A 72,089-nucleotide genomic window follows, 5' to 3' on the forward strand; every position below is an offset into this window, starting at 1 on the left:
TCTTGTTTTCCTGGTTAACAAGTTTATGATCACTAGCAGACATCGTTAGTAGATTAGTGCACTAAATCTAAAATATATGGTGGTACTCTCACAACTCACTCAAAACTGATAAGAAAAGGAAATCTTACCGTTCCAAAGTAAATTAGTGTTGCTTACCACTTGTAGTAACAACTAGTGCACGGATGTAGCGAAGCGAATATCAAGGGTATAAGAACAAATCACACGACAAAGCAGGGTATATGTGGGGCTGTAGGTAGGCTACCTATTTGCACCAATAACAAGCTCTAGCGCGGACCGTAGACAACCAATGATACTCACACAAGGCGATATAATGGGGCAATGCAACTATATGTAGGAAAATTTGCTATGCACTAGAGAGACGCTAGCAAAGCTCAACAAGACAGGCACAAGATTGCTCAACTACGGGTGCAGTAAAGTAAACTTAGGCCTTTACTTGATTCAACTAGCACGTCACTTTTCTTTTTGGATTTTTCTTTTGTATAACACACGCAGCTATGTAGCTCTTTTTGCTTCTTTTCAATTTTCTCGTTTTTTTTTTTGACTTTTTTGACTCAACTCCTTGATAACACGGCCAACAGAAATATGCAAAGCACCGATAACCTAACGAGCAGCCTGTCGAGCGGTAAAACTAGTCTCTTCTGGGGAAGTTCCTAGTCACTTTATATCGATAGGCTGTGTCTATGGTTGGGAACAAGCACATTGTACGCTATGTGGACTCGGAGTAACAAAAACTGACACACTATGATAAACTAGATGATAGATAAAACACAAACCCTAACAATTCTAGTAGATGAAAGATAAAGATACGCAAAAACAACTACGAAAAGCAACTAAAACTCGAAATTAGTGCAATCTAAGGCTATGGCAAACCCTAACCCTAACTTTTTATGGCTTTTTCTGGATAGGAAACACTCACAACTCAACTATGGGGTGGATTGTGGATGGCTTACCGAGGAAAACTGGAAATCTGATACCAAGATGATAAGGGGTGGCCCGATCTTCTCAGTAAGCAACAGTGGTGATGATGATCACGGGTGATAGCAGCGGAGGAACACGACGATGAAGTGGATGATAACTTGTATGACGCAACGAGATCTCTCGATTGGTCCCTGTCGCCAATGCAACAGCTCTCAACCCTGCAAGATATTCGCAACTCCACACACTTACGCACGTAGCCGCCGACCATGAAGTGGTAAGTTGCAATCGTCTAATTCCCAATGGAACAGCAGATCACACAAGACTTTTTTAGGATCTACACAATATCAAGCAATATGGTGTAGGGATTCAATAGTTTTGCTAGAGCAAACAACTAAGAACTAGGGTTTATCTTAAATGTGGTCTAAAACAGCTAGGGGGGCGTCCTGGGCACTTATATAGGTGTCCGGGACGAGTTCTGGTCGAAAAGATACAAGAATAACCGACCCAGAATAGATCTGGTCGAGACAGACTCGGACGAATCCAGTCTGGAATCCGGTCAACCGGGCCAGGGACCGGGTCGGCCGGTCTGGCGTCCGGTCAACCGGGCGGCAACCGGAAACTTCGCAACTTTCCGGTTTTTGCCCGGTACGATAAATCTCATCCGGTTGGCGGCCGGTTGGCGACCGGTCGACCGGGCCAGGGACCGGGCTGGCCGGTCTGGTGGCCGGTCTGACCGGGTTCTGGACCGGCCTGGACGTCGTCTTCTCCTCTCGCGCATGCCTCCCGCTCCTCCCTCGCGCGACCATGAGATATCTTCTTGTCCAGCTCCATGTCCAGCTTCACGGCCATCTTGACGTCCGTCTCCATGTCCAGCTGCTCCTCTACTCCTCGTGCGACGCTCGTCTCCTCTTGATATCTGATGATACATAAGTAATAGGACTTAGGCAGTATAAAGTTCTCATCAATCAAAGTACCGTTTAGAAACAAGTTCACCTGTTGTTTAAGTAGATTCGCACGAGCCCTTGTAATTGGTCCAATCCGAACTTCTTTGGACTTAAGCTTCACAGCAGGTTCATCTTCATTTATCAATGATGGAGGTAGTGGTGAAGTAGGGATGTCCTCATCAGGTTGTCTCCCATAAGCGCTTTTCTTTAACGCCTTTCAGCTAGGCGCAGAAAGTGTGAATCAAGTATTATCAAGAGATAAAGCATCAACATCATAATTTGTTCTAATATTAGAATCATAAGGTAACTTCATTCTCTTTCTAGGGAAGTGTTCCATACCTTTCTTGAGAGGAAATTGATATTTAATATTACCTTCCTTCATATCAATGGTAGCACCAACAGTTCGAAGAAAAGGTCTTCCCAATATAATGGGACAAGATGCATTGCATTCAATATCCAAGACAACAAAATCAACGGGGACAAGGTTATTGTTAACCATAATACGAACATTATCAATCCTCCCCAAAGGTTTCTTTATAGCATTATCAGCAAGATTAACATCCAAATAACAATTTTTCAATGGTGGCAAGTCAAGCATATCATAGATTTTCTTAGGCATAACAGAAATACTTGCACCAAGATCACATAAAGCATTACAATCAAAATCATTGACCCTCATCTTAATGATGGGCTCCCAACCATCTTCTAACTTCCTAGGAATAGAAGTTTCAAGTTTTAGTTTATCTTCTCTAGCTTTTATGAGAGCATTTGTAATATGTTTTGTAAAGGCCAAGTTTATAGCACTAGCGTTGGGACTTTTAGCAAGTTTTTGTAAGAACTTTATAACTTCAGAGATGTGACAATCATCAAAATCTAAATCATTATGATCTACAGCAATGGGATCATTGTCCCCAATGTTGGAAATTTTTTTAGCAGTTTTATCACAAGCAGTTTCAGGCAATTTTGCACGCTTTGCACTAGGAGTAGAAACATTGCCAACACCAATTATTTTACCATTGATAGTAGGAGGTTTAGCAACATGTGAATCATTATCATTACTAGTGGTGGTAATAGTCCAAACTTTAGCTACATTATTCTCTTTAGCAAATTTATCATTTTCTTCTCCTTCCCACCTAGCATGCAATTCAGCCATCAATCTTATATTCTCATTAATTCTAACTTGGATGGCATTTGCTGTAGCAACAATCTTATTTTCATTATTCTTATTAGGCATAACTTTCAATTTTAAAAGATCAACATCAGAGGCAAGTCTATCAACCTTAGAAGCAAGAATATCAATTTTATCAAGCTTTTCTTCAACATATTTGTTAAAAGCAGTTTGTGTACTAATAAATTCTTTAAGCATGGCTTCAAGACCAGGGGGTACATTCCTATTATTGTTGTAAGAATTCCCATAAGAATTACCATAACCATTACCATTAGCAGAAGGATATGGCCTATAGTTGTTACCAGAATTATTCCTATAAGCATTGTTGTTGAAATTATTGTTTTTAATGAAGTTCACATCAACATTCTCTTCTTGAGGAACATTATTAGGATCAAAATTAGATCTACCATTCACAAGCATAGACATAATCACATCAATCTTATCACTCAAGGAGGAGGTTTCTTCAACAGAATTTACCTTCTTACCTTGTGGAGCCCTTTCAGTGTGCCATTCAGAGTAATTTATCATTATATCATCAAGAAGCTTTGTAGCCGCCCCCAAAGTGATGGACATAAAGGTACCTCCAGCAGCTGAATCCAATAGGTTCCGCGAAGAAAAATTCAGTCCTGCATAAAAGGTTTGGATGATCATCCAAGTAGTTAGTCCATGGGTTGGGCAATTCTTTACCAAAGATTTCATTCTCTCCCATGCTTGAGCAACATGTTCATTATCTAATTGCTTAAAATTCATTATGCTACTTCTCAAAAATATAATTTTAGCGGGAGGATAATATCTACCAATAAAAGCATCCTTACATTTAGTCCATGAATCAATACTATTTCTAGGCAGAGATAGCAACCAATCTTTAGCTCTTCCTCTTAAGGAGAAAGGAAACAATTTCAATTTTATAATGTCACCATCTACATCCTTATACTTTTGCATTTCACATAGTTCAACAAAATTATTAAGATGGGCAGCAGCATCATCGGAACTAACACCAGAAAATTGCTCTCTCATAACAAGATTCAGTAAAGCAGGTTTAATTTCAAAGAATTCTGCTGTAGTAGCAGGTGGAGCAATAGGTGTGCATAAGAAATCATTATTATTTGTGTTTGTGAAGTCACACAACTTAGTGTTTTCAGGAGTATTCATTTTAACAGTAGTAAATAAAGCAAACTAGATAAAGTAAATGCAAGTAACTAATTTTTTTGTGTTTTTAATATGGAGAACGGGACAGTAAATAAAGTAAAGCTAGCAACTAATTTTTTTGTGTTTTGTTTTAGTGCAGCAAACAAAGTAGTAAATAAAATAAAGCAAGACAAAAACAAAGTAAAGAGATTGGAAGTGGGAGACTCCCCTTGCAGCGTGTCTTGATCTCCCCGGCAACGGCGCCAGAAAATATGCTTGATGCGTGCAGTTAACACACGTCCGTTGGGAACCCCAAGAGGAAGGTGTGATGCGTACAGTAGCAAGTTTTCCCTCAGAAAGAAACCAAGGTTTATCGAACCAGTAGGAGCCAAGAAGCACGTTGAAGGTTGATGGCGGCGGAGTGTAGTGCGGCGCAACACCAGGGATTTCGGCGCCAACGTGGAACCTGCACAACACAATCAAAGTACTTTGCCCCAACGTAACAGTGAGGTTGTCAATCTCACTGGCTTGCTGTAAACAAAGGATTAGATGTATAGTGTGGATGATGATGATTGTTTGCGAAGAACAGTAAAGAACAATTGCAGTAGATTGTATTTCAGATGTAAAGAATAGGACCGGGGTCCACAGTTCACTAGTGGTGTCTCTCCCATAAGATAAACAGATGTTGGGTGAACAAATTAGAGTTGGACAATTGACAAATAAAGAAGGCATAACAATGCACATACATATATCATGATGAGTACTATGAGATTTAATCAGGGTCTTACGACAAAGTACATAGACCGCTATCCAGCATGTATCTATGCCTAAAAAGTCCACTTTCGGGTTATCATCCGAACCCCTTCCGGTATTAAGTTGCAAGAAACAGACAATTGCATTAAGTATGGTGCGTAATGTAATCAACACAAATATCCTTAGACAAAGCATCGATGTTTTATCCCTAGTGGCAACAGCACATCCACAACCTTAGAACTTTCTCGTCATCGTCCTGCATTTAATGGAGGCATGAACCCACTATCGAGCATAAATACTCCCTCTTGGAGTCACAAGTATCAACTTGGCCAGAGCCTCTACTAGCAACGGAGAGCATGCAAGAACATAAATAACATATATGATAGATTGATAATCAACTTGACATAGTATTCAATATTCATCGGATCCCAACAAACACAACATGTAGCATTACAAATAGATGATCTTGATCATGATAGGCAGCTCACAAGATCTAACATGATAGCACAATGAGGAGAAGACAACCATCTAGCTACTGCTATGGACCCATAGTCCAGGGGTGGACTACTCACACATCGATCCGGAGGCGATCATGGCGATGAAGAGACCTTTGGGAGATGATTCCCCTCTCGGGCAGGGTGCTGGAGGCGATCTCCTGAATCCCCCGAGATGGGATTGGCGGCGGCGGCGTCTCTGGAAGGTTTTCCGTATCGTGGCTCTCGGTACTGGGGGTTTCGCGACGAAGGCTTTAAGTAGGCGGAAGGGCAGGTCAGAGGGCGTCACGAGGGACCCACACAACAGGGCCGCGCGGCCAGGACCTGGGCCGCGCCGCCCTAGTGTGGCGTCGCCTCGTGGCCCCACTTCGTATCTCCCTCGGTCTTCTGGAAGCTTCGTGGAAAAATAAGCCCCTGGGCGTTGATTTCGTCCAATTCCGAGAATATTTCCTTACTAGGATTTCTGAAACCAAAAACAGCAGAAAATAGCAACTGGCTCTTCGGCATCTCGTCAATAGGTTAGTGCCGGAAAATGCATAATAATGACATATAATGTGTATAAAACATGTGAGTATCATCATAAAAGTAGCATGGAACATAAGAAATTATAGATACGTTTGGGAGGTATCATACGCGTAAAGCACACGCCCGTTGGGAACCCCAAGTGGAAGGTGTGATGCGTGTAGCAGCAAGTTTCCCTCAGTAAGAAACCAAGGTTTATCGAACCAGTAGGAGTCAAGGATCACGTGAAGGTCGTTGGTGACGGAGTGTAGTGCGGCGCAACACTAGGGATTCTGGCGCCAACGTGGAACCTGCACAACACAATCAAAGTACTTTGCCCCAACGTAACAGTGAGGTTTGTCAATCTCACCGGCTTGCTGAAAACAAAGGATTAATTAACCGTATAATGTGGAAGATGATGTTTGTTTGCAAAGAACAGTAAAGAACAAGTATTGCAGTAGATTGTATTTCAGATGTAAAGAATGGACCGGGGTCCACAGTTCACTAGTGGTGTCTCTCCCATAAGATAAATAGCATGTTGGGTGAACAAATTACAGTTGGGCAATTGACAAATAAAGAAGGCATAACAATGCACATACATATATCATGATGAGTACTATGAGATTTAATCAGGGCATTACGACAAAGTACATAGACCGCTATCCAACATGCATCTATGCCGAAAAAGTCCACTTTCAGGTTATCATCCGAACCCCTTCCGGTATTAAGTTGTAAACAACAGACAATTACATTAAGTATGGTGCGTAATGTAATCAACACAAATATCCTTAGACAAAGCATCGATGTTTTATCCCTAGTGGCAATAGCACATCCACAACCTTAGAACTTTCTCAACTGTCCTGCATTCAGTGGAGGCATGAACCCACTATCGAGCATAAATACTCCCTCTTGGAGTTACAAGTATCAACTTGGCCAGAGCCTCTACTAGCAACGGAGAGCATGCAAGAACATAAACAACATATATGATAGATTGATAATCAACTTGACATAGTATTCAATATTCATCGGATCCCAACAAACACAACATGTAGCATTACAAATAGATGATCTTGATCATGATAGGCAGCTCACAAGATCTAACACGATAGCACAATGAGGAGAAGACAACCATCTAGCTACTGCTATGGACCCATAGTCCAGGGGTGAACTACTCACACATCGATCCGGAGGCGATCATGGCGATGAAGAGACCTCCGGGAGATGATTCCCCTCTCCGGCAGGGTGATGGAGGCGATCTCCTGAATCCCCCGAGATGAGATTGGCGGCGGCTGCGTCTCTGGAAGGTTTTCCGTATCGTGGCTCTCGGTACTGGGGGTTTCGCGACGAAGGCTTTAAGTAGGCGGAAGGGTAGGTTTAGGGGCGACGCGAGGGCCCCACACGCCAGGGCCGCGCGGCCAAGGCCTGGGTCGCGCCGCCCTGTTGTGTCGGCGCCTCGTCGCCCCACTTCGTTTCCCTTTCGGTCTTTTGGAAGCTTCGTGGAAAAATAAGACCCTAGGCGTTGATTTCGTCCAATTCCGAGAATATTTCCTTTGTAGGATTTCTGAAACCAAAAACAGCAGAAAACAACAACTGGCTCTTCGGCATCTCGTCAATAGGTTAGTGCCGGAAAATGCATAATAATGACATATAATGTGTATAAAACATGTGAGTATCATCATAAAAGTAGCATGGAACATAAGAAATTATGGATACGTTTGAGACGTATCAAGCATCCCCAAGCTTAGTTCCTACTCGCCCTCGAGTAGGTAAACGATAACAAGGATAATTTCTGAAGTGACATGCTATCATAATCTTGATCAATACTAATGTAAAGCACATGAGATGAATGCAGCGATTCGAAGCAATGATGAAGACAATGAGTAAACAACTGAATCATATAGCAAAGACTTTTCATGAATAATACTTTCAAGACAAGCATCAATAAGACTTGCATAAGAGTTACTCATAAAGCAATAAATTCTTAGTAGAAAGTTTTGAAGTAACACAAAGGAAGATATAAGTTTCAGCGGTTGCTTTCAACTTCAACATATATATCTCATGGATAATTGTCAACACAAAGTAATATAACAAGTGCAATAGGTAAACATGTAAGAATCAATGCACACAGTTGACACAAGTGTTTGCTTCTAAGATAGAAAGAAGTAGGTAAACTGACTCAACAATAAAGTAGAAGATAGACCCTTTGCAGAGGGAAGCATGGATTACTATTTTTGTGCTAGAGCTTTTCATTTTGAAAACATAGAAACAATTTTGTCAACGGTAGTAATAAATCATATGTGTTATGTATAAGACATCCTATAAGTTGCAAGCCTCATGCATAGTATACCAATAGTGCTCGCACCTTGTCCTAATTAGCTTGGATTAACACGGATTATCATTGCATAACATATGTTTCAACCAAGTGTCACAAAGGGGTACCTCTATGCCGCCTGTACAGAGGTCTAAGGAGAAAGTTCGCATTGGATTTCTCGCTTTTGATTATTCTCAACTTAGACATCCATACCGGGACAACATAGACAACAGATAATGGACTCCTCTTTTAATGCATAAGCATTTAACAACAGATAAAATTCTCATAAGAGATTGAGAATTTGTGTCCAAACTGAAACTTCCACCATGATTCATGGCTTTAGTTAGCGGCCCAATGTTCTTCTCTAACAATATGCATACTCAAACCATTTGATCATGAAAATCACCCTTACTTCAGACAAGACGAACATGCATAGCAACTCACATGATATTCAACAAAGTTGTAAAAGTTGATGGCGTCCCCAGAAACATGGTTACCGCTCAACAAGCAACTTATTAAGAAATAAGATACATAAGTACATATTCTTCACCACAATAGTTTTTAAGGCTATTTTCCCACGAGCTATGTATTGTAAAGGCAAAGAATAGAAGTTTAAAGGTAGCACTCAAGTAATTTACTTTGGAATGGCAGAGAAATACCATGTAGTAGGTAGGTATGGTGGACACAAATGGCATAGTTTTTGGCCCAAGGATTTGGATGCACGAGAAGAATTCCTCTGAATACAAGGCTAGGCTAGCAAGGTTGTTTGAAGCAAACTCAAGTATAAAATGGTGCAGCAAGACTCACATATGAACATATTGTAAGCATTATAAGACTTTACATCATCTCCTTGTTGTTCAAACACCTTAACCAGAAAATATCTAGACTCTAGAGACCAATCATGCAAACCAAATTTTAACAAGATCTATGTAGTTCTTCATTAATAGGTGCAAGGTACATGATGCAAGAGCTTAAACATGATCTATATGAGCACAAAAATTGCCAAGTATCAAATTATTCAAGACATTATACCAATTACCACATGCAGCATTTTCCGTTTCCAACCATATATCAATGAACGAAGTAGTTCAACCTTCGCAATGAACATTAAGAATAAAGCTAAGAACACATGTGTTCATATGCAACAGCGGAGCGTGTCTCTCTCCCACACAAAGAATGCTAGGATCCGATTTTATTCAAACAAAAACAAAAAAAACAAACAGACGCTCCAAGTAAAGCACATAAGATGTGACTGAATTAAAATATAGTTTCACTAGAGGTGACCTGATAAGTTATCGATGAAGAAGGGGATGCCTTGGGCATCCCCAAGCTTAGATGCTTGAGTCTTCTTGAAATATGCAGGTATGAACCACGGGGGCATCCCCAAGCTTAGACTTTTCACTCTTCTTGATCATATTGTATCATCCTCCTCTCTCGACCCTTGAAAACTTCCTCCACACCAAACTCGAAACAAACTCATTAGAGGGTTAGTGCATAATTGAAAATTCATGTATTCAGAGGTGACATAATCATTCTTAACACTTCTGGACATTGCACAAAGCTACTGAAAGTCAATGGAACAAAGAAATCCATGAAACATAGCAAAACAGGCAATGCGAAATAAAAGGCAGAATCTGTCAAAACAGAACAGCCCGTAAAAGACGAATTTTTCTGGGGCACTTAACTTGCTCAGATGAAAATGCTCAAATTGAATGAAAGTTGTGTACATATCTGAGGATCACGCACGTAAATTGGCAGATTTTTCTGAGTTACCTACAGAGAATTCTACTCAAATTCGTGACAGCAAGAAATCTGTTTCTGCGCAGTAATCCAAATTTAGTATTGACTTAACTATCAAAGACTTTACTTGGCACAACAATGCAATAAAATAAAGATAAGGAGAGGTTGCTACAGTAGTAACAACTTCCAAGACTCAAATATAAAACAAAAGTGTTGTAGTAAAATAATGGGTTGTCTCCCATAAGCGCTTTTCTTTAACGCCTTTCAGCTAGGCGCAGAAAGTGTGAATCAAGTATTTTCAAGAGATGAAGCATCGACATTATTACCTCGGGCTTTACGCCTGCCCTTCTTATTCTTACTCTTTGGTTTAGGGAATACATGACCGCCTCCCGGTGTAGAGGTGAATTTTAGGGTGCCTTTTCCCACATCTATGGTTGCTCCCAATAGTTTCAACAGGGATCTTCCAAGTGTGATTTGTCTTGTTCCTACACATTCAATAACAATATAATCAGTGGATACCGTTCTTCCAAGAATGGTTGTGAACACACCCTCGGCTATTCCCTTAGGAATTATGACAGAGTTATCAGTAAGAGTTATTCCTTCTCCTCCTTCAGTAAGTCCCCAAAGTGTCAACACTATTCATCGCAGTCCGATGGAAAGCAAAACATCGGATAGATTAGATGCCACTCATCCGCGTTCCATCGTACGGACCGGAGGCATTAAGGCTTCAGACCGAGAAAAAAAAATCTGGCCCGATAACACCGCAGGTTGCCTACCTCCTCCCTAAAATTTGGGTTGAATAGCTCATCCTCAAACAATCCCAAAAATCACGGCCGGATTGTTCCGCCCCATATCGATCTGAAGTTGCCGCATGTTCTCTCCACACGTCGCCGTCGTTCCTGTCGCCACATCGCCGCCATTCCTTTCCCCACCACGACGCCACTTCCCACCCTGGCCGGTACTTGCGCCTCCACCTGGTTCATGCCCTGCTCTGGCACGCATGCGGCTCCGCCATGGGAAGTTGCCGTTGGGGCCTCCCTGACCGGCGGTGGTCTAGAGTCGGAGGCGGCATAGCCGGGCCGACAAGGATCCGCACGAAGCAGAGAGTCGGAAGCTTCTTCCTTCAATGACTACATGAACCAGGAGCAGGTAACTGTAACTAATTAACCTAGGCCTCAGAGTGCAGGTGGACGTGGATGTCTGCAGGTTCGCTCCAGCCGTGCCGCTTAAATCACCATGTCAACAACGTCATAGAGAAACTGTGTATCTAACTGACCTTCATGGTAGACTCCACATATCCCTATATGTTCCAGACCTGCAGTTCCTGCTTCCACCGCACACTGTTCTGACTATCTCCTGGATCTAGATGAGGGGATATTAATTGCTAGACCTAGATCTACATGTGTGTATATTTTATGAAATTTATGAACTGCAGGTCATTGTAGTTCTCTACCAGTTGGAATTGTGAAATCAATTTATCCAGCTGAATCATATAACCAATTTCTATTTTTGTGCTTTAACATACTGTTTGCCCATGCTTTTTTGCGTCAAGAATTATGCACGGATCATGATGAAGTTGGTACATGTTTTTTTACAATTAGCGGGAACTGTTGTTATATCATACATTTCAAATTTGTTTGCTTCCACGTAGATTGTAATCTACTGCGTGCAAATTAAATTGACGCTTCCATGTTTCAGTACTTTCATATCCTGCTTATTATGATGTTTCTTATGATGATTGCCATGATGCTTCCATATCCTGCTCGTTATGATGCGTGACAGGCTTCCATGAACTTTTTTTGTTTTATGCCGTGTCAGATGTATTTTCATGCGTCGTGTTTTATAATGTCCCAAAATTATACAGTGATGATGATGGTGAAGTTGGATACACATCCAGTTAAATTGATCATGCTTGTGTGTGGAGCGAAGGTAGAAGTTGTCAATTTCACTGGATTTCATGAAATATTGCAGATGCTTGAGTAGAAGAAATTCAAAAGCGAAGCACATAGCTGAAGAAAGAATGCTTCTAATGTACACATGTTCTGCCTCATGGAAATAAATTTGCCAATTAACATAAGTATGCTTTCACTTCTTATCAAGCATGCTTCCTCAGATTTCAACTTATGCTTCCAAGATACATAAGGTCTGCCACATCAATCAAATCAGAAATTTCAGTACCCAAAATTTGTCTGGATTCCGGAAGCATGCCAATTTGCAAAAATGAAATTTCTCTAGTGCTAGTGCAAGTTATATATGCTCTGATGGCATAATATCCTTGCTTTACGCCGGCCAAGTTTTCATACTTGATTTTTTCTTCAACTAGTGTCATTGTGTGATGCTCTCATCGTACAATAATTTTGCTTCAACCGCCACGAGCCAGTGCTTCAACCATGTGTGTTTGCTTCACGCAAAGTTTCCAACCGATGCTTCAACCTTTCTTACTGCTAGGACGTGGTTCGTGTTACTAATCGATGCTTCTGTTATATAACATAATTCTGCCTAACCTGATTCTAGTTGTGTATTCAGCGATGTTGCTATACTGTCGAGTACGCCGCCTCTGGGATACAAAATGCCTTATTCATGAGGAGCTTGCAGCGCATGGGAGATCGTCCATGATCAGCCCATAGATCGGCCAATAATGCTGGTTAGGGAGACGCGAGAAAAGTGTTTTTGTAGTAATGCTTAATTTTGTCACTACAGGGAGTTGTAATTTTTTGTTTAAAAATATTAATTTGTTCATTGCTTCGTGCTTCATGTTGTGCTTCCACAGTTTTCTTTTACGAAGCAAATATTTTCATCAACTGAATTTTGTTTTAGTTGCATCAAAACTTGTATTGATATATCAAAAATACTAGCATGTATAAATAAATATATGTATTCGTCGTAAAAAGAATGTTGAATGTTCCATGATGTGAACAATATGTCTCTAGTGCCACATAAATGATGCTTCCATTTGTCAATATAAGTGTTTTCTTGGTTCAAAAACATGTCACCATGTCGCCATTGCAAACAAATGGAGACTGAAAAAATGGTGCTTCCATCGATCAAGACGAAAGCTTCTGTCAGCATATTGAAAATACAAATCATAATTATTTTTCAACATTTATTTTTTTGGAGACGAATTATGAGAAGCACGGTCCCATTATTTTTGAAGCAAATTCATATTTACTTAATATTGAAAATAATATCTGGTCCCGTAAAGAATCAAATAAGGAAACAGATTTGATCTGCGTGGAATATCAAATCAATCAGTCACCTAAAAATCTGGAATCAATTTAGGAAGCATTTAATAGGAAACAAACTATAATTCACAATTAGCTGAGATTCCCAGATCTGTTCCATAGAAGCATGCAATCTGGCCCACGAATTACGGAGGTAGTCACGTTCGGGACTGGCTTCAACATCATACGGCTATCATCTATTTGATCGTGTGGCCACGGCCTAATCCGATGGGAAGCTATCAATCGGGTTCCGATTCCTAGCGCTGCAAAATTCAGTCATAATATCACAACGGGCATTAAATTTTTTACCATCAATAGTAATTTTAATAGTAGGGTCCCACATTGAAGATTCAGAGTTTACTAAAACATGATCAAGACGCTCACGAATCTGACTATACCTTTCTTTCAAGCAAGATGTATTTGTCTCAAGAGTGTTTAATCTATTATAAATACTAGCAAGGGATGAATCAAGATTATTAGCTGAACCATATGATGCAACCAATTTTTTTATAGCATTAAAAGCTTGATCCCCATCACAATGAAGGAAATCTCCTCCCACTACAGCATCCAAGGCATATCTATAGCGAAGCATAAGCCCAAAATAAAAGTTACTAAGGAGCAGACTTAGAGTCATTTTACGTTTAGCTTTACGATAAGAATAAAAAATTCTAGACCAAGCATCTTTAAAACTCTCCTCATCCACTTGTTTAAAAGTGAAGATTAATTCCTCAGGTGAAGAAGTAACAGGTACAGAACTAGACATGATAAAAAAATAAACTAAATGCAAGTAACTAATTTTTTTTGTGTTTTTAATATAGAGAACGCAAACAAGACAGTAAATAAAGTAAAGCTAGCAACTAATTTTTTTTTGTGTTTTTGATATAAGAGCAAACAAAGCAGTAAATAAAGTAAAGTAAAGCAAGACAAAAACAAAGTAAAGAGATTGGATGTGAGAGACTCCCCTTGCAGCGTGTCTTGATCTCCCCGGCAACGGCGCCAGAAATTTAGCTTGATACGCGTAAAGCACACGCCCGTTGGGAACCCCAAGTGGAAGGTGTGATGCGTGTAGCAGCAAGTTTCCCTCAGTAAGAAACCAAGGTTTATCGAACCAGTAGGAGTCAAGGATCACGTGAAGGTCGTTGGTGACGGAGTGTAGTGTGGCGCAACACCAGGGATTCCGGCGCCAACGTGGAACCTGCACAACACAATCAAAGTACTTTGCCCCAACGTAACAGTGAGGTTGTCAATCTCACCGGCTTGCTGAAAACAAAAGATTAACCGTATAATGTGAAAGATGATGTTTGTTTGCAAAGAACAGTAAAGAACAAGTATTGCAGTAGATTGTATTTCAGATGTAAAGAATGGACCGGGGTCCACAGTTCACTAGTGGTGTCTCTCCCATAAGATAAATAGCATGTTGGGTGAACAAATTACAGTTGGGCAATTGACAAATAAAGAAGGCATAACAATGCACATACATATATCATGATGAGTACTATGAGATTTAATCAGGGCATTACGACAAAGTACATAGACCGCTATCCAGCATGCATCTATGCCTAAAAAGTCCACTTTCAGGTTATCATCCGAACCCCTTCCGGTATTAAGTTGTAAACAACAAACAATTGCATTAAGTATGGTGCGTAATGTAATCAACACAAATATCCTTAGACAAAGCATCGATGTTTTATCCCTAGTGGCAACAGCACATCCACAACCTTAGAACTTTCTGTCACTGTCCCAGATTCAATGGAGGCATGGACCCACTATCGAGCATAAATACTCCCTCTTGGAGTTACAAGTATCAACTTGGCCAGAGCCTCTACTAGCAACGGAGAGCATGCAAGAACATAAACAACATATATGATAGATTGATAATCAACTTGACATAGTATTCAATATTCATCGGATCCCAACAAACACAACATGTAGCATTACAAATAGATGATCTTGATCATGATAGGCAGCTCACAAGATCTAACATGATAGCACAATGAGGAGAAGACAACCATCTAGCTACTGCTATGGACCCATAGTCTAGGGGTGAACTACTCACACATCGATCCGGAGGCGATCATGGCGATGAAGAGACCTCCGGGAGATGATTCCCCTCTCCGGCAGGGTGCCGGAGGCGATCTCCTGAATCCCCCGAGATGGAATTGGCGGCGGCTACGTCTGTGGAAGGTTTTCCGTATCGTGGCTCTCGGTACTGGGGGTTTCGCGACGAAGGCTTTAAGTAGGCGGAAGGGTAGGTTTAGGGGCGACGCGAGGGCCCCACACGCCAGGGCCGCGCGGCCAAGGCCTGGGCCGCGCCGCCCTGTTGTGTCGGCGCCTCGTCGCCCCACTTCGTTTCCCTTTCGGTCTTCTGGAAGCTTCGTGGAAAAATAAGACCCTGGGCGTTGATTTCGTCCAATTCCGAGAATATTTCCTTTGTAGGATTTCAGAAACCAAAAACAGCAGAAAACAGCAACTGGCTCTTCGGCATCTCGTCAATAGGTTAGTGCCGGAAAATGCATAATAATGACATATAATGTGTATAAAACATGTGAGTATCATCATAAAAGTAGCATGGAACATAAGAAATTATGGATACGTTTGAGACGTATCAGTCCACATGGCATGCACAAAAGTGATTTGAGATGGTTTTATATCCAAGGCTACCCCCATGTGTGTCCGGCTTCTCGGACATGGGGTTCCTACACTTAAGCAGATTCTGGATGTATAGGGGGAACTCCCTCGGAGGTGAACCAGAGATAAACTTGAGATCATATGGGATGATCCTTGTTACCACATGTACCTATGACTTAACCAAGCTCAAATGGAGGCATATGCCCACTGGGGGACCCCCGATGGGATGCAGTCAAAGGGGTAGACCGCGCGGTCAACAGAACTAGGGTTTCGTCAGAAATCGAGCATCGGATTTAGGGAATGGCCCCAAAACTTGTATTTGTCCACATGGCATGCACAAAAGTGATTTGATATGGTTTTATATCCAAGGCTACTCCCCCAGGTGTGTCCGGCTTCTCGGACAGAGGGTTCCTACACTTAGGCAGATTCTGCATGTATAGGGGGGAACTCCCTCGGAGGTGAACCGGAGAGAACCTTGGACCATATGGGATGATCCTTGTTACCACATGTACCTATGACCTAACCAAGCTTAAATGGAGGCATATGCCCACCGGGGGACCCCCGATGGGATGCAGTCAAAGGGGTAGACCGCGCGGTCAACAGAACTAGGGTTTCGTCAGAAATCGAGCATCGAATGGGGTGAATGGCCCCAAAATTTGTGTGTGTCCACATGGCATGCACAAAAGTGATTTGAGATGGTTTTATATCCAAGGATACCCCCAGGTGTGTCCGGCTTCTCGGACATGGGGTTCCTACACTTAGGCAGATTCTGGATGTATAGGGGGAACTCCCTCGGAGGTGAACTAGAGATAAACTTGAGATCATATGGGATGATCCTTGTTACCACATGTACCTATGACCTAACCAAGCTCAAATGGAGGCATATGCCCACCGGGGGACCCCCGATGGGATGCAGTCAAAGGGGTAGACCGCGCGGTCAACAGAACTAGGGTTTCGTCAGAAATCGAGCATCAGATGGGGTGAATGGCCCCAAAACTTATGTGTTTAGGGTTACCAAAATGTTCGCAAAATAGAAAGTTGGCCCGCAGAAGCGGGAAACCCTAGGGCGGGAATGGCCTCGGTTAGGGTTAGGGTTGGAGTTAGGGTTAGCAATGGAATTTTTCCTAAATGTTTTAGGACATATGTACATCGATAGCAGAAGTTAGGCCTAGTGGCTCCGGTTGACCCGTCTGCGAAGAGCGTCACCCGTGGGACCTACATATGCCATCTACAAATTCTTAAAAAATAGAACCTTTTTTACATAATTCATACTAGTAAATAAATAATAGAAACATAATATAAAGTAATATGAGAGAGAAAAAAAGAAAAAATAAAAAAAACCTATATGCCGAGGGTGGCCATCGGCATAGGGGGGCCATGCCCTATGCCGAGGGTAGCTCTCGGCGTCTGTCTGACGCCGTGAGGGGGCGGTGACGGCGCGGGTGCGAGGGCAGGCGATGCCGGTGCTACGCCGAGGGCCAGGTTGACGCCGACGGCTGCCCTCGGCGTAGCCTCCTCTACGCCGACGGTAAGTGTACGCCGACGGTCGTCTTCCGGCGGTGCACTGGCGAGGAGGTACGCCGACGTCCCCGATAAAAAGCCCTCGGCGTAGAGTCTGGCCGTCGGCGTCTGGCTCCATTCCTGTAGTGTCGTGATCGTCTACACTCACACTTGACTTGCACGGCTGCGTCGCAGCTAGCCATCGTCTGCGCCTATCACCTGACGGGAATGGGAGTTGGGTCGTGCTTTTCATGCTCCAGAATAATCAGGTTCGGTTTGGACAAACTGAAACAGTAGGCTGTTCACGACAAATAAACTTTGTAACCTTATCATATTACTTTTGTCGCCGATCCGTATGTATCTAGACACCTTCTAAAATGTTATTGGACACCAAATACTTAAGCAGGTCATCAAGGGTTATTCGTAGATGGTTCATTTTTTGATAACTTTCTACGTATGTGTAGTGTACAGAGTAGTTAATTAAGATGCCACATTTCTTAGTATAGCTAAAATAGGTTTGGGCCAATGATGAAAAATAAAATCATTCTATTATGTTGATAGGGTTGAAAGTCAAAAACTAATATCGGCCAATTTTGACTTAATTAGCATCTCTTTAGAGCATCTCCAGCCGCGTCCCCCAAAGCGTCCCCTAAACCGCGTCAGATTGAGCGTTTGGGGGACGTGTTTTGTTCCTGCCGCGTTTGGGGGACGTCGCTCTCCAGCCGCGTCCCCCAAACGCCGCCCCCAAACATTTAAAATACTTCTTTTTAACACAGAACCATTTATCAAATATAGCATATGAATAAAAATGTTTGCGAGGATTGTTTTCAAATTAAATTACAACAAACAATAAAACAAGTAAAAAATATAATAAATAGGACTAGATGCTAGATCAAGGTGCCACGGTATTTTCTTTGATCCTCCACAAATGCTCAACGAGATCAGCTTGAAGTTGATCATGAGCATTGCTGTCACGGATCTCTGCGTGCATGGCGAGAAAATCAGCAAAATCTGCAGGCAACTCATGATCAACCTCCGCAAGAGTGCCCTGACACTCATAGGGACCAACATGTGTCCTGGCATGATTCTTGTGGTCATCCTCGATGGTCATGTTGTGCATGATCACACAAGCCTGCATCACCTCCCACATTTGGTCGTGAGACCAGCTTAGAGAAGGGTACCGGGCAATGGTAAATTGTGCTTGAAGCACACCAAATGCCCGCTCGACATCCTTCCTGCAAGCCTCCTGTCGCGTAGCAAAGTGGGAATTCTTCAGACCTGATGGATTCGATATTATTTTGACAAAAGTGGCCCATTTTGGATATATACCATCGGCTAGATAATAGCCTTTGGTATATTGGTGGCCATTGATCTCATAGTTGCATGGTGGAGCATGCCCTTCCACTAGTCTGCTGAACACCGGAGACTGCTGCAACACGTTGATGTCATTGTGTGATCCCGTCATGCCAAAGAAAGAATGCAAAATCCACAGGCCATAATCTGCCACAGCTTCAAGCACCACACTGCAATATCCATGACGCCCTTTGTATATACCTTGCCAAGCAAACGGGCAGTTCTTCCATGCCCAGTGCATGCAATCGATGCTTCCAAGCATTCCAGGGAATCCTCTGACAGCATTTTGTGCCATGATCCTTGCAGTCTCTTCCTCAGTTGGCCCTCTCAAGTAGTATTTGCCAAACTTTCCCACCACAGCTCGGCAAAACTTGTACATGCACTCAATGGCAGTAGACTCACTCATGCGAAGGTAGTTGTCCTGTGTATCGGCAGGTGCTCCGTATGCAAGCATCCTAATGGCGGCGGTGCACTTCTGAATGGACGAGAACCCGACAACGCCTACAACGTCGAGCTTGAGCTTGAAGTAGGGGTCGAACTCTCGAACGCCGTGGAGGATATTCATGAACAGGCCCTTGCTCATCCTGTTCCGGCGCTGAAAATTGTCTTCATGTGTTGCACGTCTACAAAGTAGTCGTTGTGCAGCATGGTATGCCCCTCCATCCTCTGCCGGGGCTTGGACTTCCTTCTCCCCCGCCTTGATCCTCCGCGGCGCGGCCTCTTCCTCTTCTCCGCCTCAGCGTCAACCATGTCCTGGAGGGACGCGATGATCAGCAAATGCTCCCGCAGGTCGTCGTCGAAGGCTTGCTCGTCCTCCAACAGCAGGGCAAGCATCTCATCGTCGTTGTCCATGGCTAAAGCAAAATCAATGGTTAAAATTGCGCCGAGGCAGACGACGTAACGAACAACGGCCAATCGCGCCTACCTGGCAAGTCGTCGAGCACCTTGTGTGCGCGGAGGTGGGTTTGACGGCGCGTTCTGGGACGCGCTGGCGAAGCGGCGGCGGCGGCACGACCGGCGGGAGCCCCAGCCGCGACAACGGTGCCGACTCTCAGCAGAGATCAGATGTCCAAACGGCCGGGAAATCCAGCGGCGGCGGAGGGGTGGGAGGCGCGGGAAGGAAGGAGCGACGAGGAAAAAGGCGCGAACCAACGGTTTATGCAAATAGTCGCCGACATGTGGGAGTCCGCCTCGCTTTTCGTTGTGTCCGGCGTGCCCGGAGCGTCCCCTGTGGGACGGGGACGGACTCGGGGCGCCGGACACCGTATCGGACCGCGCCGGACAAAAATGGGTTTTGGGGGACGCGGCTGAACAGATTTTTAATCCGACGCGCCCAAATTGCTTTGGGGGACGCGTGATGCTCTTACATTTGACTCGTTTGCATTGCTAAGTTAAATGTCACAGGAAACTAGCAATGGTTATTTCGTGTATGAAATGCCGGATCTGCGTAAATACTTTGAACTAAAAACTGGCCATGTTTGAATCCTAGTTTCTTGTTGCAAAGTTAGAAACTTCTTTTGAGACACGACCTTAATTACTTGGCCACACTCTACAAAAGCGTTTGGTATGAGTAAGGCCATCCCCTCGTTTTGTTCAGGCTTCTTTGCCCCTTTATTCGCGCTCCATCCTCTCGGTTTGTTTCCTATTTACCATCAAGCTGATATTTATCTTTTTTTTTTGGCTCTTCATCATGTTACTGTTACTAGTTGGATTTGCAATATGGTTGGCATGATTTTTTTTTGGGCATATAGCTAGCAGCCAATTATTATTTCATATGAGATCTATGTATAATTGTGTCCCTCTTTCCTTTGCTTGTCACTTATTCTCTCCACATAAGTACGCCATGGTACGACATAAATCTTTTTAAAACATGAGTGTCTTTCAGGAATGCCATACAATAAGTGTTATGTTGTTAAAGAACATAATCTTGACTATAATGAGGAGGATCGGGCAGGGAAAGTGGTCGATTAGAACATGCACATATAGCATACTCCCTCCATTCCTTGATATAAGGTGTATAGTTTTTCTGAAAAAGCTCCAAAATATAAGATGTATTGCGTATAATCATTCATTTGGACATTTTTTTATGGATTCGGTTGCATTTTCTTAGCTCATTTAAACTCCTCTATTTTCTCAAAGCAATAATTCAGGGGTAATCTTGCCCAAAAGTCGTGTAACTTGACTCAATATGCGTTTCTTAATTTCCGTGCCAAAAACTATACACCCTACATCTAGGAACGGAGGGAGTATATGATTGTCCTGGCATGCGTGATGACTTGCAGACTACGGGTTGACCCTTTTGCTTCACTGTGCACAAATGGACATGGTTGTGCATTTGCCACGGGAGGGATAAAAGGCCTCCCTGCACAAAACTGAATCGCCTTTCCCTTGCGAGAAAGGCGTCGAGCTGGGTTGGTGAACATGAAACATAACAATGTCCTAGGTTGACCTTTTTCTTCAGAACTATGTGAGATACAAAACGAGAATGTATTAACTCACTACTATAATCCGTAAAGCCTTCCATGTATGGAACAAACAATGCATATTAGTGATCTTGAAATGTTTGTTTGCTTTAAGGAATGAAACCGTCCGGTTCTAGCAAAGCAATGCCGATTAATTTCTAGATGGATTGTGTTTGTAGGGAACACTTGAGATCCAATCATTCCTACTAAAAGTAATACCACTGAACTAATAAATAAGATAAAAACAAGAAGATAGTAACTCACGACTACAACCCCTAATCACAGACAAAGACATGGGTTATGCGTGTACCACGTTAGGACAAAATACACACCCTTGAGGACAAGTGGATTTTCTTTACGAGAGGGTATTGATCTGGATTGGTGAACCTGAAAAGACCAACACTACCACACTGCCCATCATAGGGAACTTGTAAAAATGACTAATTATTAATTGTATTTTTCTTAGAAGTTTGTAAGATCATAAAAGCAGTACTCCCTCCATACCGGATTATAGGGCAATTGCGTTTTTCGAGAACAAACTTTGACTAACAATTTGATCAATAAAATATAAGATATATATTACAAAAATTATACCAATGGAATCTTCTTTTAAATATGAATTCATTGTTATAATTTTTGTACCATATATCTTACATTCTGTTGATCAAATTTGTAGTTAATTTTTTTCTTTTCGAAATGGGTAATTGCCCTGTAAACCAATATGGAGGTAGTACTACTAAACTGATAATTAAGATAAACACAACAAGAAGATAGTAACTGACAACTACAACCCCCAATCTTCTCACATACACAAATAAACTCGTGGGTTGTGCATGTATCACGTTAGGGCAAAAAATACACGCCCTTGAAAACAATTGGATTTTCTTCGCGAGAAGGGTATCGATTTGGATTGGTAAACATGAAAATATGAATATGAATACTACAAAGGGTCAGACAAACCCGAGGAAAGAGAGCTGCAAAGGGAGTTTTCACAGAGAATTGTCACGATGACAACTGCGAAAACCCGACACAATGAGCATCAATCACAACATGCTGCCAGGAAACGTCACAAGCAGACATTATGAAGCAGTGAGAACCAAACGCCGGCCGACGTTGCTCTCTTTGCTGAGATGGAGACAGGCGCTCCAACGGTTAACTTCAACTAAAAGAAAGCTTTTCGACTAACTTTGATTTAATAAAAGCTACTTATTAATTGTGAATTGCGTCTTTTATTTTTCAGAAATGCTACCAAAACAAGAGGTAAAACAGAAGAAGAAAACAGTAACAAATCACAAAAACAGAAACCTAAATCTTATACGGTAGTGTAGTACTACCTCTGTCCAAAAAAAAAGATGTCTCAACTTTTTGAAAATTTAGATGTATCTATATACTAAATTAGATCTAGATACATCTAAATTTTAACTAAGTTGAGACATCCTTTTATGGACGGAGGGTATCACCTATGGAAACAAACATTTGAACACCGGTGCGGTGAGAAGAAAGTCGCACAAGCCAAGAGAAGACACGCCGTCCACCTTTCTTTGGCTTTTCTCCACCCAAAACCGCCTCGCTCGTCCTCTCCTCAAACCCCCAACGCAGCCCACTGCGTGACTGCTCCTCCTACCCGCTGCCCCTGCCGCCGCCGCCGCCGCCGCCGCCGCTCACCACCGACCCATCGTGCTCGCGCGCCCCGCCACGCCCTCCCGGCCCGGACCCCAGCAGGGGCACGGCGCCGCCGCGCACCGCGCCGACATTGCGGGAGACCCAGGTGCGTGCGTACGTCGGCGCGAGCTGATCGTCCTCGATCTCCGCGTCGAATTTCCCGTTCGCCGAGCTCTTCACCCCCCGTCCTCTCTGACGCATCTCTTCCCTTGCCTAGTCCCTGCAGGAGCACGGTGCGGCGGCACGGCCCTCCGTTCGCACGCCAGCCGTCGTCGTCTCGCAAGCCCCGCGCGCTGGAGCACGGCGCCACCCGCGCGCCGCCGCCGCCAGGCGAGGCAGCCACCGCGCGCGCCGACAATGGGAGGCTGCCAGGGTGAGTTGATCGACCACCGCGCTCGTCCCCCTCTGTTTGTTGGTAGCATTCACGTTTTGCTCCTTGTGCGCGGCCGGCGCGGCACGTCGTGCGACGCGATCGACTCGCCGCTGCATTTACTGATTTTCCAGTGGGAGGAGTAATTATGGTCTTCCAATTATTCCAGCAGCAACCATTAATTCCCTTCCATTTTTGTACTGTACATGTTTTTTGTTTGTGATTTTCCCCTTTAAAATTTCACCAAACTCTCCTTCCGTCCTTCCTGTTAAAAATCCCGTTCGTTTTGCCTACTCAATGTATGTTGGAAGTGTACATAAGTTTTGAATACCTCCACAGTCCCTCCTGAGCTCTAGGATGTCCTTGCTTATGCTTTCTTCACCTGTTGTCGCAATGTTGATTGAAGTAGGATAAGCTTTCCTGTTTACTCATTCTTTTACATTGAGCTGGGAATCACAGGACGCTGACTGCTGCCTTTTTTTTTTCAGGAGTTCAGGGTGTATTTCTGAGGGGGGCGTATTACTTTCGATTCAGTTGAGTTTCGTTGGCTGCATTACTGTTGTTACTTGCCAGCAGCAAAGAGCCAAAGATAGAGAGCACCATGGTCGAGAAGGTATCAGTTTAAGTCCCTAAGCCTGTATGCATGTTCTTTTGATAGACTTCACCTCCAAGTATTAAACTTTACCAAGTTCTATGATGACTCGGTATTAACTTGTTGCAGGATATGTACTGAGTAATGAGTTTGCAAAGAAGCTTCGGTTCCTGGTCATCCACATTCGACTTAGAAGACTGTCATAGGCGGACCCAACCGTCCCTAAGCTCCGGCACTGAAGACTGTAACTCAGAAGGTATGAACATGAATATTTGTTCGCTTTCTGGTCCACATTTCGTGGAGGGCCTCTGTCTGCATGTTTAGTTTTGTGTCATTTGATTTGATGTAAAGCGGCACTCCTAGCATGTAGCAGTAGCCTTATTTTATTGAGAGAATTCCTTATTTGGCCCTAGCTAAAGTTTGCTTTTTTTTTTTGGTCCTGGCAATTTTTTTCTTCCTTTCATGACCCACAAAGTTTGGTTGGTTCCTTATTTGACCCTCTAGTACAATTTAAGCACTAAGATGACCATTTTGCCCCTGCTGCAATATGCTGCCAAATTTTTGTGTTTCATAAAAATCTCAAATTTATTCCAGAAATACATGTATATGCTTGGGATGTACGTGCAATGTTTCGGGCACAAACTCGTTTTATTTTGGGCTGTGAAAAAAAAACAAAAAATCTGACATTATATAGGCGTATAGTGTACGTATAGTCTGTCAGAAATTTGTCTTTTTTGTATCTTCCAAAATACAATGTATTTTGGGCTGAAATTTCTGTCGTACCTGCGGATTGTCTCTATGTTTGTGCCTATTTAATATCAATTTTTTCTGGAGTTGTGGAAATACAAAAAAAATTGCAGTAGTTTCCGGGATAAATTTGAGTTTTTCCGGAATAAATTGTAGCAGGGGCAAAATGGTGCGCTGGTGCGCTAGTACCAGCCACAGTGGGGATCATTTTTTTAATAACCAACTAGTATATCACAGCTTTTTTATGCAATTTCGTCACATATTGCAGCAGGGGCAAAATGGTCTTCTTAGTGTTTAAATTGTACTAGAGGGCCAAATAAGGAACCAACCGAACTTTATGGGTCATGAAAGGAAGAAAAAAATTACCAGGGCCAAAAAAGGAAGGCAAACTTTAGACAGGGCCAAATAAAGAATTCTCTCTATTTTATTTCTATGAAAATAATGGAGTGACTTATGGTTCTCATGATGGATGGATGTTTCATGGACTTCCCCTGCTTCTTCGGCTTTAGGGAGGGGTGTTCGTAACTTCTGCTGCGGTTACTGCTTCCTCCTTTGCATTTCCTGGGTCTGTTATGTTGGTGTATCGTTCCTTCGAATCACCGGCATTGTCCTGAGTCTCTTGGATTAGATGCTAAGGGCCATTGCTAGGTTAGAATATTTGTAGCTCATGCTTCTTCACCTGTCTCGGCAATGTTTATTGAAGTAGGATGGGCTTGCTTGTGTGCACTCATTCTTTTTTTTTCAGGAACGCGCGAGAAAGCACGCCTCTTTTTTATAGATAGAGGAAGAACCAAATACAAACTCCACACTTACAACACACGTGGCCAAGGCTAGAAGAAAAAGAAACTCCTCACAAAAACCCCACAAGTTTCCACCTATCCGCTTCCTCGACAATCGCGTCGAGAAGAAGAGCCTCCTACCTAGATTTGTTCTTGAAGATCCTATTGTTTCGCTCAATCCAAATTGACCTAAGAACCAACAAGAAGAGGGAGCGCGCTTGAGGCTTCAGCTTGGTCGGCCAGGACTCAAGCACACGCGGCCACCACTCGAGGAGGCCATCCACATTGGTCGGGAGAAGGGAGGTGCGGTCCAAGCCCTTCAGGACTTCGAACCAGATGATTCGGGAGAAAGGGCACTGGAGGAGAAGATGGTCAATAGTCTGGGTGTTGTGGGTATACTTTATGGGTATATCAACGACATGGCCTGGATCCGGCAAGCCCGGGTGGCCCACCGACGGTGATGGTGGCATGTGGCCCATCGGGCGGCCCAGTTGCTGTTGATCGTGAAGGATGAAGTCCAGCCCAGGAACGAGGAGCCGGATCTTAACCGACCTACAAAGGAGGCCGGATCCGTGGAGGCCCATAAAGTATCCGGATCCAGCACGGCCTAGAAGGAAGGCGGATCCTTGACGTACACGGCAAGATATTGTACCGTAGTTAGGTAACTTGTATTCCGGCTAGGACTCTCCATGTAAACCCTAGATCCGTGCGCCTATATAAGCCGGATCCCGGGAGCCCTAGAGGCACAACCACAACTCATTGTAACAACGCGAAAGCGCCCAGATAATTCCAGACAAGCAGCAGTAGGCCCTGTCATCGTGCAGGTGTTCCGAAGCTGGGTAACTCGCGTACCACCGTCCCGTGTGCACTCCGTCCTATGGCCCCTACTTCTTCTCCCCCTCGTGAGGATCCCTCCTCCGAGGTACCGTCGAATAGGCAACGACAGTTGGCGCCCACCGTGGGGCCAGCGGCGTCTGGAGGCCGGAACCGGGAGGGTTCCGCCATGGGAAGCTACGACGACACGATCGCGGTGGGGCGTGTTCTTTACGCCGGGAATCTTCCGATCGTCCCTCTGGATGAGTGCTGGATTCCGGCTAAGACTAACCCCGTCAAGCTCTCCATCGTCCCAGTTGGCGGCATACACATCTTCATCGGGGAAACCGTCGATTCCGACGGAAACCCACCGGTAAGTATGACGCCGACGCGACCGCCGCTGAGCAGGACGCAGTCGCGAAGATCCGATCTGAGTCGCAGGAACTTCCTAAGGAAGATTCCGCCTTAGATCTGAAAAAATTAAAACCCACCCAATCCGCCCCTGAGCAGGAAATAACGGTGGAAGAGCAGTGCAGATCCGCCTGGGTCTCCCAGGTGTTAGAAAAGCAAAGGTGTCACTTCGTACACTTCATAGCCCATACCGCAGGAGCCGCCCCTCAAGAAGTCGGAGCTGGTCCCGTGCAGGTTGAGGCGCCGGAAAACGCTGCTCCGGATCGCCAGGAGGCTGTCGGAGAAAGCGGAGCCCCGGTGGAAGAGTCGATTCTGGGGAATCTAAGCCCAATTTCCGGAGATACCCAATCCATGGACACTGAAGAGTTCGACCGCAGGGTGAAGGAATATGGATACGGTGATCAGTCTGAAGTTGATTCCGCCCAGCCAAAGCAGGTACTTGCGACCGTGGCGGCGCTGGGAGAACATGAATTAGAAGGGACAGCCAGCCAATCCGACCCCCAGCCATCCCATTAGGGATCTCCAATGTCGCGGGAGCGACCCCGCAAGGATTCTTCCTCGGAGGACCTCCTGTCGCCTGAAGAGATGGTTGCACAAGCAGGCATGGATGCGGTTTATCGCTCGGATATTCTTAACAAACCCATCACTCCCGAAGACATAGAAGCATTAGAAGCTAAGAGACTGGAGCTGCTGGCCACAGCCAAAAAGTTTAAGGACACTGCAGCCGCCATGCTGGAGGAACGGAAGCACGCCGCAGTTTTTGTGGAAGACTTCATCCAGCGCGAGCAGGAGGTGGACGAAGGACTGGCAAAGGTCAAGGAACTCCGAAAGCATTGGGAGGACAAGATCGTTGAAGCTCATCATAAGGTTGAAAAGGTCCGGCGTGAGTTGATAGCTCCCCGCAGGATCACCTTCGCAACTCCAACGGAGCAGCAGCCGTTCGCCACCCCGAAGGACAATATGACGAAGGCTGCAGAGATCTTGAAGAAAAAGAACGAGGAGATCGATATCGACTACGTTCGCACGCTCGTCGCGTCAGCAATGATGCAGCAGAGCAAGGCAGACACTTCGCGCAAGTTGGAATCTAACCCGGAGCATTGCGTCTCCACTGCGCAGAAGGACGCCCACGATAATCGCCATCGAGATGACGAATCGCGAACCGGCTCTTCGGAACGCAGAAGGAAAGCCAGAGAACACCCAAATCCAATCCCCGTCCCATCAAAGACGCCTCCGTCAGATCCAAGAAAGGGAAAGGATGCAATGTACTCTGGACGGGACAAGTACCGCAACCCCTCTCCTCCGCCTAATGGTTACCCGCGTCCCCCTCGCCGCTGTAGTCCAGCCGGAAACATCAGGCCCTAGGGCCATGGTGGAATTATTATCCGCGACAACGTGCTGCCCTCAAGAAACAGAAACAGGGAGCGCACGCCGGAACCTCGCCGGAACCAGAATAACGATCGTGAGACCGAGCCTAGGAGGAGTCGGAATGAGGAACGCGACCCGGAGCCTCGCCGGAGCCGGAACGGCCAGGGCAGCCAACGCCATGACGAAGGCAGCCACAGAAGCCGGAGCCAGCACCGGGAAGGTCGCGGAGAATCTGAAGGCGGAAGCAAGAAGTCAGATCGACCCCCTCGCAGGTCTCCCTCACCACCACCTAGCGGTGGCGGCGGAGGTGGAGGCGGAGGCGGCGGCCGAAGATCTCGCTCTCGTTCACAGTCTCCTCGCCACGGTTCGCGCGACACGCGGGAACGCCTCAACGAATACAGAACTGATTACATTGGCCCAAAATGCTTTGGCAGGATGATTCGAGAGGAACCAAAGCCAAGGATGAATCTCAAGCTACCCGGAAATCTGAAGAATTATGATGGCACGGAAAGGCCGGATACCTGGATTGAGGATTACTATAATGCTGTAACCTTCGCCGGAGGAACCCCTAACATCGCCTGCCGCATGCTTCAGTTGTACCTTGTAGGTCCAGCCCGGATCTGGCTCAGTGACCTCGAGAAGAATTCCATCTTTTGCTGGTTTGACCTGAAGAACGCTTTCGAGAAACACTTCAGGGGCACCTACAAGAGACCTGCCACAACAAGCGACCTGCAGGCATGTACCCAGAAGAAGGGTGAAACATCCAGGAATTTCCTCACCCGATGGTTGGCATGCAGAAACGAGTGCGAGAACGTTGATAACCGCACAGCAATGCACGCCTTCATTGGTGGCTTGCAGCGAGGAGGACTGCTGCGGCACAAGCTGACCTGCTTGGTCAATGCAAACAAGCTGACTTTGGATGACATGATCACCATCGCCAGTGATCATACTGCCGCCGATGACGACGCTGGCGGAGATCTAGCAGCCACAGCAATCCCCTTGCACCAGCAAAAGAAGAACCGTGATAACGGCAGTGGCAGCGGCACCAAGCGGAAAAACCCTGATGACCAAAAGAGTGGTGGATCCGACTTGATCGCCATGGCCTTTTTCAGCGCGGAGGCCAAGGAGGCGGAAGAGGACGCGGCCGTGGAGGCGGAGCCGGCAGGGGCCAGCAGCACGGCACTGAGGTCACAGCTGGCGGATCCCGCGCCCCGCAAACCTACGAGGAGTACAGAGACATGCCCTGCCTGGCCCACCTGGATCCGGTTACAGGGAAGTCCACTCACACCAACCGCAACTGCAAGTGGGTCAATGATCTGAAAAACGACCCGGAAGCAGGATACAAGCGAGCCCGGAAGCACCGCCCTCGCGGCAAAGGAGGCAAGGGCAAGAACAAAGACAAGGAGGAGGACAGTTCCGAGGCAATGGATGAGGATGATCACTCGCCGGATCCCAAGGCAGGGTCCGCAGGTAAATCCAACCCTTTCGAGAAAAAGAGCGTGGGGGCTTATCACACTTTCCTCGGAACTCCAACAGTCCGCGCTACCAAGTCAGCTACCCGGATCCTGAACGCCACAGTTCCGGCTGTGCCGCAGTATGTCAGGTGGTCGGAAGTCCCGTGCACATTTGACAGGGAGGATCATCCTGTCATTGTGCCAAAAGAATGCTACGCCTTGGTTGTAAGTCCCCGCATAGACGGGTATGACTTCTCCAAGTGCCTCATGGATGGTGGAGCCAGCTTGAACATCATGTACCTGGAGACTCTAGAGCGGATGAACCTCACCAAGGAACAGGTCAAACACAGCACAACTGAGTTTCATGGCGTGGTTCCGGGTAAGAAGGCGAATTCTCTCGGCAGCATCACACTTCCCGTGGCCTTCGGCGATGTTCACAATTTCCGCGAAGAGAAGATCACGTTTGAAGTTGTGCCCTTCAAGAGCTCCTACCACGTCATCTTCGGCAGGCCCACCTACCACAAGTTCCACGCGAGAGCGTGCTACATCTACAACAAGCTCAAGATTCCGGGTCCTAAGGGTATGATTACCATATCCGGAGACTACAAGAAGGCTCACGAATGCGAGTTAGGCGAAGCCGCCTTCGCAGAGTCTGTGATATCTGGAGAGGAGCTGCAAGGCTACAGAGCCGCGGTGGATCCGACTGAGATGCAGACCACCAAGAAGCAGATCTCTGAGCAGAAGACCTCCTTCAAGGCCGCGATAGAAACCAAGAAGCACGACCTCATCATAGGCGACCCTTCCAAGCAGGTTTCAGTCGGAGCCAACATGGACCCCAAATAGGAAGACGCGCTCGTCGAGTTCCTCCGCGCTAACATGGATATCTTCGCATGGCAACCTTCTGACATGTCCGGAGTACCTAGGGAACTCGCCGAGCACTACCTCAACATAAATCCGGGGGCTAAACCGGTGAAGCAAGCTATGCGACGCTTTGGAGATAAGAAGCGCCGCGCCATAGGAATGGAACTAGCTAAATTACTAGAGGCAGGTTTTGTAATAGAAGTTATCCACACTGATTGGGTCGCAAATCCCGTCCTTGTACCCAAAAAGAACACTGAAATACTAAGAATGTGCATCGATTACTCCGGCTTGAACAAGCATTGCCCGAAGGATCCGTTCCCCTTGCCGCGCATTGACCAAGTCATTGATTCGATGGCGGGGGCGGAACTTTTGTGTTTTCTTGATGCGTATTCCGGGTATCATCAGATCCGGATGAAGGAGTCTGACCAAAAGGCAACTTCGTTCATCACCCTTCGGCACTTACTTGTTATGTCACCATGCCCTTTGGTTTGAAAAATGCAGGTGCCACCTACCAACGTACGATGCGGCGGTGCTCGAAGGACCAAATCGGCCGGAACGTGCACGCTTACGTCGACGACATCGCGGTCATGACCCGGAAAGGATCCGACTTGATCGGCGACCTCCACGAAACCTTCGACAACCTCCGGCAGGTACAAGATGATGTTGAATCCGCCGAAGTGCGTCTTTGGCGTGCCAGTAGGAAAACTCCTTGGCTTCATAGTCTCTCACGAGGCATTGAGTTTAACCCGGAAAAAATCAAGGCAATCCTGTGTATCAAACGGCCAACTTGTCTTAAAGATGTGCAACGACTAGCTGGTTGCGTCGCGGCAATCGATAGGTTTGTTAGTCGTCTTGGCGAGAAGGCGCTACCTTTGTACAAGCTGCTGAAGAAAACAGACAAATTAAATGCAGGACGACGCAGCCGACGCAGCTCTTCGGGGTTGAAGGAAATACTCACCTCCCCACCTATCTTGGCAGCCCCAGCAGAGTCGAGCCAATGCTCCTTTATCGGGCAGCTACCAACACAGTCATCCGTCTCGTCATCGTGGTGGAGCGAAAGGAAGAAGGTCATGAATATGACGTCCAAAGACCTGTCTATTACATTAGCGAGGTACTGACGGAGTCAAAGCAAAGATACCCTCACTTTCAGAAGCTAGCTTATGGAGTGTTCCTAGGCAGCCGGAAGCTGAGACATTACTTCCAAGAGCACCCAGTAACAATTGTGAGCAAGGCTCCGCTGTCAACAATTCTCAACAACGCTGACGCAACAGGGCGTACAGCTAAATGGGGCATCGAATTATCCGCCTTCGACATCGCTTACAAGCCTAGGACTGCGGTTAAATCCCAAGTCTTGGCAGATTTCGTCGCAGATTGGACAGAAGCTCCGGATGCAAGTCTGGAGCCGGAACCAGAAACATGGGTCATGCACTTCGATGGATCCAAGCAGCATCAAGGCTCAGGAGCCGGAGTCACCCTGAAGTCCCCTACCGGAGAAGAACTGCAGTATGTTCTGCAGATCCACTTCGAAGCTACAAACAATATGGCGGAATACGAGGCTCTACTACACGGTCTGCGCATCGCTAAGGAAATCGGGATCAAGCACATTATATGCTGTGGAGATTCCGACCTGGTGGCACAACAAGTAGCCGGAACCTGGAACGCCAGAAACTCCGTCATGGCGGCCTACAGAGACGAAGTTGACGAGATCGCCAAGTGCTTCCTCGGATACGAAGTCAAGTACGTCAGGAGAGACGATAACACAGCGGCAGACATGCTATTCAAGCTTGGATCCGGCAGGAAGCAAATTCCGCCTGGCATTTTCCTGGAGCACCTACGGATACCCTCAGTTAAGGGCGCTAACCCGGAAAATCCAGAGGTGGCAGTATCTCCGGCAAAGGAAGTGATGGTTATCATTCCGGCTTGGACCCAGCCTTTCCTGGATTATCTCATTGATCAGAAGTTGCCGGAGGACGAGGTCCTAGCACGACAGATCATCAGACGAGCAAGATCCTACACAATCGTTGATGGACAGCTCTACAAACGAAGTGCAACGGGAGTTTTCCTCAAATGCGTCTCCAGCCAAGATGGCATTGAAATACTCAGAGAGATCCACGCAGGGGATTGCGGGCATCACGCCGCTCCCAGGTCCCTCGTTGCCAAAGCTTTCCGGCTAGGGTTTCTCGGCTCACAGCTAAAGAAGATCTTGACAAGTTGGTAAAAACCTGCCGAGGTTGCTGATACTATGCTACTCAACCAAATGCTCCAGCCCAAGAGCTGAAGACCATACCTATCACCTGGCCGTTTATGCAGGGGCTCGATATGGTTGGTAAGTTAAAAAGATCATCTCTGGCGGTTTTGAATACCTTTTGGTCGCTGTTGACAAGTTCAGCAAATGGATCGAGGCTAAGCCAGTGAGAAAAGCCGATGGTGCTACGGCACTAAAATTTGTCTGCAGCCTCGTGATGAGATTCGGCATCCCACACAGCATAATCACAGATAATGGTACAAACTTCGCTCAAGGAGAGTTGAGGGATTATTGTGAGACAGTAGGGATTCGGCTGGACCTTGCATCTGTGGCTCACCCACAATCCAATGGTCAAGTTGAAAGGGCTAACGGCCTAATATTATCAGGAATTAAGCCACGCCTTGAAGAACCGCTGCGACGAGCAGCTGGAGCTTGGGCTGACGAGTTGGAAGCTGTCTTGTGGAGTTTGCGAACTACCCCTAACAGGTCAACAGGGTTTACCCCATTTTTCCTGGTATACGGATCCGAAGCCGTGGTTCCCTCCGACATCATCCACGATTCGCCGCGAGTTTCCGCCTTCAACGAAGAAACAGCTGACGAGGCCGTGACAGCTATCTGTAGATCTCGATCGAGGAAGCTCGGAATTTAGGCGACCAGCGCTCCGCCATCTACTGTGAAGCTCCGACGTTATCACAGTCGTCGAGTCCGGAATCGCTCTTTCATGGCAGGAGACCTGGTCCTCCGCCTTCGGCAGGTGAAAGACCATAAGCTGCAATCTCCTTGGGAAGGACCCTTCGTCGTTAGCAAAGTGCTTCATAACGGATCGTACTACCTTGTTGATTTCCGAGAGCTGAAGGACAAACCTGCTAATTGGCACCGGAAACGCAAGCGTGAGGATCCGGATGACATCTACGACGAGACAGATCGCCCCTGGAACATCGCACAGCTACGTCCTTTCTACACTTAGCGTATTTTTTCCGAGTTACAAACTCTGTAATAGTTATACATGATCAATGAAATAAAGCTTATGGTTCACTCTTTGAGTCTTTTACCTCCTTTACTTGTTCATTTTAGATCGTGTATGTTTTTCCGACTAAAACCGCAGAGCTGGATGTTTCCGCCTAGGCGTGTATGAAAGTTGTGATTTTCAAAATCGTCCTTTAAGACGTAAGCCTAAGTTTTCTGGTGGAATTTTTTTTTTTTGCGAACTCGTGGATTCCTGGTAGCGACTTCCGGCACCTAGGCTGGGGGCTTGTTTCCGCGGTTATGGACGGACGCCATTGGGCTTCGTCGCCGCAGGCGAGCGTTTCCGGCCAAAGGTTTTCCGGCTCGTGGAAGGTCAAACGAGCAAGCCGGAAAATTAACAAACCAGCACTTGCTTTTAACAAACGAAACATGCAAATAATTCTAACGGATAGCAGGATAAGTTTTCCGCCCACGCATAATTGTTTCGTCCCTAGATAATTAAGAATTTAAGTTATATTACAAACCCTCGCTGGGGCCAAAATGATGCATTGTTTCTCCCGCAGGAATAAAAGTTTTCACTCCCCCTTAGCCGGAGAAGTCTTGCCCTCTGGATCTTTTTCCTCGGCGTCCTCGGCCGGAGATGACACGTCTTCATCACTCTCTTCCTCCTCTTCAGAAGCTGCATCGCTGGCCTTGGGTTCCTCTTGGGGAGCGTCCTTGGAGCTGGTCCAGGTAAATTGGGCTCCGGATTCCGCAGGTCGCGCCTCCGCGTCGCGCTCCTTTTGAAGTTCGGCTTCCAGGGGCTCGTCCGCAGGAAGAACGACCTTGTCGTAGAATTCATCATGCCGGATCCTGCGCGCGATGCGGGTGTCGTAACCGCTCACTGCATCCAGGAGCGCGTTAACATCCGCATCCGGAGGAACACCCATGGTTACCTGCTCAAGATCAAGCTCCGGGTTATGTGCTAAGCACATAGTTAAGGTCATTGCAGCTGCGCCTCGGGCTGATGATGCTTGTAGATCCGTCACCAGCTCCGGAAGAATGTCCATCTTCTTAACAAGTTTGCGCAGCCGACAGGTGCGGCTCTTCTTGAGGGATAAGTTGTGACATATCTTCCGGGAGGCGGAAATGAGATCTTTGCAGTCGTCACCCGCAAGTATAAGGAGATCGTCCCGAGGAAAGCGATTCCGGCGCTTCTCCGGGTATCCAAGTGGCTCTGCAAGAGACAATCAGATATCAGCATGCAAGTTGAGCACAGCAATTGTTTAGACCTCTAGAAAAGCTTTCGGATAAGTACCGAGGATTTGTTCATTGAGTGAATCCCAATGACGTTCTGCGGTCTCCATATATTTCCGGAGCCCATTGAGCTCCTTCTGCTGCCTCTTGATGGTCTCGCTGTCAGCATTTTTCTTCGGCACGAATTCCCCCTTTTCCTTGATGAACTCGGAGTTTTTCTCCGCCAGTTGCTTCTCGGCCTGCTCCCTCTTTTGTTCCGCCTCCATCAGTTTCGTTTCCAACTCTTGGTACGAGGAGCGCAGGTTCTCAAGGGAAGAGGATGCGCCTATAATAACATAAGTCAAAAGCAAGTTCAAAGTCGGAATGTGAACTAATGACAAAAAAGACGGAAACCAACCTTGGGCGTCCGCCAGTTGTTTGTTCGATTACGCATTCGCATCTTTCAGAGTCCGGATATTTTCCGCCTGACTCAGGGTAACGCGGCGCTGGAGGGCAATGTTCTTGTGCAGCTCGTAATGTAGCGCCTGCTGTTCCTGTAAAATATAGACAGAGCAGGAGTAAAAATTCCGCCTATAGCAGTGGTTTCCTTTGAAGCATTATTGCCGGAACTTTTCCGCCATAATGCTTGGGGGCTACTGATCCAACTTTTCCCAGAAATAATTTTTGTCTAAACATGTAAGCGCTAACTAGTATTTAAGTTTCCGCCTACATGCTTGGGGGCTACTGGGGAGTACCTTTTGCTTGCAGATGAGCTTGTCGAAGAACTGGCCGACGCCCTTCTTAAAGTCCTGGATTTCCGATGTCGCGGCGTCAGGCTTCCCCCAGGCGTTGTTCAGCATGGCATTGAGCAAATCCTGTTCAAGCTCCCATTTCTCCGCCTCGGTTAACTTGTTGAAAAACTTGGTAGCATATGCCTTGGGGGTGGAAGTGAGGTCAGCCGGATCTCCAAAGTTCTTCGGAAAAACGACGATGTCGCCAGCACCGGCTCCGGTTTTCTCAGAAGAAGTGACTTCAGCCTCTCCTTGGCCTTGTTCTTCTGCGTCTTCTTGGGCAGGGCCTTTGGCCTTAGGATCTTCTCCGCCCACCTTTGGCCGCTGACAGGGACACGAAGAATGGTGCGAAAGTTTTCCTCCGCCAAAGTATTGAGCTGGGGGGAATATGAATAAAAGTTAAAGTTAACATCCAGAAACTTATGAAGTTTTGAAATAATGAAAGGAACAGAGCTTACCTGAGGACACTGGTTGTTTGTGTAGATATCCTTGATCAGTTCCGGGACCGGTTGGCCCCGGCCTATTTTCACGAGCGTTTTGATTCTCCTTTTGAGGGAATCAGCCGGAAGGTCGTGGCGGGTGGCCCGGAGCAGGTCGTCCGCCCCGGTGTATGCGCAGATTAACCGCGCATTGTGCCGAAGTGGCTGGATCCGCCGGGTGAACCAGCTGAGGGTGAGCTGAGCTCCGGTTAGCCCATCGTGGACTAGCCAGGAGATTCTCCGCGCCGCCTTCTCCAAGATAGGGGTTTGGGCGAGCGAGGGAACGAAGCTCCAACTTGCGAGCTCTTCCGGAGGTTCGTTGATGAACTTGGGCAAACCGTCGTGGATGTCCGGAACCGAAGCGTTCTTTTCATAGAACCATCCGGCGTTCCAGTACCGGACGGATTCGTGCGAATCGTGAGGGGGATACATGCGGCCAGGTCGGAGCATGAACGTCATGCTCCCACAGTTTACCATTGCTTTGTCCTTCGTTTCCTTCTTCACCCGGAAGAAAAACTGCCATAATCTGACATCTGGTCGGATCCCAAGGTGCCCTTCGCAAAGAGTCACGAAGTTGGAGAGGAGGAGGTATGAGTTTGGGCAGATGTTGTGAGGCTGAAGCCCATATGTGTTGAGGATGGAGAGGAAAAATTCCGAGCAGGGAAGCGACAATCCGCGCTCCACCCAAGCCTTTGTCATGACAGCTTCTCCGGCTCCGGGCTTGGGGACGTCGGTATCGCGTATGAAACTCCAGTGAGCGGAGATCATACCCTCGTTCTGGAGCTCTCTAAGCTCCACATCGGTAGTTTCGCAGGGCCACCACTGACCCCGTTCTCCTTCACGGATCCGGCCTTGGACGCCCTCTTGTTTTCCGCCTCTGTACTTTGGTCGCCATCCTAGCTTGTCCCTCGAGTTCTTCTTGAAGCTCTTTGAGGGAGGGGATCCGGCCTAGAGCGGTCTTTGGAAGATGCGGAAAACGGTTGAGCTAACCTAATGTCGGAAACATATGGTGGCAGGTATGCTATGGGATCGGACATATTGGTTCTAATGGATTGGGATCCGGGCTACTCGAAGAACTACCAAGACAAAGGTGATGAATCGAGTGGCATGCTTCCGGCTGCACCCATGCGAATTATTTGAGTATCCGGATCTACACTAAGTTTATCTTCTACGAGGCCGGCGCACGTACCGTTAATGGCGCGGTGGCTCGATGGAGCTCCGGTGAAGTCGAGGTCGCCGGACTTGCAGGAAATCACCTCGCGTGACCACGAATCGGTGACGGGAAGGATTTCCCGTTCAACCGAAGGGTTCTTGGCGCGAGGAGAGGCTTGGACTGGTGGCGCGTGGAGCTCACTGTGGCAAAGTTCGCCGGAGTTGAGATCTGTCGGGCGGCGCGGCGCGAGGAAGAAGACGGCGTGGGTGAGAGGGTGAAAGAATGAGAAGTTACCGCGGGCGAGGGTTATATATAGACCTCGCGCGGAGATTCGTGTTTCGGATCTGACGGTAGAAACTGAACAGTCACGCCGTTGGATGATTGACACGTGTCTTAGGTCAAATAACGGTAAAATGACGTGGAGGTAACTTAACTGTGCGCTCCAGAAATTTCCGGCTAGAAGATTTGCATCTCCGAAAATTTAGCGCGGGAAAAAAGGAAGTTGTGCGCGGGAGAAGTGGGCTTTCCGTTTCATTACCAATCCAGAAGAAAGGAAGATTTCCGAATAGATGATACCGGAAACAAGTAAAGGTTTTGAAGCTCTCCAAGATTCTCTTCGGATCCAAGCTGAATGAAGTCGGAGGAATGATGAATCTCGGAGAACTTCGGGGGCTACTGTTGTGGGTATACTTTATGGGTATATCAACGACATGGCCTGGATCCGGCAAGCCCGGGTGGCCCACCGACGGTGATGGTGGCATGTGGCCCATCGGGCGGCCCAGTTGCTGTTGATCGTGAAGGATGAAGTCCAGCCCAGGAATGAGGAGCCGGATCTTAACCGACCTACAAAGGAGGCCGGATCCGTGGAGGCCCATAAAGTATCCGGATCCAGCACGGCCTAGAAGGAAGGCGGATCCTTGACGTACACGGCAAGATATTGTACCGTAGTTAGGTAACTTGTATTCCGGCTAGGACTCTCCATGAAAACCCTAGATCCGTGCGCCTATATAAGCCGGATCCCGGGAGCCCTAGAGGCACAACCACAACTCATTGTAACAACGCGAAAGCGCCCAGATAATTCCAGACAAGCAGCAGTAGGCCCTGTCATCGTGCAGGTGTTCCGAAGCTGGGTAACTCGCGTACCACCGTCCCGTGTGCACTCCGCCCTATGGCCCCTACTTCTTCTCCCCCTCGTGAGGATCCCTCCTCCGAGGTACCGTCGAATAGGCAACGACACTGGGTGTTGCAAGCAGAAGGTGCAAGAATCATCGTTAGTCAAGCCATGAAGAAGCCTTCGTTCTCCCGTCTAGCAACGGTTCCACGCCACTTTCCACGCAAATAGTTTGAATTTGAGAGGAGCCTTGCATTTGCAAATCGGGTCGTGCCACGCCCACAAAGTATGCCCCTCAAAAAAGGCCAAGTATGCAGACTTCACGGAGAACTCTTTCGAAGTAGTCCATATCCATGTGAACGAGTCGGCCATGTCCTCCACCAAGTGCACACTGGAGAGCTCGTTCCAAAGATTGAGATATTGGACCAACGCTAGGACCGAAAGACCTTCCGAGAGATCATGCACCCAAGCATGTGCCGGCAGCCCCTGCGCCACAGTACGGGTGCGTAGGGCGCGCTTATCCACAAAATCAAGCAAGAGTGGAGCAACCATATCCACACTTTTGTTATTGATCCAACGGTCTTTCCAAAAGAGGCAGGAAACTCCATTTCCAAGCACCGGCATAACCGAAGCCTGAAAGATGGCTCTAGCATTTGCCATGCAAGGCAATTGGTCACAAGTCCACGCTCTATCAGACGAGGTTCGACATAGCCATAGCCATTTCATGCGAAGGGCATCATTAAGCATATGGAGGTTCCGAATCCCCAATCCACCAAACCTTGTGGGAGTGCAAACTAAGGACGAAGCAAGGGGGCATACCCCCCCTTTGGCCGATGGTTTCGCACACCCAAGGAATCCACGACATAGCCCTTCAAGGGCATTGATCATCCACATGGGTAAGTCAAGAGCCATCATAATATATATATAGACATCGCCGCAAGCACAGCCTTGACCAACACCGATCTCCCTTGGAGGTCAAGAAGGGATCCCTTCCACGTGGGGAGCCTATTAGCCAATTTATCAATATAAGGCTGAAGGTGGGCCTTTGGCAGTTTAGAAGTAGATAGCGGTAGACCCAAATAAGTGCAGGGAAAATCCACCACCTCACACGGGAGCAGCGAATGAATATGATCCACATCAAGATTTCCACAGCGGATCAGGGTGGCCGCACTCTTGGCATAGTTCACACGAAGACCTGAAGCATCACCAAAGAGGCGGAAAATCTCCATAGCGAGGAAAATTTCCTGTTCCAGAGGCCTGTTTGACCCTTTGTCTGCCTTTGGAGTGTGCACTCATTTTTATACCTTGAGCTGAGAATTACATGAAGCTAACTGCTGTCCTTTCTTTTACTTCAGGAGTTTATAGTGTATTTCTGAGGGGGATGTATTACTTTCGATCCAGTTGAGTTTCGTCTGCTGCATTACTGTTGTTACTAGCCAGCAGCAAAGAGCCAAAGATAGAGGGCGACATGTTTGAGAAGGCATCAGTTTAAGTCCCTGCTTGAGCTGTATTCATGTATGCATGTTCTTTTGATTGATGTTTACCTCCATGTGTTATTAAACTTTACCAAGTTCTATACCGACTCGATATTAACTTGTTGCAGGATATGTACTGAGTAATGAGTATGCATAGAAGCTACGGTTCCTGGTCATCTACATTCTACCCAGAAGACTATAACTCGCAAGGTATGAACATAAAGTTATTGTTTCTGCCATGTGCTAAATACATCGAGCAACTGTGTCATTTTTCATTTTTCTTGGTGGAGTTACATTATTATATTTCAAATTCTGAAATCAGAGAACAACAGTAGGGATGATTGATAGTTTCTTCCTCCTTTTGTACTGTTGGAAGCATAGAGAAGTTTTGAACATCTCCATGGCCAAACCTCGAATCTTTTTGGCTTGAAGCCTTGAACATCTGATCTGGTCCAAACAAATGAAACCCTGACTATTCCTTCGATTGTCTTTTCTCATAATCTAAGGAAAACTTGAATTTTATTTTGGTCTCCATCACCTAGAATATCTCATTTTTTGAAGCATTATCTAGTGAACAAAATGAATTTTTGGCACATTGTACGTTACATGGTTCTTTGGGAAGCTACTGAAATATTTAATCTCTTTGTGCAGATTGAACTTTACACAATTCCGATGAACATAATAGCAATGGGATCTCAAAGTTTATGTCTTCTCATTCTTCTTCTATTCATCCCCAGCCGTGTCTTGTCCGAATCAAGTGATATAAGTACTTTGTACACTCTGCGGCACTCAATCGCTGAAGAAAAAGGTTTCCTTCGCAGCTGGTTTGATTTAGAAATTCCCCCATGCAACTGGTCAGGTATAACTTGTTCGGGACATAATGTTGTGGCCACAGACTTGTCCTTCGTGCCACTCTATGTCCCATTTCCCTCATGCATCGGGGCATTCGTGTTACTTGTTGGGCTTAACTTCAGTGGATGTGGGTTTACCGGTGAGCTTCCAGATGCCTTGGGGAATTTGCAGCATCTTCAGTACCTAGATTTGAGCAATAACCAGCTTACTGGGCCCCTGCCTGCCTCTTTATATAATTTGAAGATGCTGAAGGAAATGGTGATTGACGGAAACCAACTATCTGGACAATTGAGCCCTGCAATTGGTCAACTGCAGTACATCACTAAGTTGTCTATGTCTATGAATTCCATCTCTGGTGGCCTTCCTACAGAGCTGGGAAGTCTACAGTACCTTGAGTTCCTGGACCTTCAGATTAACAGACTGAATGGGTCGATTCCAGCAGCATTTTGTAATCTGTCTCGGCTTTTGCATCTTGATATAAGCCAGAATAACCTCTGTGGATCAATATTTTCTGGAATAAGCTCGTTGGTGAACCTTTTGACACTCGATCTGTCCTCAAACAACTTTGTGGGGCCAATACCTAGGGAGATTGGTCAACTGGAAAATCTGAAACTGCTTATTTTGGGCCAGAATGGTTTCACAGGAACCATTCCAGAAGAGATTGGCAACCTGAAGTGGCTTGAAGTACTTCAACTCTCTGTGTGCAATTTCACAGGTACCATTCCTTGGTCGATCAGCGGTCTTGTAAGCCTGAAGGAACTAGATATATCAGAGAATAACTTTGATGCTGAACTCCCACCACCTATTGGTCGGCTTGGAAATCTGACACAGCTGATTGCAAAGGGTGCAGGCCTCAAGGGGAGCATACCGAAGGAACTAAGTAACTGCAAGAAGATTACCCTCATTAATCTATCGTTCAATGAGCTCACTGGCTCTATCCCCGAACAACTTGCAGAATTGGATGCTATTGTGGCCTTTTCCGTCGAAAAGAACAAATTATCGGGCAACATTCCAGACTGTATAAGGAATTGGACAAATGCAAGATCAATATCGTTGGGTCAAAACTTTTTCACTGGACCTTTGCCATTGCTGCCATTACCGCATCTGCTTAGTTTCTCTGCTGAATCCAACCTTCTCTCAGGTTCTATCCCTGCCAAGTTATGTGAAGACAACTCCCTGCGTTCACTCATACTGCATGATAATAATCTTACCGGGAGTATTGAGGAAACTTTTAAAGGATGCAAAAATCTCACTGAGCTGAACTTGCAAGATAACCGTCTTCATGGTGAGATACCAGGGTATATGGCTGAGCTGCCTTTAATTACTCTGGAGTTGTCCCTAAATAACTTCACGGGAATGTTGTCTGAGTCGCTGTGGGAGTCATCAACACTTTTGCAGATATCTATCAGCAATAATCAGCTTACAGGCCAGATCCCCCATAGCATTGGGAGGCTGTCCAGCTTGGAGAGGTTGCAGATAGACAATAACTATTTGCAAGGACCCATCCCTCCGTCTGTTGGCGCTCTACGGAATCTGACAATTTTGTCGCTGCATGGCAATGGGTTATCTGGGAACATGCCAGTAGAGCTCTTCAACTGCCGAAACCTTGCCACGCTGGACCTGAGCTCTAATAATCTGTCGGGGCACATCCCGAGGGCCATATCTAACCTGATAATGCTCAATAGCTTGAGTTTGTCTTATAACCACTTCTCTGGTGTTATTCCTGCTGAGATATGTGTGGGATTTGAGAATGAGGTTCACCCTGACTCGGAGTTTGTTCAGCATAAAGGTCTTCTTGATCTGTCATACAACCGCTTGATTGGTCAGATTCCAACAGCAATAAAAAAGTGTTCTACGCTGAAGGTGTTAAATCTGCAAGGCAATTTACTGAATGGCACCATTCCTTCAGAGCTTGGTCAGTTGACGAATCTTACAACTATTAATTTGTCTTTTAATGGACTGATCGGACCGATGCTTCCTTGGTCTGCACCATCGGTACAACTCCAAGGCCTTATGCTATCAAATAACCACCTAGATGGCACCATTCCTCCTGAGATAGGCCAAGTTCTTCCCCAAGTTTTTATGATAGACTTGTCCGGTAATCTACTTACTGGAACTATACCCCAGTCTATCCTGTGCAACAAAAACCTAATACGCCTGGATGTCAGTAACAACAATCTCTCTGGAAAAATTATGTTCTCTTGTCCCATGGACATGGAATCTTCGAGCTCACTGGTTTTCTTCAATTTAAGCAGTAACCATTTCTCAGGGACCCTAGACGAGTCTATCTCGAACTACACACAGCTGTCTTCTATTGATATCCACAACAACAGCCTCACTGGAAGCTTACCACCAGCACTCTCTGATCTCAGCCGTTTGAACTATCTTGACCTCTCAAGCAATGATTTCTACGGTTCCATCCCTTGCGGTATATATATGGCCTCACATTTGCCAACTTCTCTGGTAACCACATCAGCACATACAGCTCAGCAGATTGCGCAGCTGGCGGTATTTGTTCCACTAATGGCATTGATAGTAAGGTGGCTCATCCATCTCATCGAGCTCGAAGATTAGTGATCATTTGTGCCCTGTCACTTGCTGTCATCATCGTGTTAGTTCTTATGGTAGTTTATCTGAGAAAGAAACCACTGAGGAGCACATCAATTGTTTTTGTATCTGCCAGTAAGGCCAATGCTACCATTGAGCCAACTTCATGCGATGAACTCCTAGGAAGGAAGTCACGGGAACCTCTGAGTATCAATCTCGCAACTTTTCAGCATTCGCTGCTAAGGGTCACCACAGAGGATATACTGAAAGCCACAAAGAATTTCAATAAAGAGCACATCATAGGCGATGGTGGCTTTGGCACTGTGTACAGGGCAGAACTCCCTGAAGGCAGGAGAGTTGCGATCAAGAGGCTTCATCGTCATTTCCAAGGTGATCGCGAATTCCTAGCTGAGATGGAAACCATTGGAAAGGTGAACCATCCAAACCTTGTTCCCCTACTTGGCTACTGTGTTTGTGGCGACGAACGGTTTCTGATCTATGAGTACATGGAGAATGGGAGCCTTGAGATGTGGCTGAGGAACCGAGCAGATGCAGTTGAAGCACTTGGATGGCCAGATCGTCTCAAGATCTGCCTCGGTTCTGCCCGTGGGCTTGCTTTCCTCCATGAAGGATTTGTGCCCCATGTCATCCACCGGGACATGAAATCAAGCAACATTCTGTTGGATGAGAATTTCGAGCCAAGGGTTTCCGACTTTGGCCTCGCAAGGATAATCAGCGCATGCGAGACCCATGTCAGCACACTCATTGCCGGTACATTTGGATACATCCCCCAAGAGTACGGCATGACAATGAAGTCAAGCATGAAAGGCGACGTGTACAGCTTCGGTGTCGTCATGCTGGAGCTGCTCACAGGACGTCCACCCACAGGGCAAGAAGATGTGGAAGGAGGTGGAAACCTTGTCGGCTGGGTAAGATGGATGATGGCAGGCGGCAAGGGGAACGAGCTGTTTGATCCTTGCCTACCTATCTCAGGTGTGTGGCGGGAGCAGATGGTTCGTGTCCTTGCCATTGCCCTGGACTGCACCGCTGATGAGCCGTGGAAGAGGCCGATCATGCAAGAGGTGGTGAAAGGACTCAAGATGGCCCAGACAATGGAGTGCGGACCTCTGGTAGTGATGGTTTCCAGGGGCACATAGTGCTGAGCTTGAAGCACCGTTCTTCTTGGTAGGTACGGATTAACTTGTAGCTGTAGAGTAAGGTCGCTGGAGATTGTAGCAAGACAAACTAGTGTTCCTCATTTTCAGGCTGTAGCTGGCACAAAAGCTATTGTATGTTCATCTATGTATTGTCTTTGTCAGGTATCATCATGGCAGCATGAGTGTTTTACAATCCTAGAACTAGGTTGTGCTGAAATTTTACTTCTCTTCTAAGTATTTAAGTATTCCAGATATTACTGATCGAGCCCCTCATATTCGTTTCCTCCGAGGTTAAGCCCTTCTCATCTGACGTTGTTGGAAAGTTTACTGCTGCTTCTGCTTTGACTGAAATATATTCTTTGATGTAGTACTTCATAGAACTGCAAGTACCAAGCTAATGTATCTGATTGTAAAACTCTACCCTTTCAATGAAATAAAACGAACGTCTTTTGCGTTTTCATGAAAAAAAGCTAATGTATTTGTTTGCCAGTATTATGCATATATGTTTGCCAGAATATGCTCCTTTGCTCTTCATTATTTCTCTCGGGTTCATGTGATAATAGCAGTATGTATTGGGAGACCAGCTAAATCTTGAGAAGAAATGGTACGATGCAGGAATGAATAGCTGAAAATTCAGCAATTGCTTAAGTTACGTTTCAAGAGGCTGCTAATTTCACTATTTTTTAGCCAACGTCAACTTTTATTTTAGCTTAACAACGTGCTCTTCTATACATCAGAAACACAAGGAGCAAATTGTCTGCAGCCTGAAGGAACTATGCCCAGGTACAAATGACTTCAACAGCTTGAATCCTAGCATTCTCTTCCTAGTCCAATTAATTCAAGAGGTGCCAAAATTTTCTCCATATACGTACACGGTCTATGAGGTGTATGTCTACAAGACGCAGGCCATCACATATTTGTATGGACATGATTGGAGAAAGTTTGCTTCTGACTACGGTCTGAAGAAGGGCGATGAGCTGAGGATCAGAAACTCAAACGGGCAGATATACGTAACTGCTTACAGAGTTGGAGACACTTCCAAATATATAATATGTAACTTTTTTGTACTCATATCCTTTGATTACTGCATTCTGAGCAGTTGTTCTAAACCATTCCCTCTGTTCTAACTTGCTGGGTTTAACATGATCAAAGCTGCAGATCCCCTGATGGAACAGGAGCGGATGTCACAAAGGGCACCCACACCAGCACCGGCACCGGCTTCCCACTCTCCTGCATCAGCACCGATTCCTGTACTAGCTCCGTTTATTGCATCTACACAGCAGGCCCCTACATCAGCATTGGTTCCTGTAGAGGCCCCATATACTACACCTGCCCAGTAGGCTCCTGCATCGGCACTGGTTCCTCTAGCTGCACCGTTTACTGCACCTGCCCAACAGTCTCCTGCATCAGCACCGGTTCCTCTAGAGGCACCGTTTATTGCACCTGCCCAGCAGTCTCCTGCATCAGCACCAGCTCGTGTACCAGCCCAGGCTCCTGTACCTGCCCCAGCCAGATCACCAAGGTCTCAGCTCATTGTTGTGGCCACCCGTGTGGTGACCAGGACGCATCTGAAGGCTATGTTCGTGAGTATATGACAGCATAACTGCTCTTATCTTGATGTCTTCTCTGCTCAAAGTCTCACATGGTTCAGTCTTCAGTGCATTGGTGCCATTGACTAATTTTTGTTGGTATCTCTTGCTTTGAATCAGAAATTGCCTAAAAGTATCTCCAAGGATCTCAATGCTGGCCGAAGGGGCAAGATTTCCCTCGTCATGGAGAGTGAAGGTCTCACCGTGGAGGGACGGTACTCCGTCAGTCCCACAGATGGCCGCTTGGCTGTTACTTCCAGGTGGAAAAAGTTCATTGACGGTGCCAAACTTCGCATTGGATCAAAGTTGAAGGTCAAGATCTTTCGATGCCGCTGTGACATGTTGGTCATAAAGTTTGCGGTTGTCTAGTTCTATTGTCCCATGAGCCCTTAGCAAATGCATTTGTAATTATACTTATATAAGGTTATCTTATCTGAACTGCTAATTAATTGTATGGGTGGTAAAACTCTGGCAAGCTTTTGCTCTTAGCAAGTATGTATGTATGATCAGCTATTATGATAACTAATGTTTGTGTTCATCTTAATTTGCATTTCCGTTTTAGAAAAAAACTTAATTTCTATTTTGGCTGACCTGTTAGAGAACTATCAGATTGAATCCACAACATGATTCAAATAGATTCATTACACCAAGCCACATGTCTTGACCTTGCTATACACTAGTTCCATTAATCAGTGCAAGAAGGCTTACCTGAGCTGCCTGAACCACGGCAGATTCGAATCCACCTTAGCTATCTAGCTAGAAATACAACCTTTGCAGAAAGAGGATTTGCAGTACGGGGAGGCTGACATTGGGGACCCATGAGCCAGCAGCGTCGTCAACGTTTTAAAGGCGGCAGGAGATCGAAACAAAAAAAAATAAGCCAAAAATCAGTTGGTAAACAAAATCCAAGAAATGAAACTTTTACCTTTCTGAGAGGATGACATGCGAGACCCATGAGGCAGCAGCATCCTCAACTATTCCAAGGCGGCAGAGGATCAAAATAAAAATAGGAAATAGCCAGAAATTAATTAGGGTCAAAAATAAATCTATCAAAGGAAACCTTTATTGTTCATAGAGGATGACATGTGGGACCGACCTGCCAGCTGCGTCGTCATGGTTTCAAAGGGGGCAGGGGATCAAAAGAAAAAGGCAAATAGCCAGAAATTAGGGGTAAAAAATAAATCCAACAAAGAAAACTTTTATTGTTCATAGGGGATGACATGCAGGACCCATGAGCCAGCAGCTTCCTCAACGTTTCAAAGTCGGCATGAGATTGAAAGAAAAAGGCAAGTGACCAAATATCAGGAGCCAAAAATAATCCAAGAAAAGAAATTTTATTGTACATAGAGGATGACATGCGGGTCCCATTTTGCAGCAGCGGTCTCAACGTTTCCAAGGCGGCACAGGACCAAAAGAAAAATGAAGTAGCCAGAAATCAGGGGGTGAAAAAAATCCAAGAAAAGAAAGATTTCAATTGGGCTGCATCTGGACATCTGGGCCTTCGAACTATCCTGCTGGGCCTTTTGACTCGTACAATTTCAGCTCACTCCAAAACAGGAAAGTTCGGATTTTTCTAAAAAAAACAGGAAAGTCCTATGCTTCGCAAAAACACAAAACAAGGAGATTCAACATATAAGTTTGTTTATGTAAAAATAAAGATTTAATTTATCCGTTTGCAATAGCTCAGAGCGAAATACAATGTTTATTATCTGCAAAATAATCAATATATCACATGTTTCTTGTACGGGGAGGCTGACATCGGGGACCCATGAGCCAGCAGCGTCGTCAACGTTTTAAAGGCGGCAGGGGATGGAAAGAAAAAATAAACCAAAAATCTGTTGGTAAAAAATCCAAGAAAAGAAACATTTTCGTTCTGAGAGGATGACATGCGGGACCCATGAGGCAGCAGCATCCTCAGCGTTTATTGTTCATAGAGGTTGACATGTGGGACCCGTGAGCCAGCAGCGTCCTGAACGTTTTAAAGGCTGCAGGAGATCGAAAGAAAAAATAAGCCAAAAATCGTTTGGTCAACAAAATCCAAGAAAAGAAACATTTACCGTTCTGAGAGGATGACATGCGAGACCCATGAGGCAGCAGCATCCTCAACGATTCCAAGGCGGCAGGGGATCAAAGGAAAAAAAGGAAATATCCCGAAATTAATTAGGGGTTCAAAATAAATCCATCAAAGGAAACTTTTATTGTTCACAGAGGATAACATGTGGGACCGACCTGCCAACAGCGTCCTCATCGTTTCAAAGGGGGCAGGAGATCAAAAGAAAAAGGCAAATAGCCAGAAATTAGGGGTAAAAAATAACTCCAAGAAAGGAAACGTTTATTGTTCGTAGAGGATGACATGCGGGACCCATGAGCCAGCAGCTTACTCAACGTTTCAAAGGCGGCATGAGATCGAAAGAAAAAGGCAAGTGACAAAATATCAGGAGCCAAAGATAATCCAAGAAAAAAACTTTATTGTACATAGAGGATGACATGCGGGTCCCAATTAGCAGCAGCGGTCCCAACGTTTCAAATGCGGCTTGAGATCAAAAGAAAAAGAAAGTTGATTGTACATAGAGGATGACATGCGAATCCCATGAGTCAGCAGCTTACTCAACGTTTCCAAGGCGGCAGGGGATCAAAAGAAAAAGGAAATAGCCAAAAATCAGAGGGTGAAAAAAAATCCAAGAAAATAAACTTTTATAGCACATAGAGGATGACATGCGGGTCCCATGAGCCAGCAGGGTCCTCAACGTTTCAAACGTGGCATGAGATCGAAAGAAAAAGGCAACTGACCAAATATCAGGAGCCAAAAATAATTCAAGAAAAGAAACTTGATTGTACATAGAGGATGACATGCGGGTCCCATTTAGCAGCAGCGGTATCACCGTTTGAGAGGCTGCACGGGATCGAAAGAAAAAGGCAAGTGACCAAATATGAGGTTCCAAAAAAATCCTAGAAAAGAAAGTTTTATAGTACATAGAGGATGTCATGCGGGTCCCATTTAGCAGCAGCGGTCTCACCGTTTGAGAGGCGGCAGGGGATCGAAAGAAAAAGGTAAGTGACCAAATATGAGGTGCCAAAAAAATCCAAGAAAAGAAAGTTTTATAGTACATAGAGGATGACATGCGGGTCCCATTTAGCAGCAGCGGTATCACCGTTTAAGAGGCGGCAGGGGATCGAAAGAAAAAGGCAAGTGACCAAATTTGAGGTGCCAAAAAAAACTCCAAGAAAAGAAAGTTGATTGCTCATGGAGGATGATATGCGGGTTCCAATTAGCAGCAGCGGTATCAATGTTTCCAAGGCGGCAAGGGATCAAAAGAAAAAGGAAGTAGCCAGAAATCAGGGGCTCAAAAAAATCCAAGAATAGAAAGAATTTTGGTTCATAGAGGATGACATGCGGGACCCATGATCCTGCATCGTAAACGGCTCGATCGGAGAGCGTTGAACGAGATGGCGCGATCGAGAAAAAAAACAATGCCAGAGAGGCTGCCATCTGGGCCCTACATCCCTCGGCGGTGCGGATTTGCGTTGACTCGGCCGGCGAACCCGAGAATTCGAGATGCACCACGTCCCGGGACACCATACGCGACGTTTTGGCCATTTTCGTCAGGCTAGGTGGCCTCAAAAACGAGAAAAAAAACGTTTTGACATGCACAACGGAGAGACCAGAAATCGTCGGCCATGGTGCACCAGCAACCACGGCGCGACTTCAACTTCGTCGGCCATGGCAACTTTTCTTGTAGTGACATGAACATTAGCACATGTATCAATCCACCAACATGGAGATTGAAATATCGAAAGAACAGTAAAGTGATTACCGTACCCATCAGCATTGCTAGCGGTCAACGTGTTGACTTGCCTCACCTTTTTCTTGTGGTCTGCCCTCTCTGGACAGCCCTTAGAAAAGTGGCCAGTCTCTCCACAGGTAACGCAGCTCACATCAGATTTGTTTATCATATTTTTCTTCCTGAAGGTTGTAGTCTTCATAGGCTTATTGAAAGAGGGCTTGTTATTTCATTTGTTCTTGCTGCAGGGTTTCTTCTGCACCATGTTAGCGCTAGACTAACCCTCTCCTTTCTCAGTAGTATCCTTAGCCCGAGCTTTCTCCTCAACATCAAGAGACGCTATCAGATTTTCAACTGATATCTCTTGTCTCTTGTATTTGAGAGTTGTGGCAAAGTTCCTCCATGAAGGGGAAACTTGGCAATAATGCATCCAGCCACAAACTTGTCAGGTAAGGCACACTTAAGGAGTTCAAGCTCTTTCGCAATGCACTGTATTTCATGAGCTTGTTCGAGTACAGAACGGTTGTTCACCATCCTGATGTCATGGAAGCTCTCCATGATGTACAGTTCACTGCCTGCATCGGTTGCATTAAATTTAGCATTCAGTGCATCCCAGAGCTCTTTGCCGTCTACTATGTGCATATACACATCACATAGACGATCAGCAAGAATACTCAGAACGCATCCGACAAAGAGAGTATTGTCTTTCTTGAACTTTTTCTGATCTTGGTTAGATATAGTTCCTTCAGGTAAGCCATTACTACTTTGAATACTTTCAGACGAGTAAGCCAGAGCGTGGCCTTAATCTGCCACCTCTTAAAGTGCACACCGGTAAACTTATCTGACCTCAGTGCATCAGCAAAATCAGTCATTGTTAACTCAGGAAATTGCCTACAATTAGGTTTTTGGATTGTTGGATAATTAGGCACAATTTGCATGATTATTTCCAGAATATTAAACATGACGACAGCAACTACTAACATGTGAAACTCGAACATACTAGATGCATTAATCAACATGAATAGTAGCAGCGCAAACAATAAAACATCCATCGCTAAACAGATCGAGATATGTCGCACGTACCGATCTGGTGATGGTGGGGGTGTAGCAGATGAAGTCGCAGCAGTAACGTTGTTGATGACAACGTTGTTGATGACAGGGACGATGGGTCGAAGTAGACGGCGTTGAAGACGACGGTAGGCAGCACCGCCCGACTTGGACGAAAGATGGCCCGTGGTGAAGAGCTTGAGCAATCGCGCAGAGCGCTTCCCAAAAACCTAATTCGCCCTCTCCCGTACAGGATCGCAAAGGCGAGTGGTTCTGTAGACCTGCTCCCCCGTTCGCCGGTGCACGCCGGCGGGCGGGATGGAGTAGGCTACGATGGCGGCGTAAGCAGAGAGAGGTAAAAACCCTAACTCGTGTATTGGATGTGTTTCCGCGGTAGTCGAGCAAAAGATTATGTAGGCTCAGGAAACCCTAGGCAACGTCGGCCACGACCACGTCGCACGCACGTTTCAAGTCGGTTACAGATAGCCTAAGGTCCGGGAGCGACCCGAACTGACTAACTGCGACACGTCCGTCTAGAACTCTATTCGTTTTCCCGAACTTCAAAAAGAAAGGAAAGTCTCGGCTCAAGGCTCAATCCACTCACCACGATTGCGACGTGTCGTGTCGAGACGAGCGAGAAGAAGGAGGAGCGCATGTGTACCACTCCTATTCTCACTCGATTACTAGTGGTGGAATAACCCACCTTATAAATTGGTCTAACTCCCTCTCAACTTTTCATGTGGGACTAAACTCCCCACCTCTTGCCACTCCCCAGTGAGCTGCCACCAACTTAGGCTCAAACTCACATGGGCTGCCACAATATGGGCTTTAAGATTTATAGGAAAATCTGAAATCTAATGTGGACCACTAAATGTAAACCCAATATTTCAACATGATATAGCATGGTCCGGGGAGCTGCAGAGGGCCTAGAGGTACGGCGGGTGTGGTTGTACTCGCCGGGGGAAGCAGCTAGCGGCGGAGATGCAACAGCGACTGAAGAGGTCCAGCCCCACCGGGCTCGGATCCTCTACTGTTGTGTTGTTACTGTACATGTACTGTATCTTGTAGATCCGCCGTCCACTCTGATCCAATGGCTCTTCTTATTCTCCCCTCAATTCTGTTATTGATTAGAAAAACTCTGCTGTGACGTGGCGACGCCGGAGATTCCATCAGAGACGGTGGTCTTTTGGGTTCCTCAAGGCGGCAGAGCAGCCAGCTAAACTTTAGGCGCAGCTACGCAGGTGAAGCCAACACAACGGCGATGACGCCATGGGAGCTCACGCGCGTCGTAAACGAGCTGCAGAACCAAGTTCTGCACGGTTACGGAACCTGCAGCCGTCACTTGATCAGTTCAGCGTAGTAATATATGGTGCCCAATCAAAAAACTGATGATAGCATTCTCGATTTCAATTCATGGATCGAGCATGGATTCCTCCGCTGCTTTGTCCTCCATGCAAGTATACGACCATGCTCCGGCTACTATCAATCGTAGAAGCTCGCTACCTCTCCGTCAGTCCGGTATCATGGCATGGCGTGGGTGTGGAGTTTTTTCCAATAAAATAACTGTGTTAAGGCAAAATAAAGGAGAACCTTTGGATCTGAGTAGATGGCAGATCTACAAGCTACAGCACCCCATACAGTAACAACACAACTGTACACTACGGGAACAACCTTCTACGCCGACGGCCCCGCACCGTCGGCACAGCATACTTCACCGTCGGCACAGGCTCTGCCGACGGTGACCGTCGGCGTACCGTCGTCGGCACAGATGGCGTCGGGGTTCGCGCAGGCACCGTCGGCGTAGCAGGACACCGTCGGCACAGGCGTACGCCAACGGCTGGACGGTGGCCGTCGGCCGCACCATCGTCGGCACACCCAACTCGCCGTCACGCCGGCTGCCGTCAACGTGCCCACCTGTGCCGACGGTAGTTTCACCTTTTTTTCCCAGAACCGGTGGGAAACCGTGACGATTTGATCTGGAAAAAACGCGCGAAACGGCATAGCTGTGCCGACGGTGTCACCGTCGGCACAGACCTTGCCATTTGGCACAGCTATGGGCCTGTGCCGACGGTGACACCGTCGGCACAGCTGTGCCCAGTTTTTTTCAGCTTTTTGCCATTTTGGCTCAATTAGCTCAGAAAATCGCACAAAATGCACATATTATAACATTGAATATCCAGTAACATATATAGCACCATAGAGCACAAAGATATCACCGTATAGCACCAAATCTCACAAATATAGCATCAAATCTCACAAATAGCACAAAATATAGCACCATAGACCATGGTACATACACGGGATCCACTACAAAGATGGAGCGTGTCATCATGTGCTAGTACAATGTAGAAACTATGGTGGTGCACCACCCGGACCCGAGTACTGATCTAGCTCCGAGTGGGTGAAGCGAGGCCGCACTACTTCGACGGTGCTCGGGGAGGTAGAACCACGACGAGAGCCACCGGAAGCAGAACCATGCCGAGGTTCGGCAGAAGCACCAGGAGAATGGCGACCGGGGTGCATCGGCGTACCATCAGGAGTGTCGTTCCCGGATTCTCCCAATCCCTACATGTTGGAGGGAGTTAGCAACTTAGCCATGTAACACCAAGTTAGCAACTTAGCCAAGTTAGCAACTTACCGGGGTCAACCGACGCTGACGCTTGTATGTGCAATAGAACTCCTCCTTGGACGGGAACACTGGCGTCGGCCCCGGATGAGGTGGCTCTGGGAGTGGTTCCTCTCGCACTCCAGTCATCATGAACCGAGTGAAACTCTGCAAGAAACGGGAGAGATAGCTCAGATTCAAACATGGGGACTTATGATGTTTTGCAACCATAGAGATTGAAACTTACCGCCATCTGGTTGCTCGTCCACTGGACGTAGGCATCTTTCACAAGGTCATGCTCCTTAATCTTCTCGAGATACTCCTCGTAAGCTACTGCATAGGCCTACTCGAGCTGAGCCTACAATTTTAGAAATAATGCGTCTCATCCACATAGCCTTTCAGGGACAAGAGTCAAAACAGAGGATGAAAATGTGGATGACTTACATCTACCTCTACCCGAGAACGGCATGTAGTCCACGAGGAGGTACCGTAGCTACCGGAGGGGAGGGTAGCCTTGATCTGCGTGAAGTTCCTCTCAGGCTTGAAACCCCCAGCAAGGCAGGCAGGACGGCCATGCGGCTGGCCGCACCCCGCCAGCATCATCGCCACCTCGTCGACCGGCCATCCTCGATTTCTGAGAAAACCCTAGACCGGGGTCCCGGCGGGGGATCTGTACCGCCCTTATACATATATATAGGTTTCCCGCAAAGGGGTTCGCCAAAATAGCAGTGAGAAATAAATAAACAAAAAAATGATTGGGATTAATAATTATATGGGTAATAATTATCTCTTTGATGCAAAAAAATGAAAAAACAAAAATGTGCATATTAGTCTGTGCCGACGGCCTTAGTTGCACTGTGGGTCACCGTCGGCACAGCACTAGAGGGACCCAGCAGTCAGTCTATGTGCCGACGGTCACCGTTGCGCCGACGGCTACCGTCGGCACAGTGCAAACGGCGCCGTAACAGTTTAACGGCTGGGCCCGCCTGTCAGCGCATGTACCGACGGCCGTCACAGTGCCGACGGTGACCTTCGGGCGCCAGCTTCGTGTGCCGACGGTACATTTTGCGCCGACGGTGGCCGTCGGTGTAGCTCGCAGTGTGCCGACGGTGACTGTATGCCGACGGTCAGCTCCGTCGCCGGTCGACGAGCGCTTCTGTGTCGACGGCCCTGATACGTCTCCGACGTATCGATAATTCCTTATGTTCCATGCCACATTATTGATGATATCTACATGTTTTATGCATACTTTATGTCATTATTATGCGTTTTCCGGAACTAACCTATTGACGAGATGCCGAAGGGCCAGTTGTTGTTTTCTGCTGTTTTTGGTTTCAGAAATCCTAGTAAGGAAATATTCTCGGAATCGGACGAAATCAACGCCCAGGGTCCTATTTTTCCACGAAGCTTCCAGAAGTCCGAAGGGGAAACGAAGTGGGGCCACGAGGTGGGGACACAGTAGGGCGGCGCGGCCCAAGCCCTGGCCGCGCCGGCCTAGTGTGTGGCCCCACCAGGACTCCACCGACCTTGCCCTTCCGCCTACTTAAAGTCTCCGTCGCGAAAACCCTACCACGTTCGACGAAACCAGAGAAAACCTTCCAGAGCCGCCGCCATCGTGAAGCCAAGATCTGGGGGACAGGAGTCTCTGTTCCGGCACGCCGCCGGGACGGGGAAGTGCTCCCGGAAGGCTTCTCTATCGACACCACCGCCATCTTCATCAACGCTGCTGTCTCCCATGAGGAGGGAGTAGTTCTCCATCGAGGCTCGGGGCTGTACCGGTAGCTATATGGTTCATCTCTCTCCTATGTACTTCAATACAATAATCTCATGAGCTGCCTTACATGATTGAGATTCATATGATGATGCTTGTAATCTAGATGTCATTATGCTAGTCAAGTGGGTTTTACTTATGTGATCTCCGGAGACTCCTTGTCCCACGTGTGTAAAGGTGACAGTGTGTGCACCGTGTGGGTCTCTTAGGCTATATTTCACAGAATACTTATTCACTGTTATGAATGGAATAGTGAAGTGCTTATTTATATCTCTTTATGATTGCAATGTGTTTTGTATCACAATTTATCTGTGTGCTACTCTAGTGATGTTATTAAAGTTGTTTATTCCTCCTGCACGGTGTAATGGTGACAGTGTGTGCATCGTGTAGTACTTCGCGTAGGCTATGATTGTGATCTCTTGTAGATTATGAAGTTAACTATTGCTATGATAGTATTGATGTGATCTATTCCTCCTTTCGTAGTGTGAAGGTGATAGTGTGCATGCTATGTTAGTACTTGGTTTGGTTATGTTGATCTGTTATGCACTCTAAGGTTATTTAAATATGAACATTGAATATTGTGGAGCTTGTTAAGTCCGGCATTGAGGGTTCGTGTAATCCTACACAGTTAGTGGTGTTCATCATCCAACAAAAGGGTGTAGAGTCTAGCATCTATTTATTTATTCTGTTATGTGATCAATATTGAGAGTGTCCACTAGTGAAAGTATGATCCCTAGGCCTTGTTCCTAAATACTGCTATCGCTGCTTGTTTACTGTTTTACTGCATTTATGCTGCCTGCAATATTACCACCATCAACCACACGCCAGTCCTGGACAGCAAAGCACTTTTCTGGTGCCATTGCTACTGCTCATACTTATTCATACCACATGTATTTCACTATCTCTTCGCCGAACTAGTGCACCTATTAGGTGTGTTGGTGACACAAGAGACTTCTTGCTTTGTGGTTGCAGGGTTGCATGAGAGGGATATCTTTGACCTCTTCCTCCCTGAGTTCGATAAACCTTGGGTGATCCACTTAAGGGAAAACTGCTGCTGTTCTACAAACCTCTGCTCTTGGAGGCCCAACACTGTCTACAGGAATAGAAGCGTGCGTAGAGATCAAGCTATTTTCTGGCGCCGTTGCCGGGGAGGAAAGGTAAACGGCACTTACACACCGGATCCCGGCAACGAAGCACTTTTCTGGCGCCGTTGCCGGGGAGGAAAGGTAAAAGGCACTCATACTCCGGTCCCAGGTAACTAAGTACTTTTCTGTTGCCGTTGTGTGTGTGCTCGAAGCTATTTCCTTTAGATCCTGCAATTGCATCTTTTTGTTTCTTGTTTACACTAGTTAGGCATAATGGACAACAATGAGCTTCTTATTCTATTTCCTGATTTAAGACATGGATTGTTTGATGCGAAAATTAAAAAACCTATGGAACATATTAGTATGAACGCTTTGAACACCATTGTTGCTAATGATATGGAAAATTCTAAGCTTGGGGAAGCTGGCTTTGATGAGCATGATATTTTTAGTCCCCCAAGCATTGAGGAGAAAATTTACTTTGATGATACTTTGCCTCCTATTTATAATGATTATAATGATATTGGTCTTTTAGTACCGCCTGTTATGGAGGATAAATTTGATTATGATTACAATATGCCTCCTATATTTGATGATGAGAATAATAATGATAGCTACTTTGTTGAATTTGCTCCCACTACAACTAATAAAATTGATTATGCCTATGTGGAGAGTAATAATTTTATGCATGAGACTCATGATAAGAATGCTTTATGTGATACTTATATTGTTGAGTTTGTTCATGATGCCACTGAAAATTATTATGAGAGAGGAAAATATGGTTGTAGAAATTTTCATGTTACTAAAACACCTCTCTATATGCTGAAATTTTTGAAGTTACACTTGTTTTATCTTCCTATGCTTGTTACTTTGCTCTTCATGAACTTGTTTATTTACAAGATTCCTATGCATAGGAAGCATTTTAGGCTTAAATGTGTTTTGAATTTGCTTCTTGATGCTCTCTTTTGCTTCAATTCTTATTTCTTGCGAGTGCATCATTAAAATTCCTGAGCCCATCTTAATGGCTATAAAGAAAGAACTTCTTGGGAGATAACACATGTGTTTTTTTTACTACAGTACTTTGTTTTATATTTGAGTCTTGGAAGTTGTTACTACTGTAGCAACCTCTCATTATCTTTATTTTATTGCATTGTTGTGCCAAGAAAAGTCTTTGATAGCAAGGTTGATACTAGATTTGGATTACTGCGCAGAAACAGATTTCTGTCTGTCACGAATTTGGGCAGGGTTCTCTGTAGGTAACTCAGAAAAATCTGCCAATTTACGTGCGTGATCCTCAGATATGTACGCAACTTTCATTCAATTTGGGCATTTTCATCTGAGCAAGTCTGGTGCCACTTTAAAATTCGTCTTTACGGACTGTTCTGTTTTGACAGATTCTGCCTTTTATTTCACATTGCCTCTTTTGCCGTGTTGGATGGATTTCTTTGTTCCATTAACTTCCAGTAGCTTTGAGCAATGTCCAGAAGTGTTAAGAATGATTGTGTCACCTCTGAACATGTGAATTTTTGATTATGCACTAACCCTCTAATGAGTTGTTTTGAGTTTGGTGTGGAGGAAGTTTTCAAGGGTCAAGAGAGGAGGATGATACAATGTGATCAAGAAGAGTGAAAGCTCTAAGCTTGGGGATGCCCCGGTGGTTCACCCCTGCATATTTTAAGAAGACTCAAGCGTCTAAGCTTGGGGATGCCCAAGGCATCCCCTTCTTCATCGACAAATTTATCAGGTTCCTCCCTTGAAACTATATTTTTATTCGGTCACATGTTATGTACTTTACTTGGAGCGTCTGTGTGCTTTTGTTTGTGTTTTTGTTTGAATAAATGCTTGTGTGGGAGAGAGACATGCTCCGCTGGTTCGTATGAACACATGTGTTCTTAGCTTTTAATGTTCATGGCGAAGGTTGAAACTACTTCGTTCATTGTTATATGGTTGGAAACGGAAAATGCTACATGTAGTAATTGGTAAAATGTCTTGGATAATTTGATACTTGGCAATTGTTGTGCTCATGTTTAAGCTCTTGCATCATATATATTTTGCACCTATTAATGAAGAAATACATAGAGCTTGCTAAAATTTGGTTTGCATAATTGGTCTCTCTAAGGTCTAGATAATTTCTAGTAAAGAGTTTGAACAACAAGGAAGACAATGTATAGTCTTATAATGCTTGCAATATGTTCTTATGTGAGTTTTGCTGTACCAGTTCATGCTTGTGTTTGTTTCAAATAACTTTGCTAGCCTAAACCTTGTATCAAGAGGGAATACTTCTCATGCATCCAAAATCCTTGAACCAACCACTATGCCATTTGTGTCCACCATACCTACCTACTACATGGTATTTCTCCGCCATTCCAAAGTAAATTACTTGAGTGCTACCTTTAAATAATTCAAAATTTATCACCTCTGATTTGTGTCAATGTTTTATAGCTCATGAGGAAGTATGTGGTGTTTATCTTTCATTCTTGTTGGGCAACTTTCACCAATGGACTAGTGGCTTCATCCGCTTATCCAATAACTTTGCAAAAAGAGCTGGCGCGGGGTTCCCAGCCCCCAATTAATCAACCTTCATTAATAATTATCTTCACATGTTTTGCTCTGATTCATCAGTAAGCAACTTAATTTTGCAAATAGACACTCCTTCATGGTATGTGAATGTTGGAAGGCACCCGAGGATTCGGTTAGCCATGGCTTGTGTAAGCAAAAGGTTGGGAGGAGTGTCATCCATAAATAAAACTAAAATACATGTGTAAACAAAAGAGAAGAGGGATGATCTACCTTGCTGGTAGAGATAACGTCCTTCATGGGAGCCGCTCTTTGAAGGTTTGTCTGGCAAGGGGGTTAGAGTGCCCACTACCATTCGTTGACAACAACAAACACCTCTCAAAATTTTACTTTTATGCTCTCTTTATGTTTTCAAAACCAAAGCTCTAGCACAAATATAGCAATCAATGCTTCCCTCTGCGAAGGGCCTTTCTTTTACTTTTATGTTGAGTCAGTTCACCTATTTCTCTTCATCTCAAGAAGCAAACACTTGTGTGAACTGTGCATTGATTCCTACATACTTGCATATTGCACTTGTTATATTACTTTACATTGACAATATCCATGAGATATACATGTTATAAGTTGAAAGCAACCGCTGAAACTCAATCTTCCTTTGTGTTGCTTCAATACCTTTACTTTGATTTATTGCTTTATGAGTTAACTCTTATGCAAGACTTATTGATGCTTGTCTTGAAAGTACTATTCATGAAAAGTCTTTGCTTTATGATTCATTTGTTTACTCATGTCATTACCATTGTTTTGATCCCTGCATTCATTACATATGCTTACAATAGTATGATCAAGGTTATGATGGCATGTCACTCCACAAATTATCTTTGTTATCGTTTGCCTGCTCGGGACGAGCAGAAACTAAGCTTGGGGATGCTGATACATCTCCGACGTATCGATAATTCCTTATGTTCCATGCCACATTATTGATGATATCTACATGTTTTATGCATACTTTATGTCATTATTATGCGTTTTACGGAACTAACCTATTGACGAGATGCCGAAGGGCCAGTTGCTGTTTTCTGCTGTTTTTGGTTTCAGAAATCCTAGTAAGGAAATATTCTCGGAATCGGACGAAATCAACGCCCAGGGTCCTATTTTTCCACGAAGCTTCCAGAAGTCCGAAGGGGAAACGAAGTGGGGCCACGAGGTGGGGACACAGTAGGGCGGCGCGGCCCAAGCCCTGGCCGCGTCGGCCTAGTGTGTGGCCCCACCAGGACTCCACCGACCTTGCCCTTCCGCCTACTTAAAGTCTCCGTCGCGAAAACCCTACCACGTTCGACGAAACCAGAGAAAACCTTCCAGAGCCGCCGCCATCGCGAAGACAAGATCTGGGGGACAGGAGTCTCTGTTCCGGCACGCCGCCGGGACGGGGAAGTGCCCCCGGAAGGCTTCTCTATCGACACCACCGCCATCTTCATCAACGCTGCTGTCTCCCATGAGGAGGGAGTAGTTCTCCATCGAGGCTCGGGGCTGTACCGGTAGCTATGTGGTTCATCTCTCTCATGAGCTATGTACTTCAATACAATAATCTCATGAGCTGCCTTACATGATTGAGATTCATATGATGATGCTTGTAATCTAGATGTCATTATGCTAGTCAAGTGGGTTTTACTTATGTGATCTCCGGAGACTCCTTGTCCAACGTGTGTAAAGGTGACAGTGTGTGCACCGTGTGGGTCTCTTAGGCTATATTTCACAGAATACTTATTCACTGTTATGAATGGCATAGTGAAGTGCTTATTTATATCTCTTTATGATTGCAATGTGTTTTGTATCACAATTTATCTGTGTGCTACTCTAGTGATGTTATTAAAGTAGTTTATTCCTCCTGCACGGTGTAATGGTGACAGTGTGTGCATCGTGTAGTACTTGGCGTAGGCTATGATTGTGATCTCTTGTAGATTATGAAGTTAACTATTGCTATGATAGTATTGATGTGATCTATTCCTCCTTTCGTAGTGTGAAGGTGACAGTGTGCATGCTATGTTAGTACTTGGTTTGGTTATGTTGATCTGTTATGCACTCTAAGGTTATTTAAATATGAACATTGAATATTGTGGAGCTTGTTAACTCCGGCATTGAGGGTTCGTGTAATCCTACACAGTTAGTGGTGTTCATCATCCAACAAGAGGGTGTAGAGTCTAGCATCTATTTATTTATTCTGTTATGTGATCAATGTTGAGAGTGTCCACTAGTGAAAGTATGATCCCTAGGCCTTGTTCCTAAATACTGCTATCGCTGCTTGTTTACTGTTTTACTGCATCTTGGGGTTTTGAGATAAAGCAAATACTCATGGGATTCGTAGCATAGAAAATAAAAAATTCCTACCGCAAGAATGAATAACAAGCCAAGATCCAATCTAGTAGATGGTAGTGATGTCTACGGGTGCTTCTATTCTTGTAGACAGTGTTGGGCCTCCAAGAGCAGAGGTTTGTAGAACAGCAGCAAGTTTCCCTTAAGTGGATCACCCAAGGTTTATCGAACTCAGGGAGGAAGAGGTCAAAGATATCCCTCTCATGCAACCCTGCAACCACAAAGCAAGAAGTCTCTTGTGTCCCCAACACACCTAATAGGTGCACTAGTTCGGCGAAGAGATAGTGAAATACAGGTGGTATGAATGAATATGAGCAGTAGTAACGGCGCCAGAAAAGTGCTTGCTAGCGTGCAGTTGATGGTAGTAATATTGCAGGAAGTAAAAGATGCAGTAAAACAGTAAACAAGCAGCGATAGCAGTATTTAGGAACAAGGCCTAGGGATCATACTTTCACTAGTGGACACTCTCAACATTGATCACATAACAGAATAAATAAATAGATGCTAGACTCTACACCCTCTTGTTGGATGATGAACACCACTAACTGTGTAGGATTACACGAACCCTCAATGCCGAAGTTAACAAGCTCCACAATATTCAATGTTCATATTTAAATAACCTTAGAGTGCATAACAGATCAACATAACCAAACCAAGTACTAACATAGCATGCACACTGTCACCTTCACACTACGAAAGGAGGAATAGATCACATCAATACTATCATAGCAATAGTTAACTTCATAATCTACAAGAGATCACAATCATAGCCTACGCCAAGTACTACACGATGCACACACTGTCACCATTACACCGTGCAGGAGGAATAAACTACTTTAATAACATCACTAGAGTAGCACACATATATATTGTGATACAAAACACATTGCAATCATAAAGAGATATAAATAAGCACTTCACTATGCCATTCATAATGTGAATAAGTATTCTGAAATATAGCCTAAGAGACCCACACGGTGCACACACTGTCACCTTTACACACGTGGGACAAGGAGTCTCCGGAGATCACATAAGTAAAACCCACTTGACCAGCATAATGACATCTAGATTACAAGCATCATCATATGAATCTCAATCATGTAAGGCAGCTCATGAGATTATTGTATTGAAGTACATAGGAGAGAGATTAACCACATAGCTACCGGTACAGCCCCGAGCCTCGATGGAGAACTACTCCCTCCTCATGGGAGACAGCAGCGTTGGTGAAGATGGCGGTGGTGTCGATGGAGAAGCCTTCCGGGGGCACTTCCCCGTCCCGGCGGCGTGCCGGAACAGAGACTTCGTCCCCAGCATCTTGGCTTCGCGATGGCGGCGGCTCTGGAAGGTTTTCTCTGGTTTCGTCGAACGTGGTAGGGTTTTCGCGACGGAGACTTTAAGTAGGCGGAAGGGCAAGGTCGGTGGAGTCCTGGTGGCTCCCGGGGATTCTAAGATGCTGGGCGTTGATTTCGTCCAATTCCGAGAATATTTCCTTACTAGGATTTCTGAAACCAAAAACAGCAGAAAACAGGAACTGGCACTTCGGCATCTCGTCAATAGGTTAGTTCCGGAAAACGCATAATAATGACATAAAGTATGCATAAAACATGTAGATATCATCAATAATGTGGCATGGAACATAAGAAATTATCGATACGTCGGAGACGTATCAGCATCCCCAAGCTTAGTTCCTGCTCGTCCCGAAGGTGTAAACGATAACAAAGATAATTTCTGGAGTGACATGCCATCATAACCTTGATCATACTATTGTAAGCATATGTAATGAATGCAGCGATCAAAACAATGGTAATGACATGAGTAAACAAATGAATCATAAAGCAAAGACTTTTCATGAATAGTACTTTTAAGACAAGCATCAATAAGTCTTGCATAAGAGTTAACTCATAAAGCAATAATTCAAAGTAAAAGGTATTGAAGCAACATAAAGGAAGATTAAGTTTCAGCGGTTGCTTTCAACTTATAACATGTATATCTCATGGATAATTGTCAACATAGAGTAATATAACAAATGCAATATGCAAGTATGTAGGAATCAATGCACAGTTCACACAAGTGTTTGCTTCTTGAGGTGGAGAGAAATAGGTGAACTGACTCAACATAAAAGTAAAAGAAAGGCCCTTCAAAGAGGAAAGCATCGATTGCTATATTTGTGCTAGAGCTTTTATTTTGAAAACATGAAATAATTTTGTCAACGGTAGTAATAAAGCATATGTATCATGTAAATTATATCTTACAAGTTGCAAGCCTCATGCATAGTATACTAGTAGTGCCCGCACCTTGTCCTAATTAGCTTGGATTAACATAGATTATCATTGCATGACATATGTTTCAACCAAGTGTCACAAAGGGGTACCTCTATGCCGCCTGTACAAGGGTCTAAGGAGAAAGTTCGCATTGGATTTCTCGCTTTTGATCATTCTTCAACTTAGACACCCATACCGGGACAACATAGACAACAGATAATGGACTCCTCTTTTAATGCTTAAGCATTCAACAAAAGATAATATTCTCATAAGAGATTGAGGTTTTATGTCCAAACTGAAACTTCCACCATGATTCATGGCTTTAGTTAGCGGCCCAATGTTCTTCTCTAACAGTATGCATACTCAAACCATTTGATTGTGAAAACCTCCCTTACTTCAGACAAGACGGACATGCATAGCAACTCACATGATATTCAACAAAGAGTAGTTGATGGCGTCCCCAGGAACATGGTTATCGCACAACAAACAACTTAATAAGAGATAAAGTGCATAAGTACATATTCAATACCACAATAGTTTTTAAGGCTATTTTGTCCCATGAGCTATATATTGCAAAGGCGAATGATGGAAATTTAAAGGTAGCACTCAAGCAATTTACTTTGGAATGGCGGAGAAATACCATGTAGTAGGTAGGTATGGTGGACACAAATGGCATAGTGGTTGGCTCAAGGATTTTGGATGCATGAGAAGTATTCCCTCTCGATACAAGGTTTAGGCTAGCAAGGTTATTTGAAACAAACACAAGGATGAACCGGTGCAGCAAAACTCACATAAAAGACATATTGTAAACATTATAAGACTCTACACCGTCTTCCTTGTTGTTCAAAACTCAATACTAGAAATTATCTAGACTTTAGAGAGACCAAATATGCAAACCAAATTTTAGCAAGTTCTATGTATTTCTTCATTAATGGGTGCAAAGTATATGATGCAAGAGCTTAAACATGAGCACAACAATTGCCAAGTATCACATTATCCAAGACATTTTACCAATTACTACATGTAGCATTTTCCATTTCCAAATATATAACAATGAACGAAGCAGTTTCAACCTTCGCCATGAACATTAAAAGCTAAGAACACATGTGTTCATACGAACCAGCGGAGCGTGTCTCTCTCCCACACAAGCATTTATTCAAACAAAAACACAAACAAAAGCACACAGACGCTCCAAGTAAAGTACATAAGATGTGACTGAATAAAAATATAGTTTCAAGAGAAGGAACCTGATAAGTTGTTGATGAAGAAGGGGATGCCTTGGGCATCCCCAAGCTTAGATGCTTGGGTCTTCTTGAAATATGCAGGGATGAACCACGGGGAATCCCCAAGCTTAGACTTTTCACTCTTCTTGATCATAGTATATCATCCTCCTCTCTTGACCCTTGAAAACTTCCTCCACACCAAACTCGAAACAAACTCATTAGAGGGTTAGTGCATAATAAAAATGCACATGTTCAGAGGTGACACAATCATTCTTAACACTTCTGGACATTGCCCAAAGCTACTGGAAGTTAATGGAACAAAGAAATCCATCCAACACAGCAAAAGAGGCAATGCGAAATAAAAGGCAGAATCTGTCAAAACAGAACAGTCCGTAAAGACGAATTTTAAAGTGGCACCAGACTTGCTCAGATGAAAATGCCCAAAATTGAATGAAAGTTGCGTACATATCTGAGGATCACTCACGTAAATTGGCATAATTTTCTAAGTTACCTACAGAGAATTAGGCCCAGATTCGTGACAGCAAAGAAATCTGTTTCTGCGCAGTAATCCAAATCTAGTATGAACCTTACTATCAACGACTTTACTTGGCACAACAATGCAATAAAATAAGATAAGAAGAGGTTGCTACAGTAGTAACAACTTCCAAGACTCAAATATAAAACAAAAGTACTGTAGTAAAATAAACACATGGGTTATCTCCCAAGAAGTGCTTTCTTTATAGCCATTAAGATGGGCTCAGCAGTTTTAATGATGTACTCGCAAGAAATAAGAGTTGAAGCAAAAGAGAGCATCAAGAAGCAAATTCAAAACACATTTCAGTCTAACATGCTTCCTATGCATAGGAATCTTGTAAATAAACAAGTTCATGAAGAGCAAAGTAACAAGCATAGGAAGATAAAACCAGTGTAACTTCAAAAATTTCAGCATATAGAGAGGTGTTTTAGTAACATGAAAATTTCTACAACCATATTTTCCTCTCTCATAATAATTTTCAGAGGCATCATGAACAAACTCAACAATATAAGTATCACATAAAGCATTCTTATTCACATGCATAAAAGTATCATTACTCTCCACATAAGCATAATCAATTTTATTAGTTGTAGTGGGAGCAAATTCAACAAAGTAGCTATCATTATTATTCTCATCAAGTGTAGGAGGCATAGTATCATCATAATAAAATTTACTCTCCATAGTAGGCGGCACCAAAAGACCATTATCATTATAATCATCATATATGGGAGGCAAAGTATCATCAAAGTAAATTTTCTTCTCAATGCTTGGGGGACTAAAAATATCATGCTCATCAAAGCCAGCTTTCCCAAGCTTAGAATTTTCCATATCATTAGCAACAATGGTGTTCAAAGCGTTCATACTAATATGTTCCATAGGTTTTTTAATTTTCGCATCAAACCATCCATGTCTTAAATCAGGAAATAGAATAAGAAGCTCATTGTTGTCCATTATGCCTAACTAGTGTAAACAAGAAACAAAAAGATGCAATTGCAGGATCTAAAGGAAATAGCTTCGAGCACACACACAACGGTAACAGAAAAGTACTTTACCTGGGACTGGAGTATGAGTGCCTTTTACCTTTCCTCCCTGGCAACGGTGCCAGAAAAGTGCCTCGTTGCCGGGATCCGGTGTGTGAGTGCCGTTTACCTCTCCTCCCCGGCAACGGCGCCAGAAAAGTGCTTGATGTCTACGGGTGCTTCTATTCTTGTAGACAGTGTTGGGCCTCCAAGAGCAGAGGTTTGTAGAACAGCAGCAAATTTCCCTTAAGTGGATCACCCAAGGTTTATCGAACTCAGGGAGGAAGAGGTCAAAGATATCCCTCTCATGCAACCCTGCAACCACAAAGCAAGAAGTATCTTGTGTCCCCAACACACCTAATAGGTGCACTAGTTCGGCGAAGAGATAGTGAAATACAGGTGGTATGAATGAATATGAGCAGTAGTAACGGCGCCAGAAAAGTGCTTGCTGGCGTGTAGTTGATGGTAGTAATATTGCAGGAAGTAAAAGATGCAGTAAAACAGTAAACAAGCAGCGATAGCAGTATTTAGGAACAAGGCCTAGGGATCATACTTTCACTAGTGGACACTCTCAACATTGATCACATAACAGAATAAATAAATAGATGCTAGACTCTACACCCTCTTGTTGGATGATGAACACCACTAACTGTGTAGGATTACACGAACCCTCAATGCCGGAGTTAACAAGCTCCACAATATTCAATGTTCATATTTAAATAACCTTAGAGTGCATAACAGATCAACATAACCAAACCAAGTACTAACATAGCATGCACACTATCACCTTCACACTACGAAAGGAGGAATAGATCACATCAATACTATCATAGCAATAGTTAACTTCATAATCTACAAGAGATCACAATCATAGCCTACGCCAAGTACTACACGATGCACACACTGTCACCATTACACCGTGCAGGAGGAATAAACTACTTTAATAACATCACTAGAGTAGCACACAGATATATTGTGATACAAAACACATTGCAATCATAAAGAGATATAAATAAGCACTTCACTATGCCATTCATAACAGTGAATAAGTATTCTGTGAAATATAGCCTAAGAGACCCACACGGTGCACACACTGTCACCTTTACACACGTGGGACAAGGAGTCTCCGGAGATCACATAAGTAAAACCCACTTGACTAGCATAATGACATCTAGATTACAAGCATCATCATATGAATCTCAATCATGTAAGGCAGCTCATGAGATTATTGTATTGAAGTACATAGGAGAGAGATTAACCACATAGCTACCGGTACAGCCCCGAGCCTCGATGGCGAACTACTCCCTCCTCATGGGAGATAGCAGCGTTGGTGAAGATGGCGGTGGTGTCGATGGAGAAGCCTTCCGGGGGCACTTCCCCGTCCCGGCGGCGTGCCGGAACAGAGACTCCTGTCCCCCAGATCTTGGCTTCGCGATGGCGGCGGCTCTGGAAGGTTTTCTCTGGTTTCGTCGAACGTGGTAGGGTTTTCGCGACGGAGACTTTAAGTAGGCGGAAGGGCAAGGTCGGTGGAGTCCTGGTGGCTCCCGGGGATTCTAAGATGCTGGGCGTTGATTTCATCCAATTCCGAGAATATTTCCTTACTAGGATTTCTGAAACCAAAAACAGCAGAAAACAGGAACTGGCACTTCGGCATCTCGTCAATAGGTTAGTTCCGGAAAACGCATAATAATGACATAAAGTATGCATAAAACATGTAGATATCATCAATAATGTGGCATGGAACATAAGAAATTATCGATACGTCGGAGACCTATCAGGTAGCAACGAGAAGATCATGAGACTAACCCTTGAAGATTTCAAAGCCTACGAGATTAGATCTCGTTGTAAATGTAGTCGATCACTTGCCGCTTTCAAAAGCGCGTAGAAGATCTTGACGGTGCCACAGTCGGGCAGCACCTCCGTACTCGGTCACACGTACGGTGTTGATGATGACGTCCTTCTCCCCGTTCCAGCGGGCAGCGGATGTAGTAGATCCTCCTTGGAATCCCGCCAGCACGACGACATGGTGGCGGTGGTGGTGGAGATCTCCGGCAGGGCTTCGCCGTAGCCGTGCAAGAGGGAGGAGGAGGAAGGGGCGGCTAGGGTTTGGGGAGAGGGGGCAAGGGCTGCGACTTGTGGTGCCCTTGGGGTGCCCCTTGGTCCCTTTAAATAGGTGGCCAAGCCCCTTGGGTCGTCCATAAACCTGCCCCCAAGTTTGACTGAGTTCCGACAGGTTTCCGGTTCCAAAAACCTACTCCTACTCGGACTCTTTTGCCAATTCCGAAATTGCATTAAGGAAAGACTCCTTTTCCCTTAAGGCAACGTGGTTGCAACTATTATGGAACCCTCCGGACTTCCTTAGAAAGCCCGGGTCGTCCTGGACACTTCCGGAACTTTCCATAATATTCTGGACTATTCCGATCCTTCCAAAACCTTCTAGAAGCTCCGGTCAAAACACCGGACTTTTTCCGAACCCCGGAAAATGACTTCCCATATATGAATCTTATTCTCCGGACCATTCCGAACCTCCTCCTGATGTCTTGGATCCCAAGTGAGACTCCGAACAACATTCGAGCTCCATTCCATATTCCATATCTACTTAAAACGACATCAAACCTTAAGTGTCACCCTACGGTTCGAGAACTATGCGGACATGATCGAGACTCTTCTTCGATCAATAACTAATAGCGGGACCTGGAGATCCATAATAGATCCCACACATTCAACGATGACTTCGTGATCGAAAGAACCATTAACATACGATATCAATTCCCTTTGTCGCGCGATACTTTACTTGTCTGAGGTTCGATCATCGGTATCTCCCCATACCTAGTTCAACCTCGTTACCGACAAGTACTCTTTACTCGTACCGTGGTATGTCATCTCTTGTGACCTTGTCACATGCTTGCAAGCTAATTAGATGTCATTCCACCGAGAGGGCCCAGAGTATATCTATCCGTCATCGGGATGGACAAATCCCACTCTTGATCCATATGCCTCAACTCATACTTTTCGAATACTTAATCCCATCTTTATAACCACTCATTTACGCAGTGGCGTTTGATGTAATCAAAGTACCCTTCCGGTATAAGTAATTTACATGATCTCATGGTCGAAGGACTAGGTTACTATGTATCTGAAAGCTTATAGCAAGTTGAACTTAATGACTTGATCTTTATGCTATGCTTACTATGGGTGTGTGTCCATCACATCATTCACTTAATGATATGATCTTGTTATTAATAACATTCAATGTTCATGATTGATGTCTACGTTCCCCCTCCTTTCCTGTAGACAGTGTTGGGCCTCCAAGAGCAGAGGTTTGTAGAACAGCAGCAAGTTTTCCCTTAAGTGGATCACCCAAGGTTTATCGAACTCAGGGAGGAAGAGGTCAAAGATATCCCTCTCATGCAACCCTGCAACCACAAAGCAAGAAGTCTCTTGTGTCCCCAACACACCTAATAGGTGCACTAGTTCGGCGAAGAGATAGTGAAATACAGGTGGTATGAATATATATGAGCAGTAGCAACGGTGCCAGAAAATAGCTTGCTGGCATGTAGTTGATGGTGGTAGTATTGCAGCAGTAGTAACGCAAAGAAAAACAAGAAACAAGCAGTAGTAACTCAACAGTATTTAGGAACAAGGCCTAGGGATTATACTTTCACTAGTGGACACTCTCAACATTGATCACATAACAGAATAGATAAATGCATACTCTACACTCTTGTTGGATGATGAACGCATTGCGTAGGATTACACGAACCCTCAATGCCGGAGTTAACAAGCTCCACAATTTGTTCATGTTTAAGTAACCTTATAGTGTAAGATAGATCAATATAACCAGATAGATCACATCAATACCATCATAATGATAATTAACTCCACAATCTACAAGAGATCATGATCATAGCCTACGACAAGAACCACACGGTGCACACACTAGTCACCTTTACACACGTGCAGGAGGAATAGAACTACTTTAATAACATCACTAGAGTAGCACATAGATGAATTGTGATACAAAACTCATATGAATCTCAATCATGTAAAGCAGCTCATGAGATCATTGTATTGAAGTACATGGAGAGAGATTAACCACATAGCTACCGGTACAGCCCCGAGCCTCGATGGAGAACTACTCCCTCCTCATCATGGAGGCAGCGGTGATGAAGATGGCGGTGGAGATGGCAGCGGTGTCGATGGAGAAACCTTCCGGGGGCACTTCCCCGCTCCGGCAGGGTGCCGGAACAGAGACTCCTGTCCCCCAGATCTTGGCCTCGCGATGGCGGCGGCTCTGGAAGGTTTCTGTGGTTTTCGTCGAACGCATCAGGGTTTTCGATCCAGGGGCTTTATATAGGCGAAGAGGCGGCGCCAGGGGGTCGAAGGGCTGGCCAAACCATAGGGGGGCGCGGGCCCCCCCTAGGCCGCGCCACCATGTGGTTTGGTGGGCCTGTGCCCCCCCTCTGGTCCCTCTCGTGTGTTCTGGATGCTTCCGGGGATTCTAAGATCTTTGGCGTTGATTTCGTCCGATTCCGAGAATATTTCGTTACTAGGATTTCTGAAACCAAAAACAGCAGAAAACAGGAACTGGCACTTCGACATCTTGTTAATAGGTTAGTTCCAGAAAATGCACGAATATGACATAAAGTGTGCATAAAACATGTAGATAACATCAATAATGTGGCATGGAACATAAGAAATTATCGATACATCGGAGACGTATCAGCATCCCCAAGCTTAGTTCTGCTCGTCCCGAGCAGGTAAAACGATAACACATATAATTTCTGGAGTGACATGCCATCATAACCTTGATCATACTATTTGTAAAGCATATGTAGTGAATGCAGCGATCAAAACAATGTATATGACATGAGTAAACAAGTGAATCATAAAGCAAAGACTTTTCATGAATAGCACTTCAAGACAAGCATCAATAAGTCTTGCATAAGAGTTAACTCATAAAGCAATAATTCAAAGTAAAAGCATTGAAGCAACACAAAAGAAGATTAAGTTTCAGCGGTTGCTTTCAACTCATAACATGTATATCTCATGGATAGTTGTCAATGCAAAGCAATATAACAAATGCAATAAGCAAGTATGTAAGAATCAATGCACAGTTCACACAAGTGTTTGCTTCTTGAGATGGAGAGAAATAGGTGAACTGACTCAACATTGAAAGTAAAAGAATGGTCCTCCAAAGAGGAAAAGCATCGATTGCTATATTTGTGCTAGAGCTTTGATTTTGCAAACATGAAACAATTTTGTCAACGGTAGTAATAAAGCATATGTATCATGTAAATTATATCTTACAAGTTGCAAGTCTCATGCATAGTGTACTAATAGTGCCCGCACCTTGTCCTAATTAGCTTGGACTACCGGATCATCACAATGCACATGTTTTAACCAAGTGTCACAAAGGGGTACCTCTATGCCGCCTGTACAAAGGTCTAAGGAGAAAGCTCGCATTGGATTTCTCGCTATTGATTATTCTTCAACTTAGACATCCACACCGGGACAACATAGACAACAGATAATGGACTCCTCTTTTATGCATAAGCATGTAACAACAATTAATAATTTTCTCATTTGAGATTGAGGATATATGTCCAAAACTGAAACTTCCACCATGGATCATGGCTTTAGTTAGCGGCCCAATGTTCTTCTCTAACAATATGCATGCTTAACCATAAGGTGGTAGATCTCTCTTACTTCAGACAAGACGAACATGCATAGCAACTCACATGAAATTCAACAAAGAGTAGTTGATGGCGTCCCAGGTGAACATGGTTATCGCACAACAAGCAACTTAATAAGAGATAAAGTGCATAATTACATATTCAATACCACAATAGTTTTTAAGCTATTTGTCCCATGAGCTATATATTGCAAAGGTGAATGATGGAATTTTAAAGGTAGCACTCAAGCAATTTACTTTGGAATGGCGGAAAATACCATGTAGTAGGTAGGTATGGTGGACACAAATGGCATAGTGGTTGGCTCAAGTATTTTGGATGCATGAGAAGTATTCCCTCTCGATACAAGGTTTAGGCTAGCAAGGCTTATTTGAAACAAACACAAGGATGAACCGGTGCAGCAAAACT

General features: G+C 45.1%; 1 pseudogene; it reads left to right on the plus strand.

Annotated features, from left to right (window-relative positions):
• Positions 1-22,653: 22,653 nt before the first annotated feature.
• Positions 22,654-44,469, plus strand: LOC127302364 (leucine-rich repeat receptor protein kinase MSP1-like; annotated as a pseudogene).
• Positions 44,470-72,089: the final 27,620 nt, after the last annotated feature.

This window comes from Lolium perenne, chromosome 5 (genome assembly GCF_019359855.2).
Source record: "Lolium perenne isolate Kyuss_39 chromosome 5, Kyuss_2.0, whole genome shotgun sequence".
Classification (NCBI taxonomy): domain Eukaryota; kingdom Viridiplantae; phylum Streptophyta; class Magnoliopsida; order Poales; family Poaceae; genus Lolium; species Lolium perenne.